At 41.3% G+C, this 68,527-nt stretch overlaps 1 protein-coding gene across 1 annotated transcript; it reads left to right on the top strand.

Annotated features, from left to right (window-relative positions):
* Positions 1 to 9,816: 9,816 nt before the first annotated feature.
* Positions 9,817 to 56,452, top strand: CYTH3 (cytohesin 3; the record flags this gene model as incomplete). The annotated part of the gene is made up of 13 exons (XM_079542686.1): positions 9,817 to 9,844; positions 36,516 to 36,598; positions 37,131 to 37,195; positions 37,643 to 37,709; positions 41,341 to 41,459; positions 43,977 to 44,057; positions 45,954 to 46,066; positions 48,016 to 48,164; positions 48,965 to 49,076; positions 54,918 to 54,994; positions 55,086 to 55,157; positions 55,291 to 55,445; positions 56,380 to 56,452. 13 exons carry the CDS (start codon positions 9,817 to 9,819, stop codon positions 56,450 to 56,452), a joined length of 1,194 nt encoding a protein of 397 aa, XP_079398812.1.
* Positions 56,453 to 68,527: the final 12,075 nt, after the last annotated feature.

Below are 68,527 nucleotides of genomic sequence, written 5' to 3'. Positions count from 1 at the left end.
CTTGTAATAAAACATATTTTCTACAGCAGAGTTTTCCTAAATAGCTTTTCAGATCTTAAGCCTTGCATTCCAAGCAGTGCACGCTGACTGCAAGCATGCAGGACTGATTCCAGAGTTAGAAATAATTATAACATTTCTAGTTTCTGGCCTTTGCTCCCCTTCTACAACACAAAAGTATTCAAGTACCAACCTGAGATAAAGGAGAACACCTTTCTAAGTGCTTGTTTGTACACCTTCTGCTATCACTCATTTTAGGTCAGGTTGCATCTCCTGTTCACTGTCTCTCTGTGAGAGCACCTGTACAGATTACAGCGTGTTTTCTGGTCCTTCACTTTGATTGAAGGTAAGTGTTCCCTATGGTCTGTTGCTTGAAATACCACCTGTCTGGTCTGCATTGACATTATGGAACATGATTCTCAGAGCTCTTCCTCACTTTCTCGTTTAAAATAATTATTTTGCAGTTGATTTCTTTTTAGCTGAACTATTTAGTTTCTAATGCCAGCGATCCAGAAGTCAGTAGAGATTTTCATCATTTTCATCATCATCATTTCATACTGTTCATGAGGTTTTTTTAAACTGTCAGTTAAGTAAGTCCTTGTGCCACTGGCTCAATTTACAGACAGTTCTGGAGTATTTTCATGAAATATCCACAAGGCCTTGTGGCTGTTCCTGCACTGTTCAGCAGCCTCTTTCCCCACACAGGAAGTGTGTTTTCCTGAAGGCTGCTATTGAAACAGCATTGTCCAAAGCTTCAACTGTACTTTGTATGTAGTTATCACCACTACAGTTACCACAAAAGAATTTATCAGTTAAAACACATCTGGTAAACTTCTGTTACTCATCTGTGCTTGCCAAATCCAGCAGCTGATCTGCTTGGGAAGGAGCTGCATTTCTACCTCCCAGCAGATACTCCGGCTGTGGCAGTCAATGACATATGCAAGAGGACTCCTGTAACACAAAAACCTGAGAGGCAAAGCATAAAGTCAGGCAGAGACAGGCCTCATAAGAAAACATAAAGTGCTATGAACATGTTACTGGTTTAATTTTAAGTCATTTTGCCAGAAACATAGGTGAGCTACAGCCAGAGACGATGCAGTTACACGCTGATTTGCCTTTACAGAAGGATGTCAAACAGTGCAGGGCCCGTGGTGGGGTGGGCTTAAGTGGGATCAGAAGGAATTAAAAAGACATATTTTATACCAGATTTGTCGGAAAAGGAAATAATGCCTTTACTACTTTTGCATTTGGAGTTTTCTATGTTATCTTTGCAGTCCTATGCGCGCTTTGTGAGAGTGCAAACTGAAAGGTGAAGTAGTCCATCGAACACGTGAGGAACGCAAGGTGGTGGGCTTTTGTTGTTTGTTTTTCATTTTGGAAAGTGTTATTGCTGAGAAACAAAATCCGATAACTGGATTTATCTGTTTAAATAACTTAAGTTGGTTTAGTAGGACAAATCATAGCTTCAATCCCATAATCCAATCACGCAGGATCAGGACCGATGTCTAGCCTTGCTGACTGAATCAGAGCTCCGTAAGCATGAGGAACTCCCTGTGTGAACCAAGCTATAAGGTCAGGACTTGTGTTTTATGGGCATGTCTTGAAACACAAGCTAGATGAATAGCCCAGGCCTACTAACAGTAGCATCAGTATGCATCTTCCCTGCTGTTCAAATGGAGACCATATTGTGTTCCTGAATTACTTTCAAATTCACTGTGTATTTTCCAAATATCACGTTGCTAGCAAATAAACACAACTAAAATAAGTATATTATTTTGAAAGTGTCAGCATTTAGTAGCTGAGAATTGTACTGAATTTAGAATGCCATCCATGGCCATGTCTCTGCCCAAAACCAGGCTGAAAACAAGGCAGGACATCCATACTGGCTTTGTAGACTCAGTTGGAGTCTTTTGCTCATTATACAACCAAGATGCCTCTAATTCTGTGATCTAGAGATAAAAGACTGTTTCATTAGCATAAAATATGACACTAGTTTTTTGACTGCATGTATATTACAGTACGTATTTTCATATAAATATATTCATGCATGAATAGTTTTGCTTTTCTAGCTCAAGTATGTATTCCTGCTTGAGCCCTAAGTGCTTTCCGTAAGAGATAAAATGTCCAGTAGCAACAAATGGAAACACATTTCTAAATGCTACATGAAGGACAATGAAAACATACCTTTTTTTCATGTTGCATTACTGTGGAATTACTATGGATCTTAGAAATCCCACTGTGATAAAGTTACTGCTTTACTTGTTCCTATTGCCTACGGTCAACTTTCTTTAATTATAAGTTTAGATTTCTGAGAAAAATGTTTTACCTGCATTTATTCACCATAATCTGCAATTTCATAATCTAATAAACTCAATTTTTTTACCTAAGAATTTCAAGATGGCACTTTATTAATTTTAGCGGAAGAATACAAAGAATTTATCTTCTTTTAACTCATATTTATATATCTCAGCTTTACTAAAGCAGAATGAAATATGAGATTTATAAGAAAGATTTGTACAACTCATGCAGAAACTTGAGGCCATTTAGAGATAAAAACAGCACTTAGGGAAAGAACTGCAAAGCTTTTGTTCCTCATAAAGAGTAAATCTGAAATTCCACAGGAGCAGTTAATATAGTGAAGATTTACATACAAGAAATGCCCCAAAATATTTCATGGAATGAATGATTTAATGTATGAAGGAGACAATACCTCAACAAATTACAGATGGCTTTTGCTGAGAGACTTGATTTGAGGATACACATTGTACTCAGGTAACAGTCTATCTGTCTTGTAAATCTGATGAAGATGTTGAGAAAACTATCTGTTTAAATGTAGTTATCTGCTGGCTAGTTTTTCAGGTTTGGTGTCCTCCCTACCTGCTGAGCTCTGGAAAAACCTTACAGATGGGAACAGAGAGCATGGGCATGGTTTTGTTAGTCATGAGAACTTAGCTGGGCTCATTATCCATCATCTACTGAAATGGCTTCTCTTCTAGCAGGAAGATCAGAAAGCAGGCCTTGCCAAGCCACAGAGGAAAACGTACCCATGTAGAAGAAAGAGCATTTATTCTCAGCTGGTACAATAGCTAATTCTTGGATTTTTGCAGTGTTTTCAGCAGGTTTTAAAAACATTTATGTGAGAAGTCTTTCAAGTATGTGTCCTTTATTTCCTATAGCTCTGGATCTTTACTCCACAAACCTATCAGGAAATGGGGAAGATATCCTGCATGAAAAACATAGTCCTTATCCAGTTTGAAAACGTTCAGCAGCACGCAGTCTACCTGAGTAGCTCTGTGAACTGTGCAGTAGGTATTTAAACGAGAGAATATGCCTAATTTGGTGTCTGCAATTTGCTGTATCCTGTCGATTGCTACACCTGATGCAGATATTCTTAGAGATCCAGCTCTGTACAGCTGACATTTCTGGTATTTGAATACATAATCAGGCTTTTAAAGACACACAAAGAAAAAAAACAACAAAGCAAACAAGCAAATTAAAGAAACTTTAAAAAAAAAGTTTAATTGCTTTCTACGACGTTAGTTTTGCAAATGCATTTAGTGGATCTGAACACTAAGTTGACACTTTTTTACATTACACAGCTTATTTAATCTAAAGTATGGCAACTTGCCAGCCTCAGCTCCTAGCGGTAAATTCTGCTGCACAAAGCAGTTTTTATATCTGAGGTCACTTCCTCTTACTATTTTATAATCTTCCTGATTTTGTCTGCTTTCAATAAATGCCTTTCTATTTTCACATCTTTTATGTACATGTACGTACAGATCCTTTCCAACATATTAAAACTGACAGTTGCATGTTAGTAAGGATAAAAACGACAGATTGCTGGCTTCAGTTTCATTGCACTAATGCACTAGAGGGTTATTTTTACTTTACACTATTAAAAGAACGAAACATATTGGTATTAGAAGTATTTCCTGGCTTTGGGAGTGGGATGGGGAGGCAGAGGTTGATGTTTCATAATAAGGCTTTAAAACTAAAATAATCTCTGAGCATAGCACTACAGATTGACACGAGGAGGCTGAGTTCTCACAGCGAAAGTGCTCAGCTTTAAAGCATCTCAAATTTAAGCATATTAAAATTTAAAATCTGAAAATAAATTAGGGCAAAGGCCAGATGTCTCTGCTTTCACGATCCAAAGTGGTTGAATGTTTCTGCTTGGAAACAGCAGGAAGGAGAGCCACGCTGAGACCAGAGATCCCTGCAGACACAGCGGGACCGAAAGGAACTTGAGGGAAAGGATGACTGAATTGGAGCTGGTCAGGGCAGAAGGATGAGAATGGAGGAAAAAAATTAAAAATGCAATGCAGCAAACAGAGAAAAGCTTTTGGCATTACAAGAAAGGGAAGCTATCCTGATGTCACTGACCATTTCTAACAGGCCGTCGTGAAATCCTTTTTCCCTCAAAAAAACTGTTCTGGAGGATGTCAGCTGCAAATCATCATGTGTTCATCTTTTTAGGAAGCCCTTTTTGTTGTTCTTTAGACCTGCTGTTCTTTTATGGATATGGCAATACACTAAAAATAATGGGTGCAGTTCTGTCAGGCTTAGATTACAATTCTGTTTCTTACGAACAATTATTTTAAACTGTGCAGGCTGAGATCACAGAAATCCTTTTCTGGCCCCAGAGGTGTAAAGTAGCAAATTCATCCTTCATGTAATTGCATGAGATAAATTGAGTTACGTCAGGAATTATTTTGACCTGTCTCTTCCATTTTATTGGACAAATTCTTTGCTTCAGTGCTTGACTTTCCCTTGCTTAACATTTTCTTCTATTTAGAGACAGTAAAAATTTAAAATATTACACATAGCCTTTTAGCAAGGAATCACTACCCCTCTGCATCTAGACTCAACAGCAGCTCTGTACTTAAAAATAACATACCAGAGGAGCTGAAGGCATACCCTCACCAACATGCAACTGCAATTTCATGATACAGTAAATGCTATCCAAATGCTATTTGGATAGCCACGAGGCACAAAATCCTTAGAAATTCAACCCAACCAGCTTTTTAGAAACAAAACAAAGCAAAGAGTAAAGAGTGGTTTTACCCTGATGATTTTACATCCGAGTTGGTATCATTTATCTTTCTGCTGCCACTGTAAAGCCAGGATAAAGCCTGGTGTAAACGCTGTCACTCAGCACTGGCTGATCTTGACCAGAATGCAATTATATGCTTGTGTTTGTTCCGGATCAATGTACCACCGTTGTACAGATCACATATTGACAAGCAAAGTCGGCCTCCAGACACAGTTTCAGAAGGGCTGAGTTTGAGGGATCAAAAAGAAGATGGAGAAAATCCAGTTCAGAATAAAGTGAGGAATACACAGGGATGTCCCCACTGACAAAGTAGTTATCCACCACTCTGCCTCTCTTCTTCCTGCACCATCTGTGCATCACAGTCTACCAAAGTGTAACTGTGCCACTGAACAATTGTTTTAGAGAGCGCTCTCATTCACAGCACGGCTTTACAGCAGAGAGGACACTGAAAGTCACAACCATTAGCTGACAGTTCCTACTCCTAGCTGAATTTATGGTCACATGTTTATTAAATCCAGATCTGCGCACGGCTGACTTGCCAGCAGACAGATCTGAGCCAGCTCATGTGGAGATACACAACTGCATTTCAGACATCAGCTCAGTGGTGAATCAAGAGCACCCGTCCGACCCCTCTGGCACCGCGTGCCGTCAGCGAACACAGCGAGCCCAGCCTGTCGCTCTGGCTGCCATACAGACCCAGGGATGGCAGCCCTGATACACCATGGAGGAAGGAGCTGTGTGGGCCTCCTTTGTTACCAACATCACCACAATAAATCCCTCAGCTGCTGCCGTATGTATACAGCTACAGCGGGTCTCACGTACGGCTTACAGTTGGGCTGCAGCTCCCAAAGCAAGATTAATTGGGGCTTTCAAAATCCCAGGCCTGTGTGGGATACTGACATCCAGCCTGATGCCACAGTGGCAGTCACTTTATTTCTTTCTGTTCTGAAAAAAAAAAAAAAAAAAATCAGAGTGGTTAAGTTTAAGCATCATAATACAATTTTACTTGTATTTAGCTTCCTACTGCTGCCCATGTAAAGGACACCACCATAGCCATTGCTTTTGGTTAGAAATGAAAAGTTTACACCATCTATCATCACAAAATGGAATTTTACACCACTGAAATATTTACAGCGGGAAACTTATCACGGTAAGATTAACCTTATTTCTCTCTACAGGTAAATTCCAGATTAATAATAAGGATCTTTTTCAGTATTTCCATTGACTGATAAAAAGCAATCCAGAATAAAAGGCAGTTCTTTCTTGCTGAGGAAAGGATGTGAGAACCAACAGGGCTTTTTGACTCCTACATTCTTCGATTATTAGAAGTATATATATAAAGGGGGTTGGGTGGGAAGTGATTTTCATTCACTATGGCTTGCAAGCTGGTTTAAATTGCAATCCATAGAAATGACTCAAGATTTAATGAGCTCCTCAGACCACTAAAACATGATGTAAGGCACTCAGTTGTCTTCACCCATCTTCTGTGTTACGACAAATGTCGTAACAGATGTGCTCCTGACCCTTTAAAACGAAACACGACATGATAAATTACCTCTTATGCAAACTTAATCAAAACAGACACTAAGCTGTCTCAAAGAGAAAAATAAAGACCAAGCACATCACCTAAAAATCTGGCATATAACCACACTTATCATAAGGGAATCAACCCTGCCAGCAGTCGGTTCTGAAGAACGCCCAATTTCCCCCTAAAGATAATTTAAACAGACCAACTATGAGACTCTTATTTGCAGAAATGACAGACTATGAACTTCTTCCAGCACAAGAGGCGAGACTTGTGACACAGACCTGGCAAAACTCCTCCTGTAAAACCAGCTATGACTACAAAAAGGACAGCAAGAAAGAAAAAAAAGATCAAATCATCTTCCAAAAACCTTCTGATTGAAAGTCTAACAGAGAGATAAATAAAATTCATATGTGTTTCAAAACGGAAAAGCGATCAAAGTTCCAGAAAACAAAGTAGATGTGAGGGAATTATTCATGTAAGAAATAGTTTATTGGAGCATACCCTAAATTTTGTTGAGATTATAATCTTTTTTGCTATCTGGCACCTGTCCCTCTGTTGGCAGGAAACTGCCCAGTATTAATTACAGCGGTATTGTTATTATGCAATTCCATGAACTAAAGAATAGTTCTCCCATGGTAGAACTGCCATGGTTACAGTGCAGAACCGTGGCTGTTTAGTTGACTTTTTCACAAAATCTCTTTCTGCCCTGGTTACCTCTGCAGCCACACATGTCAGATTTAAGCAGTACATGGGAAAATGAGATGGTTAATGAAAATTTAGATCTCTAAAATTTATATCACATATCTCACCTAAGGATTAAACAGCTTTGCTTGGTAAGAACCCTGCACGCAGAACTAAGTTTTACACCTAGAACACATGTAGGATCAGGCTCATGCAAAAATAAGTGTCTTTGCAGAATACACAATATGCAGGAAAAAATGAAGTTTTGAGGACTGTGTGCCACCATTGCAGAGACACACAGCCATGAAGAAGGCACTATAATTTTAGTGCTCTTCTGTATTTTGTAAGGTTAAGTCATCCTACTATCATGGGACTGAAAGTAACAGACTTTCCTCAAGATATATTTCAAACCCACAACAGAGAAAGCTACATCAGTAATGCAAAATATTGAAAATTCAACTGTTTGCTCAAATTAATAATTAAGTTATAATGCAAAATTTTATTCATCACAAGTTTGTCTGATTTCAGCATGACATTTATATAACATATCCCAACCGACCACTTATAATTAGGACAGTCTCTTTTCCTTGCTTGGATCACACATTGTTTTTATCTTTGTCATTCATCCATTTATTTTATTTTAAAACCCAGTCTTGTTTCCACTGAAGCCAGCAGGAATTCTGCCACTGAATTGGTGGAAGAGAGACTGTTCTCCACAGCTCACTCTTTTCTGCTAGTAATGATTGGGCTTTTACTTTGCAGTAGATTTTTTCTTGTATCAAAAGTTATATTTAAATATTGGAAGATTAAAAATGACACTGCTAAATGAAAGCAGGAAAAGAATGGAGTATATCTTACACAAATGCATAAAAAAACACAGATTTAATGAAAACATCTGCGATGAAACATAACACCAGGATTTTTCTCACCAACCAGATTCCCCTCTAACGTAAATTAAGAGTTTGCTCAGTGGGCAAAAATATTCAGAGCCCACCGTCAACTCATCTGCATTCAAACTGATTTTGAAGTCATCCTTAATTGCACTTTACGTAGTTGGAAAATACATCTCTTACCAAGGCTGTGCTGTTTTATGTAATCACCTCCTTTTCATACGGTGATTAAACCTAGAAGAGAGTGTGGGAGCATTTCAGAGGTTGTGATGCTTATGATTTCTTGCTGAGGGACATCTGATCACCACAGCAGCTGTCAGAACCAAAGCTCTGCATTCAGAGCACAACAGTGAGCAGCGGTGTCAGGAGGTGAGCGCTGCTGACAGCCCCCACTACACACACTGTGCCATGCCAGCCCGTAACAGGAAAATGAAAACCCTGATACCTTCCTGTTGGCTGACCCCTTCCTCCCCCCGTTTCCTTTCTGAATAAAATTTTACCACTAAAGGTTTTAAAAAATAATGTGGGGTGGTTCCTGGGAAGGAAGGAAGAGTGGTTGGTGCCAGCACACTCCTGCTTACCTGCTTTGGCTGCAGTGGTGTCACACTGCCCATCTTAGCAAGGACTTAAGAAATCCCACCAGTATTTCAAGTCCCATGACTGTAAGCAGGCAAATTCTTTTCCTTACCAAAACCGGCATTACACTCTGTGCAAAATCCCGCACTGTGTACGAGGAGCTCCATTGACACACAAAACTTCACAGCCACTGCGGGAAAGCACCCAGCAGCGCTCCAGCACCTGACCCAAGAGCCAGGGGCAAGCAAGGCTGCAGAGAAAACACGAACACCGTGAGCTCGAGGCTCCTTTTTGGACGCTCAAATCAGACTAACTTGTGATGAATTAAATTTCTTCATTATAACTATTAATTTGAGCAAACTGTTGAATTTTCAGTATTTTGCATTACTGACGTGGCTTTCTCTGTTGTAGAATCATAGAATATTCTGAGTTCGAAGGAACCCGTAAGAATCATCGAGTCCAGCTCTTGGCTCCACACGGGACCACCCAACTCAGACACCCAACTCGACCCTCTCACAATATGGCACCAGCCCAGCTCCCGTCCCTCACCCTCCTGTCACCCCCACCTCTTTTTTCTCTTTGGGACACCTTCGAAGTCCCGGCGGCTCTACGGACGTTCCCCGGCTCGCCCAGCCGGCTCCCCCACCCCCTCCCAGCCCCTCTCTTAGCTAGCTGCCGGCGGCTCGAGCTCCTCCCGCTCCCTGCCCAACTCGTGCGGGGCGCCGAGCGCCGCCAGGCCGCGCCGGGAAGCCCAGAAAGCAGACGGCGGCCGGAAGGCTCCCCGCAGCCCGGGCACGGCCGCCCCCCGAGGGGAGGAGAGAGCACGGCGAGGACAGCCGACCTCGCGACGGCGGCGGCACGGATCCGGCCGGGCCCTGCCTCCCCCCCGCCCCTCCGCGGGTCACATGAGAGGGGCGGGCGGCTGGGCCGAGCCGGCGGCCGCCGCCGGGGTGAGGCGGCGCCGGGTGGGGAGGGCCGGGGCCGGGGCCGGGGAGCGCGGCGGCGAAGGAGGAAGAGAGCGGCGGGAGGAGCTGAGCCCGGGGCCTCCCTGAGCTGCGGCCGTCGCGGAGCGCGCCGCGCGCGGCCCCAACATGGACGAAGAAGGCGGCGGAGGTGGCGGTGAGTGGCGGAGGGGCCGCGGCCCCGCACCTGGCCGCCGTGCCGAGGCGGCGCTCGCTCGCGGCCGGCGCGCCCGGACCGGGGCTGGGGAGCGCGGCCGAGTCCGGGACGTGCGGCGCGGCACCGCGCCTTTCTTTTTTTCCTTTCCGCGCTCCGTGCCCCGTCCTGCCCGGCTCCTCCCGGGCGCGGGGGCAGCGCCGGTGCCGGCGGCCACGATGGGGCTCCGTGCCCGCGGCCGGAAGGCTCGGCCAGGCGGACGGCCGCTCTCGGGGCGGCGGGGCCCCGTCCGTCCGTCCGTCGGTCGGTCGGCGCGGTGACAACCCCGCGTTGGCTCCGATCCCGCCCGGAGATATCGCGGCGCTCCCCGGGCGCAGCTGCGCGTCCACTGGGGAGGAGGGAGAGAAAAGTGTGTATCTGGCGTTTGTGCGAGCGGTGAAAGGAATAATTATGCTCTGCGAGGGCTTCTGTTTGTGTGTCATCCTAATGGAGGCTCGGTGATAATCCCGGAGTGGTTCATCCAGTTTAAACAAGGCGAACCGTTCCTAAAGGCAGCGATGCTAATGTTCCCAAACAGCACTTTTAGCAAATCGGGGCTTGCATCCTAGGGGAGCTTTTAATCTTTAATCTTTCGGAGGCTGCAGATTGTCCCGGCTGAAGGACGGCGGGTTTGCAGCCTGCTTTCTTCGTCTTGTTTCTAGTGTGCTTCATGCGTAAAGCTCCCTTCCCTCTGGAGGAGCCCTCCGCTGTGTGCCCGGCCGGCTCCATGTGCTCGGTGGCTGCAGGGCTGCCCTACATTCGCTGTAACCCAACGGCTGCTCGGTGCGGATGGCTGCCAAGTGTTAAACGCGCCGTGTTTGAGGGTATCGCTTGTTTCTAAATGGATAAAATAATGGCTAAGGCTCGTATGATTAATAGTTACACGGTGATTGCTAATTTTAAACGTAATTGCCCAGAACTCGGAAATCAGGTGGGTGTGGTGTTTGTTTTGACAACTTGGGAAAGAAAAAAGCTCCGATGAATCAGAGGAATAACTCTTGAAGGAGCGTGGCCATTTCTCAGCTCTCTCACCTGCCTCATCAGTGTTAGGCTTAAGTCTTTTGCCAGGAAAACAAAGAACGAAAAAAGCCAGTTCTCCTTTAAAAATTATCATTGGAAGCAATTGAACACTGGAATCAGAAGATTCACGGAACTCAACGTACATTATTTTCACAGTGTTATGAGCTGTTTATTTGTAGGAGAGGGAGATGGAGATGCTTGCTGTTGGCACCAGCCCTGTGTCATGTTGTAGTTCTGATGTGCCAGGCTCAGACTGGAACATGGACCTCTTGCTGAATCAGTCCTGTCAGGTGTGTGTGTTTCAAAGCTAGACTTTCTCAGGAAGAAAAGCACCCAGAGCCTGGAAGGAGGCAGTCCGTCCTGCAGTGCTTCTGGGGAGGAAGAAGTCAGATTTAATATAGAATGAAACTTTTAATTTTGTATCACACCAATGAATGTTTAACTTCTAATATCCCTCCCTATTTGGCTTTATTGTAAAACATTTGTGGGCTAATAAGATGGTTCATTTTTCTCCTATCTGTATTTGATGGTTGACGCTAGTCTCTTGTGAGTATTGAACTCTTTTCCTGACTGGAGATCCTATCTGACTTTTTCTTATGGAGCACAGTCAGTTTGGAACACCAGAATTAGATCATTTCCAGCTAATGCATTGTTGTTTTGAATTAAGTCTTCCCTCCCCCTCTCTCCCTTCTTTTTGCACAATGGAAAGCATGTGGGAAGTGTTGATTTGACAGCCAATTTCAGTGCGCCTTGGTGCTACCAAGCAGTGAGGCTCTGGGTCTGCCAGGGGTTCTCAGCAGGGCTGTCTGGTGCTGGAACCCTTGTAGGATGTGTGCAGTGCCCCAGAAATTCTCATGGTGAAGGGACAAACTGGTGCAGCTGAGCTTATCGGTGTGCACAGGTACTGCAGGCAGCAGGACAATTATTTGAGGACTGTGCCAAATCATCCTAATTAGAGGCTTGATCTAGATAAGCATCTAAATATCTAGGGCACTAAACTGTGATTCAGAAGGTAAATGCAGTTCCCAGTTCAGCTTTGCCTGCTGCCCTGCTCCTCAGTTTCATTTGCATCTGATGCTTCAGTTCCTTCATCTGACAAATGGGGTCAGCTATTTTGCCATCACTTGTGAAAGCTGTGAATAAAAGCAGGGCTGTGTAAAGTCAGGATTATTTTAGAAACACTTGGCAGAAGAGAAATGTTAATCACGGGAATTGTTCTCGATGTTTTCTCTCTTCTGTGTGGAGTCTAAATGGGGGCATGCGTTTATTCTGTACAAGCCATTTACACACAAACCTCCCGTTGCTCTCAGCGGAGGCTGTGTGCATGGATTATTGATGCGATATGATCCGCGTCAGTTGGTGTTCGTCTCAGCCTCCTTTTGTGTTCTGATTAAAATATCTCTGTGGTTCACTTCATCCAGGAAGTCTCTCCCCCTCCCTCTCCTCGCTTGGGTTAAAATCACACATTCTGTGATCTGAGCGAGGCTTTTCTTACATGCTCACTGTTGTCCTGTAGTGGTGGTACTGCTCAGTCGGGATCTTTGCATGGAGCGTTGCAGCAGGTGTGCCGAAGGCAGGCTGGCATAGTACTGCTCTTTGTTCCTCTGAACTTGAGTTGTGCAGTTGCTTCGTAGTCTCCAAATCCAGCTCAGTGCCATTCCATGTGGAAAAGCCTATGGGATCGAGTACTGAGTGACTTCTGTATGCATGTTTGTTTTGAGCTCTCATTACTCTCATCAGGTGTGCTAAAAGGTTAAAATCTTGCTTGTACTCAGCAAATATACGAAGCTCTAGCACTGACTGTGACAGTGAGGATTCTCTGTTGTTCTCTATTGCTCCTGGAGCTATTTGTTTCCAAATGCTGAGGCTTTCCTTGGGGTTGGAGAGCAGTTTAGCTGGCAGCCAGTTGTTGGCTGTGCTCGCCAGCGATGGTGCCAGGTAGCACGTGGATTTCTGGTATGGAGGCAGACCATCAGGAGCTGGACCAGAGGACCAGATCATCTTGCAGAAGACTCAGAAGAGCAGATTTGCTGCCAAACCAGATTTAGCAAGATGACTTCTATTTTTCTGTGTGGCAAAGCAGTTATCTGCTTATAGGTAAAAGCTGTTAAATGTAATTAAAAAGAAAGACCACCCCCCCAAATTTCTCCATGGAAAGTTGTTTTATCTGTATATTTCAGCAACCTGTGGATTGTAGTGTCTTTCAAAGGCAGATATTAAAGATAGGGGAGTTCATGTGACTTGCTCATGGTTATAGACGTTTGCATTGCATTCAAGACTGAATTTGCATGTTTTGTTTAAAATGAAAGAAACTCACAAAATAAGAAATGTATTTAATAAAGAAGAATATAAACTGTGTTTTTCTCCAGACTCATCAAAGTGGATAACTGGTGCTGGTGGTTTTAAAAAGTTGTCCCAAAAGTTCTTTGGAGTTCTAATAATGCTGAGAAAGTGCCAAGAACAAAAAAATGCACCTGAGTATCAGATTAACCTCCTGGTGCTAGGGAGAGAAATAATGGCAAATTCAGACATACAACTCAAAAGGAAACAGCATAAATGTCTTCTGTCAGCCAGCAGGGCTTCAAACTAAGTCTCTTTTTGCAAAATAAATACTTCTCTGTGTTCAGCTTACTTCAATTTGTACAGATTACGTGTTGGTTCATTAGCGGTCTTAACTTTTATCCCCAAATGCATTAGTATTAGTAATTAATTGTAAATATGAGTTACTTGTAGTGGTATCAGAAAGTAGACTTCTTAATTGCAGTAACATGTCAAGGTTTTTCTTAGCCTAATGTTTGATATTTGTAGCTGTGGCTTGGAAGAAGACATTACATTTTTGCTGATAAAATTTCCAGAGACTGCCAGACTTGAATCATTGAGTAATGAGATTTGGGGGCTGGTGCACAGCAGCATAATCAGGACCTGGGTTTTAGTGGAACAGTGTGCCTCTAACATAGCATCTGTGGATTATTACATTTAGGAAAAAGCCCTGTAGAGTTTGCTTGGAGGAACAGAGAGTACTTTGCAGAGCAACGTCTGGGAATCCCAGCAATAGCCACGTGAAAGTGGCTTTCCTGTGTGCTGCTGTTACAAAATGGATATTGCAGTCTTGTAATATCAGTGGAGCGTAAGAGCCTTTACCAGGTGAGGGGCTGCATGTCTCGAGGCAGCACAGTGCTTTCCAGGAGACATCCTGCAGTTCACATCAAGTTTCTCAGTCTGATCCCCTTCTTTATAGAATTTTCAACGCTTTCTTAAGGGAAAGTTGATGAAATGCAGTGTAGCTTTCCTCCAGTTCCTTCTGCTTGCCATCTTTTCTAGCGATAAGTTTCTCACTTGCTGGCACAGCTTTTAGCTCTTGATTAAAAGCTGTAAGCCATTCTGCTTGTACTATAGCTCCATCTTATCCACTGCTATCTTTTGCTTGCTTCCTTTCCTCCCTAAGCAAGCATGCTTTTGTCTGTTTCTTTTTACATCGTCTTTGGCCACAGTTGCTTGTTGAATTACTGCCCCATCTCCTTTTCATTTTGGAAGTCATTGAATGAGCTGTTTGCAGTCACTGTCTGAAGAGCATCTCCTCCAGGTTCATCCTAGGTCCTTTCCACACTTGTCCTGACCCCTCATGCTTAGAACATTCCCTTCCTTGTTGTCCATCCAGCTGTCTCTAGTCCTGTTTACTATGCTTTTCTTCTTGAAATCTTGCTCTTTCTTGGCTTCTTTCTCTCTTGGCTCCTCACTCCCCTCCTGTCTTGTTAATCCCTTTTTCATATGGAAGATCATCTTTCTGCTTCCAACTTCTTGCTAGGATTTGCAGGGCTCTGTGCTTGCCTTAATGCTCTCTTCTCCAGTACATCTTCATCTGGACAATCAAATTTGCAAATAAAAATTGAACAATCATGTTTGAAGTGATGACTCACAGCATATACTGCCTGCTCTGGTTCCACTGCCATCTGTCCCAGCTAAAATGTTGGCCTGTTTGACATCTTAAGATTGCATAATTGTCATATTAAGCTTAACGAGTCTAAAACAGAGCTCCTGATGTTTCTTCTAGCTGTGTCCTGTCTTGGTGCCTGTGGATTCACAATGACATTGGTTATTGACAAGGAAATAAATCAGATGTTTTAATCTACTCTTTCCTAAAGAACAGTCTGTAGAAGACTTGTACAAAGGGCAATGCAAAACCCTTTGAAGACTTTTGCAATCTGAAACTTAAGAAATAAGTTGTATTTTCCTATGCAGTATTCATTTTAATGTTTGAATGCCTGAGTAGATTTAATCTGATCATGGGTTCACACGCTGTCTGCAAGCTTCTGTCTGGGACTGGGCTGCACGAAGGGTGCTGGTTTGTGACGATAAAGAATCTCTGTAGATTCTTCCTTCCTTTTATAAAGCTGAATCACTTTGTCATCCTGTAGTTCAGAAGTCCTTAAGCATATGCTGAAGGATTGCACTCATCTTAATGAAGAGTTTGCACACAGTGACCAGGGGCTTCTTTCACCAAGGATGAAAAGAAGCACGTAGCAGCTATTTTATTGGAAAAACCTGTCAGCTTGTAGATCTGCAGGACAGGAATCCCACGGTGGTGATGAACACGTGGCATTTTACCTTAAGATTTATGGAAGCAAAGAAAAAAATTTGTGTGAACTGCCATCACTGGTATTTCTGAGCTCTTTGCTATGTGTTCTTTTAGAGCAGTATGTTCTATAGGGGAGGTATGTGACTTAAATAGTAAAAGTATATTTAATTATGCCATTTGTATAACTTCAGCATCTAGCAAATTGTTTTTAATTGCATATGACTTCCTTCTTTCAACTCCCAACAATTTCATGGGAAAACTTAGTATTGCAAATATTTTGGACGGCAGTATTTCCTTTTAGTGGGATAGACACAGAAAATCCACTAGAAAACCATGTGTTCTGTGGTCCTCTGGGATTTGCCTGAAGAAGGAAATGGCTTGACCTATTTGGTTGCTATGAAGTAAAAACATTCTTGTTCTTTTTTTTTTTTTTTTTGGTGAACATCTGTGTCACATTTATTTCATTACTTTCTGAGGTTTTTAAAACCCATTATTTGGTAAGATAAAGTTTCATTTAAGGAAAGTAGTGATGCTTAGCTGCTTCTACAATTGTACTGTAGTTCCAGTATCTTTTTACACATAGGTGCAATGTAAGTGGGGAGCTTTTCCAGTTAAAGCTGACATGCAAGAAGGAACATACAGATACTATCCAACTTTCCCAGGATATCCAACAACATTTCCCAGGAAAAAGTGTCTCTGACAAAGTCAGATCTCACAGAGTTAACAGGAGGTGTAGCACGCTGGAAGCTTCTGAACCATGAATCAGATTCTTGTATAGGACATCAAGTACTGGCAGTCCTTGGTGTGATTTTTCAGCAGGTTGGGCTTCTTGGTGTGCTTTTACTAATTACCCTCATTTCAGATGTTCTGATTACTATAAAATGAAATAGTTGCCTTATGCCAGATGTGTGGAAGACTTGTGAAATTGATACTGTTATTTTGCAACCAAGTGGAAATTGTACCAAGGATAGATTTTCCTGCAAGACTGTTAACTAATAACTCTCCTGACTGAATTTCATAAGGAAGTTCTTCGGTTCAGAATGAGAAGTGTAGATAAGTTCATTTTGAGATCACTGAGTCTGATTTCAGATCTGTTATTCTGTATCAGATCGAGCTGCTCAGGTGGATTTTGGGAAGCTGCTGCTGTTCTTGCAGATATGAGTCCTTCGTATCAAAGGAGGAAAGTCTCTCTTTAAATTTTTTAGATGAAATACCTCTAATTCCTTAGCAGAACAGGAAAGCTGTGTGAAAACAATGGAACACAGTCTATGGAGGTGGTGTAGTGTCTCACAGGCTGTGCCTTCTCCTGTGGTGGTCCTGAGGTATTTTGTCTCCAGTGACAAACCCTCCATCCCTTCCTTACGCAGTTCTGTGTCTGGCACCCATCCCTGTGTGTTTATCCGGCTCATAACGCGATGTCCTGCAGCTGCTGGGAGCAGAGCTGATGCAGGGTGCTGGAGCGGCTCAGCTGCAGCTGTGGGAATTGCTGTTGGTGAGCACCAGTTCTCATGAAGCTTGTATCGCCTTTCCTTTGGTTAAACTATGTTGGAGTGGAGCAATATGCAGGATGTGCTCTGGTAAAAGGAGTAGATGGATAGAAAGGGCACAGATCCGTCTCTCTGCTGCTTGCTCTCCCTTTCTCTCATGCACAAAAAGGCTGAAAAAGAACTGGTGCGTGCAAGCAGGAAAACGGCCTCTTGTTTTGTCTCAGAACTGTGAGATGTAGTTGTTTAATGAGTCACCTCCATGTTTTTATACAGCCGCACCATTAATTGTAAGTGTAAACTCCAGCATGGAGCTGTGTTGTGCGCTATCACATTCAGACTGCAGAATACCATTCAGGTTGTTTGCTTGCACAGTTCCAGGTTTTCAGAAGCTTTTATTTGCTGTTGGATTTTCATTTTGATGCACTGTAAATATCGTGGTCCTTAATGAGATCTTTGTTTGGCTCACAGGCAGTGTTGTCTGTAGGGTCAGATGCTGACAGCAGCGGGTCCTGCTGCCTCACAAGGCATGCTGCAAGAGGGGGAGTTGGCAAAAGGGCATTTATAAGCGGATTGCTGATGACAAAATAAGGACTTATTGTTGCTGGAAGGAGTATTTTTTTTTTTATATTCAGTAATCAGATTCTGAGTCTTTTTTTTTTTTTTTTTTTCCCTTACTCATTTAAGTGTGGACTAATGAACTTCCTGCCCAGGCATTCAAATCGACCCAAGAGGAATTTTCCCACCAGGCTGTATGTTCCCTCTGAGCACAGTTTTGACCACTTGCAAATCCCATTTTTGAATTTGTAAATCTGCTGCTTGTTTTTGTGGCTGCATCTCCTGCCTGGGCAGCCAGGGGCTGTGGAGGAAGGCTTTCCCAAGAAGCAGAGCTAAGCCAAGCGGCAGCAAGAAGAGGTGGTGGCTTTGGAATGGAGAAACTGTTTTTTGGGAGGAACCTTGCAGACTAAGAGTGCTCTCTGACCCTGAAATCGTACTGAGTACAGGGAAGGGGCTTGGTGCTGTGTGGGTGCTGTTCTGAGTCCTTGAGAAGACCAGGTAGACCTGACTCTTCTCTGTGTGAAGTGCTCGGCTGCTCAGGGTTGCCTGTGCAGGAGCTGCAGTGTATGAACCACGCCAGCTGATAGTCCCTTGAGGTAGATCTGTGTAGTTTATTGGTTCAGGTAGGTAAATCTGCATGTACTGTTTTATGATTTTTTTCCCTTTTTGCCCTCAATTTTTGGTTATTTCTTTCTCAATTCTTTTTTATAAACTGCCAGAATTCTGCACATAGTCCCCCAAACCAGGCCCTTAATGTTCAGCCATACATCTTCAGGAACCTCTCTCTCAGCCCAAAGTAAACCTCAGTGTAGCCTTGTATTTTGTAACCTCACTGCTAACAAACACTGGGGAAAGCTCTCTTTGCATGTGGTATCTGTCATGTCACACATTAGCAGGCAGTTTGTATTATTGAGGTGTATGTTTATAGTCTCAAAAGTAATTTTTTTATTTTATAGAACTTACTTTACCCGCTCTTCTGCAGGTTGGTTTTGACTGTTGTCCCACCTTTGGTTTCTCTGATGTTATGCACCTGCAGCATTGTAATGCAAAATCCAGCATTATTGTAGGAACAGGAGAAATGACGCTGTGCTTCTTTCTTACATCTCTTGTCCTGGAGCTGCTACTCCTGAATTGCAGTTTCTATACAAGCTGCTGTTTACCTGCAATTTGAAGTTGGTAGTCGGGGTCAGTCAGACCTAAAGTTTAGAGAAACAACTGCTGTGTCTGTGAGAACTGTTGATCACAGAAGGGAGAGTACAGAGGCTTTCCTTAGCTGCCTGGTTTGCTGATGGGTGCTGTAGCTGATGCTGGTTTGTTCTGCAAGTTGGAAATCCCAAACTAGGTGTTAAGCCCATCTCCTTTCTGCTATGTGAGGTCTGTTTGTGACATTGCAGTTTGCTGGAGGACTTTTAGTAACGACAGATAAATACAGCATGTGGAGTTGATTTTATGGTGTGTTTTTTTGGTGGCTTTTTTTTTTTTTCTCTGTAGGAAGTGCATTTTTGGGCTTTAAATAGCAACTTTGCTTCTTAAATATTTCGGATGAGGCTTCCCCCCCCAAGGGCTTTTTTTTTCTTGTTGTTAAATCAAAATACGTCTGATGCTCTTTTCTCTCATTTTGTTCAACGTGAGTTTGGAAGGACTGCAGTGTTTAGTCTTGGTTTTGTACCAATAAATGACATAATTTCACGTGAATGTTTTAAAAGATTAGGTGATATTTTATAAGAGCAAACATAAAAGAAGGCAAGCTTAAGCCCTTCCGCTGTGAATTCACTGATAGCCTAAGCAGAGAGAGTGCACCTTGTGTCCCTATTCTTAGTGTCCTTTTGTATCTCCTGCCTACCTTGCGAGCCTGCAAAAGTAACTTGTATCATAAAAGGAAAAGGTTGGGTGAAATTAGTAATCCAAATTAAATACAAATAATACTCTGAAGTTTATGGAGCCTGTGGGTGGGTGGACTTGGCAGATACATCCATTGTGGTATGTTAGACTTGAAAGACCATCTGGAGATGATTATTTTCTGGTATTTTGTAGTAAAGGTTTTTAAAGAGAGATTTATTTTAATTTTTTTTTTTTTTTTTTTTTTTTTTTTTTTTTTTTAAAGAAAAGGGGTGAAAACAGGGAGAAAAATTTCAGTTTGCATTAAGTAGTAAAATAGTTTGTTGTAGTAGCATATGGAAAAGTGATTTATTCAAAGTTAGGCTGCTAAAAGAAGTTTCCCTACTGTTTTCCTATTGGCTTCTCTTGTTCTGTGAAGGCAGCCAGAGATCCTATGCAGCTGGGACTAATACAGGATCCAGCTGTAGCTTTTTTATTGTTGTTCAGATGTCCGGTGATGGTCAACTTGAAGTTATTGTGTGGAAATTCAGTAAAGGAAAAGGGTAGGGTGGGAAAAAAATGACTCTCCATAAAAATATTCCAGTAAAAGCAACAGGAACTAGGAGTATCCATTTCAGAACTCTGCCATAAATTGCATCCTGAAATACTTAAACGCCTTCGGATTTTGCTGTAGACTTTAAGTCATCTCAGAGTTCTTCCTTTTATTATATATATATATATATATATATGTATTATTTTTTTTTAGAAATGGAGTTAGCTGAATGGTGTGGGGAGGTCGCCATTCTTTTAGATTACTTAGGGAAGAAGTTCATCAGTTTTAGTTGAAACAAAGTTCCTTACTCTCTTTGAAGCAACAACATAAATTTCGTTGAACTGTTTTGATTTTAATAACTCCACTCCAACTTTCACCAGTCGTTTTGTAGAGCTGAGGTGTTTAGGGAGGGGAGAAGCCTCATACTTTTCTTCAGAGTTCATATATTCTAAGATATATTTTGTGCTTCCAGCTCTGCAGATGGTGGTTTCGATTCACATTAAACAACATGAGTGGGAAATATAGCAGGTATGTCAAATGTGAGAGTACTTAAGGAATGACCAAAGTAAGACACACTTCATACTTTCAAAACAATTTTTCTTTTTTTTTTTTTTTTAATTTGTTGAAACGGTCACATCTCTGACATTTCTTTGTAATTGTAGCCAGCCTCCTATTTGTTGAGACCAGTGATGCCAGCGTAGAGCTGCACTGTCTGTTGGCTCTCTGTCTGCTTTCCAGATCTCCATTCCATTCTACACTTGCAGACGGAGTTCATCAGATGGCAACTTACACTGCAGAGTTCTGTTACTGCTACTCTGAGTCTTTAATTTTGAATGTAGTTGCTCAATCACTTTGTAATTATGCTAGTCAGACTATTATGTTTATTACAAATAATACGCAAGTAGGTCCTACTCGATAGGACGAACCAGTTTGAAGTAGTGTAAGTTACTTACATTAGTGATAGTGAGAAGATTTGCAAAGCATAACTACTGTCTAGAGCATAATCCTCTGAAGTATTGGTGCATTGAATGCACTTCATTAATGCTTTTATTTTTGTTGCTTTTTTCTTTAAAAGAAAAAAGTTTTGGGTCAGCCTGTTGGCTTGTCAGACAGCCTGATGTTTTTGTCCACTGTTCTAGAACATAACAACAACAACAACGTGTTTTCCTGAACTAGTAAGAGCTGGCCTATTACTTGAAAGTGGAAAGTGGAAGTGAAATGCGGACAAAACCGTGTGTTTTGAAGGCAAATGACTTCTGAAAGCAGAACAAATCAGTTGTAATGTAGAAATCCCTGGGATGTCTCTGCAGCTATGTGAAATATAACAGTCTGTGGAGTTCTTGAGCTTGCTAATCAATGTCAGCGGTAAGAGCGAGGAGGTTTTGTTCCTGTGATAGGATTGCTGTGCTCCATGGGAAGTGGCAGTAATAGTTGATATCATTTGCATGGTGACTGAATTAATTTGCTATTGATGCATTTTGTAAACCTGCAACTAATTAAAAATAATATATTTTTATATATTATTTTAAATAAATTATATTTATTTCTTTTTAATTAAGGAAATAATTACTTTCATTTTGCTGAATTATTGTACTGAGTGATATATGCTATATAGCCACGTTTGGACTTTGTTTCCCGTCCCCTCTATTTTATCTGATTTTTAATTCAAATTAAGACAAACAACTGGCTTCTTTTACAAGGGTGGTATTCAAAGTTGTTTTCTTCCAAGCAATATGTTATGAACTTGTGAAAAGCCTAAAGGAATCATTTTCAACGTTGTTGTCTTTTGCAGCATTGGCTGTATGCAGATTCTGCCTGTGCCAAAGGCTGTTAAAATACAACAACTGGAATAAAAAATTTTGCTTCATGATGCATTTGGTGGAAAACTCTTAAGTATTTGTGCCTAGAGAATGAAGTGAGCTCTCTGAGTTGAAGAAAGCGATATAGCAAGATCTTGAGAGAGAGAACACTACGTTTTTTGAGCTGTTGCACACTGGATTTTTCTCTGGACTCACACAGACTTAGGAGATAAGATTTTTCAGTCTGGTGGGTTAATATCAGAAGGTCCTTCTCACTTTTGAGGTATAGTAAGAGTGCTTTTCTATCAAGGTCTTGGCTTTTCACAACCTTGTTTTGTGCTCTGAAGAGAAGCTTTCATGCTGAGCAACTGTTAGCTCGGTAGCATTTGAATCATAAACCATCGAATGAATACCGAAGAAATTGTTGCAGTAGAGGCTGAGTTTTAACGTTGAATGTATGTGTACAATAAATCTCTTCAGCTAATCACTCTGCTTCATTTCCCTCCCACCCCTTTGCAGCTGGAAGTTCATCAGCTTCTGCTGCTCTATCTTGCTTCCTCTGGAGACTTTCTGGAACAGAGGGAACAGTGGTGGCAGGGATGTATGAACAATGTGATGATTATGTTCTGTGGGTCTGTATAAGTTGCCTTTTTCCATTGCTGTTAATTCTTATGCTATGTCATCTACTCAGCATGAACACATTATGTGTGCCGTGCGAAGTTGCGTGCTGCAGTATTTAGTGAAAATGTGTGCAGCTCCATTCAATCAGTGGGAAATATTTTTAGATCGGAAGTGAGATCATAAGTTCCTAGTTAGGACAATGCAGGATGGCTAGACTTCCATTGATGGTTTGTAATTAATTGAGGTCTGTGATTCTTTGGCATACGAGGAGACATTTTTTTTAAAGTACAGCTGCAGAACAAGTCAGGAAAAAAGGTTCCATTAGAGCTGGCTGTGGGCATTTTATCATGAAGGTTTACAACCAGAGACAAATGGAAGCATCTTGTGTTTTCTGCCAGCCCGATTGTGTGAGAGCAATTGTCGTCGACCTTTTCTCTTTCAGAATCTAAATGTAATCTTTCAAAACTGATTTCAGAATGTTCAGATATACTGGCTGAACTTTGGTGGCTTCAGTTGCATGTGGCACGTGGGTGTTCTGGCCATGCATCAAATACTTCAGCAAAGTCTGAGGTCCAGTCTGTTCTGACATTGTGGAGATGGTAGGACAGATGCTGTAGCTGAAGAATCTTCATGAGCTTGTTTTTGTATAGTTTTGGAGTGAAATGTAGGCTGTTTTGTGCTAGATGTATGCTGCTGGGACTGGACTGGGTGACTGTTGATGAAAATCTGTGCTTAATAATGCCACTATTGTTATTAGTACCTCAGTGTGCAAGAAATAGTTAAAACAATGAAGAAAGTGTTCTGTTGTGACTGGCACTCACCAGGGGTTTTGTACCCATGTCACAATGTCCATTTGTGAAAGATGGAAGAATCTCTAACCTGAATTAACAGGTTTTCTTACCGCTTGTTGCATTAGCAGCATCCAGAGTTGCAGACAAGCACCTTGTTGCTACAGACTGCTTAGCAGAAGTTGGTATTTTTGGTTGCTCTAAGGCAAATTCAGGATGATTGCAACTATGCTAATATAAGTCAGAGTATTTTCAGCCTTACACAAAGTTTGTGTAATGAAAGCTAATGCCTGGTAGAGCATTGCCCTGAGGAGAGAGAGAGAGAGAGAGAGAGAGGCTCTTTGGAAATGAGCTTAGCAGAAGCTATATGTAACCACATTGTCTTTTGGGACTGGGATCCACAGTTAAAAACATTGTAATTTGCTGTAGGTTTTACTAGTTTAGCAAAAAGTGGCATCTTTTATTGTTACCCTCTGCATCACATTGAGGGGTAACAGAACTAACATGTTTGGTCCCATTTGGTTGTTTCCCAATCAAGAAAAATGTTTGCTATTTGAGCATGGCAGGATGAAGTGGAAATCTGAGTAAGAACATTTATAAATAGGAGCAGAGCCGGTGGATTTGGAAAGAGGGTGAGGGGTGAACGGCAGTTAGTGGCTTACAGCTTGTTAAACCTTTCTCTCTTCGGTTTCAGGGCAAATGCTGAATGTTACGTGCTGTAAGTCTGAGACGGGAGTGTAATGAAAGTAAACTGCTTAGATCTTTGAAGTCGTCGGGATACAGATTGTTTCTTGAACACTTAGCTGAGGAAAAATGTTTAACTTATAAAGTACAAAAAATACACATTCTGATTGGTTTTCATTGATCTCCAAAAGGAATGCGGTGTTTTTTGTCAATATTAGCAAAAACAGCTTAGAAAGGGCAATGTACTGTTTTGGCAGATCTGACTGAAACTGTTAGGAAATGTTTAAAAAGGAGGAATGTATTTATTTGAGGGTCTGCTTGAAGTACAAAGAAAAAAAAAACCAACAACCCACTACCGCTGTTTTTTTTTTTTTTTTGCAGCACAGAACTTATGCTTACACACACAAATACAAACCCAAACAAACAACTGAACAAAAACAACCAAGAAACCTCAAAAACATGCTGAATGTGTTCAGTTTTGTAAGTATGGTGAGACAGATTTGATGTAAACTACTGATGGCTTTTTGCTAAGCAAAGAATGGGGGAGCAGAGGTTTAACCTTACGGTGAGTGGACCCATCCAGCTAACTTCTTATCAGTGAACCAGAGGGCAAGCTCTTCTGTATCTGGATTGGTGACCTGTCAAGCTAATTGTTGCGTGGAGTGATGGCAACCAACAATCCACAAATGCTTAATATACTCTTGTCTGAGGAATCTGAAAATGCTTTATGGTCTTAAACTAAGCCTTGCTCTTCCTTCACTAGGAAATCCATGAATAAATTCCTGACATATTGTGGCCAATGGGCATGTTGATGTCACAGCAAGATTCAAGCCAAGGATGACCAGGAAGTAAAGTATTTTATGAGCAACAGTGCTGTTCAGAGCTATTTCACATAGCTCAGCAGTTTCCACTGAAGGTATCTGGGCTGCTAATGTGGATGAGGCTGCAAGATCTTTGGTAGTTTAGAGGGTCAGGCATCACGTTATGCATGCTGAAATTTGTCTTGTCTTGGAGGAAAGTAAATGCTACTTAAGGAGAAGTGAATAGGCCTATCATGGCACTCTGTAGTTGTCTTCTGGAGGCATTCTTTGGAGAATGGAGACTGCTTTCAAATCCAGCATTTGTTCCACTTCCTGTAGTCTGCAACTGGTCTTGGGAAAAGGAATAAATAGAAAGTTTCTGCAATAAGTACTGCTTCTGGTATCTGCCTTTAGAGCCATGTCAGGCAGACCTGGGGAAGGATGAATTTTCCTTTCCTTTTTTTTTTTTTTTTTTTTAAACTGAATTTGTATGCTTTGGAAAGAGCCAGCAATCATAAGAAACTGACTAATGCTCTCCTCTAATGAGTGAAGTACAGAGGGTGGCTCCTCTGTTGCCAAGAGTAGATGTTACTGGAAAATTGTGACAGAAAGGCTGGTTTGCTGGGAACGCAGTAGGTCTAATGAACTGTGCATGAATATAGAGCAGAATTCGATGATATTGCTGGCTGGTGGCTGTGGGGCCTGGTTACTGCGACCCCACTGCAGCTGCTCAGTGACATTACTGTTGTTTTTCCATGCTGCGACTCCTAATGGATCTGACAGGAATGTCTGATACTGCTTGGGTGTGTTTGCTTCTCAAGCCTTTTTCCAGGCTCTCTCCTAGGAAAAAATGTAGGTGCAAGCCTGTCGATGCTTCCCCTCAGTAACCAGGAGTACTGTGGGAAACACAGCTGGCTGCTAAGGGTGAAGCTGAAATGCATAGCTGCAAATTTTGTTTCTTCTCGTAATATCCATTCAAAAGTTGAAAGGATCAGTGTGTTCTTGTTTACTCTTCCTCGCTCATCAGATGTTGGGATAGTCTCTGCTTTCGGAAGGAATTGTCCCATCCTTGGTCCAGGATGCTGGGATGTTGGAGCTGGAAGCTGTCTAGGTTGGAAGTGAGATGTGTGGTTAACCCAGTAGTTCACAGCAGCTACTAGGAGGTGCATGCCAATGGAAGATGCTGAACTGCTGGGAACGTGGAGCTAAATCCTGTTCAGTGGTGGTAGGAGTTCAAACAGTCTGGCTTCCCACAATATCCCACGTGTTTGACCTGATGGCCATCAGTAGCTGGTGCTGTTCACTCTCCCATGCTTGTCAGCTGCGGAACATGTGCTTGACCGCTCCTGTTCCCTTCAGGGAGAGTGACTTTGGTGGTGGTTGGTGACCTGGAGGTAGTCTAGTGCTAATCGTTTCCCTTGGCACCAAGAGAATGTGGTATAACTCACCAAGATGGTTATTTGCTAATTTTCTGACGTAGATTTGAATTATATGATTTTTTGTGTGTGTGCTGTACAGGGTAATATTGATCTACTGATGACTTAATGGAAATCTGTTAAAGCCTCGTTCACCTGAAGTTTTGTCATTTTGCAGTTGCCTAGCATTCTTTAAATGATGGTTAGCATTGCTTGTATGCTTGGCTCAATCAGTAGTAAAATGTCAGAAATCATTCTTGGGATGATGCAGCCCCTTTCCCTCTCATTCTCTATATAAGGTTAACAGTGATGTGATAAAATACGCTTTTACTGGCTTAACTAGTAGATACCCCAAGTGAAAAGGTACCAAAAGATACGTGTAACTTCTGCAGCTTTAAGGATCTTATTCTTGGAAAGCTGTTCTCTCTTCATCTTCTAATTTCAGAACTATTCTACCATAAGCAAGCAAAGTCCACTGATCTTTTGCCGCCCTTCCTTTGCACTGGAATGAGTAAAGGATTTCAATGTGGTATCTTTTGTAGTCACTTAGCAATGCATACTTGGCATGGCAGTCTGTTCCTTTCACCACCTAGATAACACTGATGGAGAACTTTTGCCCTGGAGTGCTGAAACATAAGCTAAAATTGTGAGATTTGTTGTGACCTGGATTTTGCTGTGAAAGTCAACAAAAGAAATTCGGAATCTGCAGACTTGATAAAGACTAAATATTCTATTAACACCTACTATAATGAAATATATTGTGAATAAAGATTTTCAAATGCAGACATCAGAGAAAATGCATTTGATTTCAGCTGCAGTTTTAAGTAACCATTTTTTCCCTAGTTCTGTGCATATGAGTTCTCAGGAGGGAAGAAAAATATTACTTAGTTATTCCAAAATAATCTGCAAATCTCTGCCTTGCAGCATATATATGGATGGGGAGGAGGAAGTATTTTGATTCTGTTTCACAATGTTCTGCTGATCTGATGTAGTATGAAGGCTTGAGGCCTCATAATTTTGGAGTGGTAATATCATCTGTATGTATACTGGTGGTGTTGCTACACAAAGCTGATTCTGCTCACCCTTCCCCATTATTCATGATGGAGAAAATAAATCACATGCAATTATTTTGCTTAAAACTTGAAGGCCAAATAAAACTTTTAAGACAGTATATATGTATCAGTGTTCTTAAAACAGCAAGACAATACAGGACTGATTTATTTTTTTTATTTTTTACTTTTAGTTCTTGGCACTGTGAAGTATTAAATTTGGCCCGTGTTGAAGCCCTGTTACTGTTTTCCCTTTTGAAAGACATCTGACACACCAGAAGGCTGTGCTGCCATTCAGTGGGATCTGGATAGAGTAGAGAGTTGGACACAGAGGAACCTGATGAGGTTCAACAAGGGCAAGTTCAGGGTCTTGCACCTGGGGAGGAATAACCACATGCATCATTACAGGTTAGGGACTGACCTGGGGAGGAGCTTTGCAGAGAGGACCTGCGTGTGCTGGTGGACAGTAAGTTGGCAGTGAGCAGCAATGTGCCCTAATGGCCAAGAAACCCAGGGATATCCTGGGGCACATTGAGCGTAGACAGCAGCTTGAGGGAGGCGATGTTTCCCCTCTACTTTGCCCTGGTGAGGTCACATCTGGAATACTATACCCAGTTCTTGGCTCCTCTGACAGTAATGTTTTAGAAAGAGTCCAACTACGTAGGGTCACAAAGATATTACGGGCCTGGAGCATCTCCTGTATGAAGAAGGGCTGAGACCTGGATCTCTTCAGTCTGGAGAAGAGAAGGTTGACAGGGGATCTCATCACTGTTCATAACATATGAAGTGCAGGAGTCAAGCTGATGGGGGCAGGCACCTTTCAGTGGCAAGCAGCAGTAGGACAAGGGGCAGCGGGCACAAACTGGAACAGGGATGTTCCATACTAATGCAGGGCAAAACTCCTTCAGTGTCAGAGTGACTGAGCACTGGAACTGCCTGCCCTGAGAAGTGGTGGAGTCTCCTTTTCTGGAGATGTTCAGGACCTGCCTGGATGCCTGCCTGCGTGACGTGCTGTGGGATACCTGCTTCAGCAGGGGGGTTGGACTCAGTGGCGTCCCTTCCAAGCCCTGCTATTCTGTTACTGTGTGGCTATCATGTTAAGACGATGGCATAATTAACAGCGTGCAGCTATAGCACTGCAGTCAGAGTGGTGATTCACCAGATTGTCTGAACAGTAATTGGCAGTCGATACCAAAGAAGGCATGTGCTGACACGGTCACTTCAAAAGCAATGCCTCCTATTTATTTCCATGAAAACTGCAATGGGTAGCATAAACCACGCATATTTTATCACTTTATATTATTAATGCTAGTATTAATTTATTTGGGTAAGTACAGTGTTAAGTTAAACTCAGCTTTCTTTCCATATTCAGTAATTTGTATTTACATATTTTTAAAAAGGAAAGTTAGCCTAGAAGCATCTTCTGATATTGAAGCAAGAGCAGAGCGACTTCAAAAGAAAAATGTACTTAAAAGGAGATCCATGCTTATCCATTTTTAATATCAGGTTGAACTACTTTTAGGATTCAGAGGATACAGCCTGTGAGCATAGGAATTGAGGGCTGAGCTGAGCAGATTTTAGGCTTGTTGGCATTGCAAGGCTTGCTGTCCCATACCCTCCTCTGCCAGGGGTTTGTTCTGTGCCTGCTGCTTTGCCTTGGGCAGCTCTGCAGTCCCTCCATGAAACTGTTGGGCAGCACGGCAGAAAACAGACCTTTAGGGGTGAAAAAGGGGATTCTAGGAAGGATTGTACATTCAGGAGCAGCAAGTACCAAAGTGATGTAGGGACGCATGGGGAGCCGGTACCTCCTTTCTTCCCATGACATCTTGCTCAGAGCTGGTCGTTGTGAGGTTTTCCTTTTCTCGCGTTCCTTCATCGTTCCTTCATCGGCTTGAAGGCGGTTCTTTTATTTCATGGTTATGAAGCATTGGTTTCCAATCGAAATGCATTGAAATGATGGATTAAGGTATAGTATTGGTTATAAGATGAAGAGGAGTAAATGTAACGTACTCATGGTCTTCAGTGCTACCTGTTCATACAGATAGTATGAATGGTACAATAAAGAAGTGCTCATTAACTACACAGCTTTCATATGGCAGGTATCTGAGTTGGGGGCATCATTAGGAACTAAAAAGTAATACAGTTGTCTTTTCAGTTGTGTCTGTTGCTATATCTATGTAGCAAGGTAAAGATTTGAAAGTTGTTGTCAACTTGTACCTATTTGTATTTCAGTGCTTTTAGGAGGGCAAGAAACAGCACTGCTTGTTAGCTGTTTGTGTGAGCTGCAAAAAGCCTTCAGACACACTTCCCTTTCTTCACAGCTGTTGTTACTCATATTATCTGTGTATGCTGCGTTTGGTTGTTGTAAACTCCTGTTCCATCAGGTTCAAGAAGTGCATTTTCTGTGGATATGCTTTGTAGGCATAAGCATATTTGCAGCTGCTGTGGCAGTGCAGCATTCTCCTGTGTGTAGTAAGTGAAACCAAAACTCTGGTGGTTTTTGTTTCGTTTTGTTTTCTTCTCAATTTAATGGATTCTAGACCCTGTTTTTGTACAACTTTGGAATTGCCTACTTTCTGCTTGATGAGGGGTGTTAACACCAATTATACGTGAACATTTCTGACTGGAACAAAACCATAATCTTGTGTTATTTGAAGTCATATCTTATAATAAGTAATGATTGATTTTTACAAGAAATAATGGTATACTTGGCAGCAATTAGAATCAGAGAACGGTGAGGGTTGGAGGGATCTCAAAGACCATCTCGTTCCAGCCCCAGCTGGTAGCCTGCTGTTTGCTTTCTGTTTGGGATAAAAATGTATTTCAGATTTCCACTTTCTTATGCTTTTGTTCTTTGAATAAAAATACACTGGATGTGAATCACTGGCGTAATTCAACCTGCTTTGCAGAGGAAACAAAACAGTTTGTAAATCTTAGGAATTCAGCGGATCGTGCTACAGGAGAACTTTCAATTCCTGACAACATACTTTCATGTGGTATTAGGATTAATATTAACTTCGGCATTTTCACATATTATTTGAAGCCCAGAAGGACAGGCATCTTAACTATGACTGGTGTCTGAAGTATATTCCTGTCCAGGACTGAACAACGTTCCCAGCAACATCTTGCTCAGTGTGCTGTCCAGTAGTTACCAATGACAGAGGTGGATGTATGAGTCTCTCTTCTGGGTTTGCCACCGATGTGCCTTCTGGTTGCAGTGTACCTCATGACCAGAAACTCTCACAATACTCCTCAGTCCTCTGTCCTAAATTCCTCATACTGCTAACTGGTGATTTTGTACGTGAAAGGATATTGTGTACAGGATTATTTTCTCTGTTAATGGATGCATGAGCACTGCTGTGCTAGAACGTGGTCAGCAGTGACTAAATAGCAAAGGTTAAACCAGTATGATTGTTTAAAAAAAACCAAACAAAACAGTGGCAACTAAATCCAGCTGGTTTTACTGATTGAATTTAATGCAGATATATTTTGTTTTCATGCTGAGAAATAAATCCAGTCAGGAGGATATCCTACAAAACCATTGTAGGAATCTTTAATCGCCACAAGTGGTCACAGCTTTGTTTATACATCTTGTCTGAAAGCTGGAGAATGTTCCTATAATTAAGTTTAAAAAAGGGAGTGTGTAGGGGAAAGGAAGAGAGGGCAGCCTGAGAATATCCGTTCAGACAAATGTCCTGGGATGATCAGGTTTGTTCTCAAGAGATGACTGTGTATAATTCTTAAAGGCCAGAAGAAACAACTATACGGATTCTGTGCATGGGTAAGGATAGATTTGTTTAGTTCTAAGCCTTGCCTTGTGTAAATATCTTCATGCTTGTAAGATGCCTCAATTGCAGAAAAATGAAATTCCATCAAATCCTTATTTGCTAGGAAAGGAAATGCTTAATGCCACCAGTGTGTGGCTGATGTGAAAGGAGGAGAATATTTTTGAAACCAAAAATTTAATTGAGTCATAAGAGTCAGGTAGTCAGGTTGATTTGTGAGGTCAGAGAGTAGTGTTTTGTTTTCTGTCATTAGATATTGTAAGAGCTTTTATGTTTGCTGACTCTGGATTATTTTGCTGTTCTCTTGAGAAAGTGAACTGGGAATTGTGGTGAAGCAGAACTGCATTATGTCTTGGTCAGTGAATGTCAGATGAAAGGTTAATAAGTGAAAATGTTTAAACACAGGAATTTCGATGGTTCATATAACATGAGGAACTGGAAAGGATTTAGTTTCTGCTACCAGGAAAGATGTAGGTATCGGAGAAAGTACTAAATTTTTCTCTCTTCTTTGGGAATTCACTCCTAATTTTCACTGAGCTGTGGGATGTTGATCTGTCGTTTCATTCTCAATGTGCCAAAGATTCGCTTTTCTTAGATCTTTAGTGTCTGCTTTCTCAAAAATACTGTATTTGGATTGATGGCGTTTAAATAACGCTGTTAAGCTTGCTTCGTGCTTAATGAATGAAGGAAAACGAAGCACAAAACAAAGCTAAAGGATGATGTGAAGGAATTATAAGGAATGTTAAGAATTGCATTTTAAAGTTTATTTTTATTTTTAAAATGTTTCTATACTTTCAGTGTTGGCATCTGAGAAGTGAACTGATTCTACTGCTTTTTAGTAGGGCTTGTTGAGAGATGTGAGACATAAGATGGCTTCGTAAACATCAGAGTTCTGGGCTTGAGTATGGGTACTGTGCTTGTACTGCTGGTAGCAGAAAAATTACTGAAGTGGCATCAGACAATCAGTAGCATGACAAACCACTGATTGCTAAACAGTCTGTTTTGTGTTTTTTTGGTAACACATTTAGTGTAGACAAACCTGCATTAAAAGTGCATATTCCGATGTCTGTAGGAAGTTCATTTAAATGTATTTAATTCAGTTACTGTAATTGATAAGAGATGGGCCAAGTTGGAATACCTGTTCAATAGTTCTAGAATTACAGTTGTTTCTACTACTAGCAAGATATACTCTGTGGTCTTTCCTTCTGTTTTACTACTTGGCCAAGAATATAATTTGTACTTCCGACAGTGTTTATCCTATTTAATAAAATGATCTTTAGGCTGATGGCCTTTCTATTTAGTAATATCTGAAACTCTGAAGTTTCAGGAAAAGGAAGGGCTCTCCTTGTAAGCCAGGTTTTCTCATGGACGACTCATGTCCGAAATAGAACATTAGTCTTTATTTGAAGATTAGAAGATAATGTAAAAGCATGATGAAACGATAGTTTGTTCACTCTACTGAAATGCATTTCCATCCAGGTCTTTGTTCGTAAAAATGTAAAATGTTCGTGCTAACTCCTCCCATCCTGTCTGCTTTGTGTTTGGAATCAGTGAAAATCAAAAACAAGAAACCCCAAACAAACGAACTTGGAAATGCCTCAGAGAAGAGAGCTAGGAAATTCTTACGGAGCAAATATGTATTATGCACTAAAGGAGCATGTGTGTGTGGAGGGTTACATGAACACAAACTTAACAAAAATAAAAAAAAGGTTTTGGCAGGGTGGGCATCACTTGTGGCACATACGTGCAGAATTTGCTTCGGACTTTGAAGGTGTTTCAAGGCACTGTGGTACTTTTCAGCCAAATCTGGTCTCCTGTTCACTTGCTGTATGTCTAACGTCAGCCTTGATGTTACACTTTTTGCCTGTGGTTTTCAAATTTTTGAATAAATAAAATGAATATTTTTCTTTTCGCAGTGGAGCCATTGAAAGTGCTTGTTCTGTTTTCTGTGAATGCCTGGGGACATCAACTCCATGGGTTTCCTTTCCAAAGAAAAACTATTTCTAGGCTTTCTCCTCAGTATCTGCACTGCAGGTTGTTGAGGCACCTCACAAAGTCAGACGGACTGTTTGCTGTTATACACTAATACTACCAGATACGCATTTTTAAAGGTTTTTTAGTTGTTTTCAAATCACTAGAGATGAAAGAAAAGCGAAGAATAACTGAAGAGAAGAACACAGTAGTACACGCTCGGCTGGGCCAGACTCTTCTGTGCCCCAGTATGTGCAGCGGATGGCTGTGAGGTCACAATCCATCGCCCGGTGGTGTCACACACTGTGATTTTGTGATACAGAGCGCTGTGGTTTGGGGCTGTCTCCAGGGAAACCTGTTCAGCCCGAGAAGGCTAGAGGGGACTCTTTATCAGGAAGGCAGTAAGGGGACATGTGAGTCCTATCACTGAGTGATAGGGCTGCGAGTTTAGAATAAAAGAGACTAGATACTGATTGGGTGTTGGGATGAACTTGTTTCCTCTGGGGGTGGCGAGGCAGTGGAGCAGGCTGCCAGGGGAGCTGTGGATGCCCCATCCCTGGCAGTGCTTCAAGCTGTGCTGGATGGGGAAAGGAGCAGCCAGCCCAGTGGGAAGTGTCCCTGCCTGTGGCAGGATGGTTGGCACGAGATGATCTCTCCGGTCCCTTCCAACCCAAAGCACTCTCTGCATCTGAAGAGAATTCCAACCAGCCCCAGCCTGTGTTGCCCACTGCAGTACTGTGGTGTTGATGTTGGTGTTTCCCAGCAGTCACCCTGGCCTGGGCCTGCTCTTCCCAAAGCCCTGCCAGGTGCCCTGGTACCTCCCTTTTACGTATCCAGCCTCCTACTGAGATAAACAGCTTGTCCCTATTTACGGTTAGCCAAATCCATCCCAACTTGGCTACGGTGATTCCTTGATTTGGTTTTTCAGTCTCCATTCTGACCCCAGGCCCGCAGCTCCTTTTTGGGAGTGGAGGGCAGTGCTGAGCTGTGCTCTGTGGGTGCAGTGACAGGGCGTGAGGGAACAGCATGAGTGCAGGATTGGGTGGGAGCCAGGGAAAGGTTTTGCACCAGGGGCGGCTGGCCATAGTCCCAGCTGCCCAGGGCAGTGGGCACAGCCCCATGCTGCCAGACGCATTTGCACAGTGCTCTCAGTCATAGTGTTTGGCTTTTGGATGGTCCTGGGTGGACCTGGGAATTGCATACATTGATCCTTGTGGGTTCCTTCAAACTCAGGGTATGGTATGAGTCCCCATCTGCCAATTTATGAAGATCATTGGACTGTGCACTTTGAGAAGCATCCCAACAATTGAGTCATCCCTTCTCTGCTGCTAACAGGAGTGCTGTCTTCTAAGAGCACTCTGAATTTTCCAGCAGATTTTTACTTTGTCTTGCATCTGGCAGATAGATACTTATTATATCCTAATGCAAAAGACAGTCTGACTCCATTCAGTTTATTTCCTTTTTATCTAACAGTATTGTTAGAGAGACAGAAGACTGTCTCTCTGTTGCTGCTGTGATCAAAGGAAATGAAAAAACACAGGAGACAGTCTCGCAGTGCTATAGGAACAGGACTGAGGTGTTCTATTTTTCTTCACTGGTTAGCAGGAGCACAGATTTCTTCCACAAATTGCACTTGTTCCAGATATTCCACACTTACAGGCTTTCATTGCGTGCTGCCTTAAGCGGAAAGAAGCTGCAGCAGCACTCACTGGGAGGAGTTTGTGAAAGCAGCTAATGCAATGGCTTTGTGACTTGAAGAGAAACCAAGCAGTGTCTCTGGATTCAAACTGTTTGACAGTTGAAGATTATTTTTCATTTGCATTCTAATTAGTATTACCAGTGAAGGTGAGATTTATCAAAATGTTTGCTATGGAAAAAGGTTTAAGTGGAAGTCTCTTACTAATACTGATACTCCAAAAACTAATCTAATTTCAGCTACTGATCTAATACTGAAAAAAGCTTTAGTAGTACTTGAATGTACTTACAGCAAAGAAAGTGATTGATTATATTATTGATTTTGTTGTTTTCAGATCCTAGTTAACTAATTGGAATATCTGTGATATGTGTACGTAGTGTGCATATAAATCACAGGATCTCCTGAATTGGGTAGTTTGAAATATTCCAACGTGCGTGTGAGACAAAGATGTGATTCCTTTTATAGGCATCGTGTGGATTTGTAAAGTTGGATGTGAAAAGAACCTTCCAGTATTGGCATGGAAAGAACTTTTAGGAATGGGCAGACTTCAGATCTGATGAAGGGAAAAAGCAGGTAGACATATTGAAGTCTGGTATTCTTTCAGCAGAAGATTGCCATTTCCTAAACTGGAAGTAATTTAATCATGTCTGTAGCTGGAGTACCTAAATGAAATCACTTCGTGTAATTACTTCATGTCTAGCAAGGCCTGTGGCCATTTGGATTGTGTATTATGATTCAGATCCTAAAATGAAAGGAGTTTAACCACTGGATGTCCAAAAAGTAATCAATGCATTTCGTTTTTAAGATATGAATAGAGACTGTGTTTCAAATGTCTGAAAAAAACTCCACGCTGAATCTTTGCTTGTGATCTTGTTGTGTCTGCTAAGAGCACATGTGACAAAGATCAGCTTTAACCTTCTCATATGACTGCACTGTTGCATGTTCCTGTTGATGCAGAACCATTTAAGTATTTTAACAGTTATTTTTGATGTTCCATTTGAGCTGGAGGGAAAAACTGTTCTGTAATTAAGGGGCTACTTTCAAGAAAGTAAGTAGCATCAAAACTGTTATGACAGGATCATTGTGAAGGAGCTGAATGTTGTGGTCACTGTGCTCATGCTGCATGAAGGAGTGTGTCCATGACCAGATTCTTGCTGGGGAGAATCTGCTGAAGCAAAGCAGAGGTTTTGTGCAAATAACTTCAGATTTGTTAGTTGTCAGAAACTACAAGGGAAGGGGCTGCTGCTGGAGTGAGTGACAGCCAGAGCTGCATGCAGAACATTGGCATCTTCAGGAGCAAGTATTGCTTATCAGCAGAGTAACACGTTTGTTGTGCAGCCATGGAGATGGATAAAGTTGATATAAATGCTTCAGACTCACTTAAGTGGTGTTACACAAAAGAAGAACTTTGTGATAAGCTGTATTTAGTGGTGGATTGTAACTGTATGTTTATTTGAAAAGAATAAAAATGTATATCCAGGTGATGGAAGGTGATTGCTGTTAGGGGTGTTAGTGCTATTCTGCTTACCTTTCTCTGGTAAGGATGGGTAACAAATATGATATCCAACGGCAGCACCAAGATGCACATCTTGATAATGACTTTTCTGTGGCTTTTCCCTCTGGAAAATGTCATAGGAATGATTTATTCAAATGAAGAATTTTGATCTATTACTGAAATAACTGGAACGATACCAGACTTGATTTTGGCAATCAAGCTGTAGAGCCAAATCTTCCCACCTGTTACATGACAACAAAATTCCCTTAAATTGTCTGGTTTCCTTTTAAAGATCGATTCTGTCCTTAGCCATTCGTTTGATTGCCTTACTTGCAATTTTATAAAGTAGAATTTCAGTGAATTTGGATGCGTTTCCACCTCCACTCCCCTACGTAATCCCAGCTAGGAAAAAAAAAACCAAACTTGAAATAAATAACTTGTTTTTCTTAATCAAGTTTGTTCGGTTCTTTGCCATGAGGTATATTTGCAAAGGCTGAAAGATTGTGCGTTTGGTCTCTTTCAGTGCCTGATGACCTCTCCATAGAAGAAAGAGAAGAACTTATAAATATTCGTCGCAGGAAAAAAGAACTGATTGATGATATTGAGGTAACTGCTTCGTGTATAGAATTCCCTAGGAGACTGCTGCAGTAGATTTAATTACAGTAAAGCACAACTTTTCACTCTCTGTAGGTGTGAGCCATATGTAATGTTTTTATAAGTATGCAAATGGCTGAAACTGAATCTCGTTAATTATCAAGCAGGTTTACAATTCATTTATGTGCTTTTAAAATGCTAACTTCTGGATCTATGCGATGCTTTGTGTGCATGTGTACACAATTGCTTTGTGCAGTCAGGGACTCAAGAAGCAGTAGGTTTGTATCCAGGATAGGAGTGAGAGAACAGTGTGGGTAAATAAATGTGTTGGAGTTGGTACTGATGGTCTTGATGTTCTGATGGGAGCACACACATGGAGTTGAGATTCATGTCTGCAACTGCCAGCTGTGAGATTTATCCCTTCTCTTCAGATGATTAGTAAATATTTATGAAAATAAAACCTAACTGATTATACTAGTACATGACAGATAGTTTCAAAATGAGTTTTAATGTGGATTAACAATTTACTTTCTTCTTTTGACAGAGATTAAAATTTGAAATAGCGGAGGTTATGACAGAAATTGATAATCTGACTAGTGTGGAAGAAAGGTAAGTAATGCCAGCATACAGACATGATTCATTAATTCCTTGAAACAGCTATTCCAGGAACAGAAAATAAAAGTGGATATTATGCTAAATAAACCTTTGGTCACCTTTGTTCTGTCTGTTACAAAGAGCCGTAAGTTTGACTTTATCCCATCCAGGTTTGTCTTATGTTCAGGTGGAGAACAGGTTGAACAGAATGCAGTATTTGAAACTGTCCAACTAATAATGAGCAGTTCACTGAAGCTGCAATCATTTGAAGTAGCAGTAAATAGTAACCTACTTTTCCCCCTTACACAAAGTGAATGTCCCAGTTTTGTCGTGATAGAAAATTTGAAGTAGTCAAAATGCAAATTAAAATAAACTTATCCAGAAATTGTTCTGCTGTAGAAGAATAATTGAGAATTGCTTTTTTCTTTTTTTTTTGTTTTTTTCTCCTTTCTCCACGTGTAGCAAAACTACACAGAGAAATAAGCAAATAGCCATGGGAAGGAAGAAATTCAACATGGACCCTAAGAAGGTAGAGTTGTTACTATTGTATTGTTTGCCTGGAATCAGGCTTCTGCTTCTCAAATGATCTATGGCAAATACAGTCTGTTTTCTTACAGCATTTCAAACATTCAGATTATATGAATTGTCAGCCCTTATTCGTATATCCTTTTCATACATGAAGCAGGAGGTGAATTTAGTCATTTAGTCCTTTGCCAACCATGTGTGCTTTTTTCACTTAAAACATGGTTTTATATATATATATATATATATATATATATACATATACATATATATATATATATGAAGTAAAATGTGTTTATAAACAATAAAATATGCCAGCTGTTGATTGCAGTGACTTTCAGGGAGATTATTTGTACCTGATAGAGTGTGTTCTATGTTCACATATCAAACAGTTCTAAAAGTACTTAGAAATTTGGCTACCAGTGAAGTAATAGATTTAAATATATCTCTATAAATGCCCTCTGATTCTTCCAAAATGCTTTTAACTTGCTTCTTAGTTATTCTCATATGGGCTCTTATATTTGCATATCCAAATTCTGTTTGTGAAAAATTCACATGTGAACATTTATATGTCTGTACACTTACATAACACAGATACCTACCTATGTTGCTTGGGCAAACACTGGCAGGCAGAATGCCTTCATTTGTGAAGAATTCTTCTTTAACATCTTTCTTGAGAGCGTTTAAGCTTTGTTCTTCTTTCAAATTGTATTGAAGTCAGTTATGATTTGATGGCTTTTCTGTAATGTCCAAGAGAAGCAACGGCTGCTGTTCTTCTGGCTGCTTTCAGTTTAGTAAAAACACTGAAGCATTTTGTGATACTAAACCCTTCTCAAGCTGGTGACCATGGCTGCTATTTTTCTTTCCCGTTCTGATGTCTGTGTGACTTCAGCTCTGTTGAGGGCAGAATATCCCTGATATTCTGACTGTTATTTTCCTCCATCTCTTTTGCCTCCTAGAATTTTGTGGCAAAATCACACAGTGATGCAAGCTGCCTTCGTTCCAGTGTCAACTACTTTTGCTACTCTTTTTATGGGATAAAGTTATTTCTGTAAATAGATGCTGTGGCCACATTACTACTGTAACGTAATATAAATGTGGTAAAATGGACTTCGAGTACTAATTCCTTAAAAATGTCTGTAAATCAGTGGTGGCCTGCAGTAGCTGGATGCTCCAAAGCTGGATTGTCTCTCTGTTAGGAGCTGCAACTTTAAATTACAGGCAGCTGAAATGTATGTTATTTTAATGCTGAATGAGAGAATGAACTTCTGGTCGTTGTGACAACAATGCTTCTCCTTCATAGCAGGAGGGGAGGTGGTCTCCATGGTTGGGAATGTGAAAGAAGCAGAGTAACAGTACATTCACTGAATCCTCAAAGCTTTTTTTCCCTTAAAAATCCAATAAGATAGATGTAGTGTTTTCATAGTAGCAGCAACACATCGAGCTGATTTATTTAATCATTTTTATTTGAAGAGTTTTGTGTTTTCTAATGGGGTAACCCAAAGGTGTGTGATTGTCCCCTGACCCGAAAGTCGTTGCTGAAAATAGCTGTGTTGGATGCAGTTAGGTTACATCAGGCAAAGGGCTGTAATGGTCAAGTTTGGGAAAAACAAAACCAACCAACAAACAGCAAAACAAAACAAGAAGCGCTTCAGAAATCCCTGTGCAGGGGACACGAAGCTGTGCTTTGCATTCCTAGCAGTGGGTGTCACTGCTGTCTGTGGTGGGCTCGGGAAATGGATTCCCTGTGACAAAAACAGGATCTAAAGAAGTGCAGAATTTATCAGCAAGTTGCTCTGAAAAAGAAAAATCAGAGATTTAATTGCACAGGCTTTTAAAGAAGCAAACAAACCTAAAAATCATATGGCATTTGTTAGTGAAGAACAAATTGTTGTGTGATGCTGACTTTGTGCATGGAGGTCAAATGACTGCCTTTTGTCTTATATCAGCCTTCATAAAGAGGAGTCACACCAAGACAAAAGATAGTGGAGGAGTTGATGAGTGTTTGGCTGACCTATTTTACAGTGTATTCCAGACATGAGAGTTGTCCCAGACATTCCTTTCCTGTCTATCTGATTTTTTTCTGCTGCTTTAAAGATCTGAAGAATTAAAAAAAAACAAACAAACAAACAAAAAAAAACAACCAACAAACAAAAAAAGCCCTCAAACCCACTGATTTTTGCAGCATGCTCAGATTCCTGTTTCTGTGCAGGTATCCTTTATTTTCCACATTTCCAGTCATTTCCCTTTTTCAGTAATCTTACAACTTGTACAAACTCTATGGGCAGTCTGCATTAAACATGAACAGTGCAGTCTGGGTGTTGAGCAAAGCAACCTGCAGCTGCAACTTCTGCTGTTTGTTCGAAGGAGGGTTCGTTCTTGGTTGGCACATCTGAGAAACTTTTTGTGTTGGTATGGAGAAAAAAAGCGGTATGTTTCATCATCGGGTGAAGATTTTGCACAAATGTTATCAAATATGCTTGAGCTGATTTGTTTTGAGGAAATCTCAGCTATTACTGCTTCAGAGTAAAAATGATGTTTCCTTTGCAATGAAATCACATCTGTTCTGAAATGACTTCTAAAAGTACCAAGTTGTCATACTACCAGCATGTGATGAAACTGAGTTTCAGATGATGAAATTGTTAGGAGAGAGCTGCATTTAAGACTTTGGTTTTGTATAATAAATTATTATCTGCCTGACCAAAAAAAAAAAAAAAAAAAAAAAAAAAAGTCAATTTACTGACCTGATTTACCACAGAAAATGAAGTATCGAAGCTTAAAATAAATCATATATATATGTAAAGAGCTGTCCATGATCTACAGAGTGGTGGACGTCATTTCCAGCCTTTATGTAAACTTCAAATAACCCATAGACTCCTCTATTTCCTGCTTTGCAAAAAGCTTTCTGGGGATCTCAGAGCGGGCAAGTTCTGCGGCCAGTGATTTAGAGAAGTGTAGGAATCAGGGCCTTGATCAGGTGTGCACTGAGGTTGGGGTAAGGCTCCTCCTGGCTTTGTAAAAGCTCTGTAGTAGAGGCCCGAGAGGTTTCACGGTCAGCCCTTTGTGAGTGCTTTAATTCAGGCACGTTTGCAGTCAGCCAATCCCCAGAGTCAGCATAAAGCCTTTAAACTGGTTTCAGTATCTTCAGCCATAACTTCTCCTGCAAGTAGTGGCTTGATGTTCCGGGGTGCAGTTTGCAAATGCTTTATTTTTTGTCATGGCGGTGATGAAGTCATTCCTGCATACCTCTTTGTTATATGATTTTACAGATTATCTTCAGACATTTATGCAGTGTGCTGAGCAGGCCAACTTACATTAACCTGTTAAGACAATACTTGGTGTTTCTGTAGTTAAGGAATTCAAACTGCCACCTGGTACTTCTTGCCTTAAAAATGTGTTCCCTTTTATATCTGCCAACCAGTACAAAATACTGCTTATCTGACTGGGAAAAAAGCAATCATTTGTTTACTATTTCATGTAAAGTAGAGAAATAAAAACAACTGTAGACTACTTTAACTCTTACATGCTGCGTGCATGTCTGTGACACTGTACTGATGCCAAATGTTAGGAGCAGTATTTACATAAATGCTGTGGAAAAAAACCTAATATTCCTTCTCCTCTAAAATTGCTTTTCCTAGGGAATACAGTTTCTGATAGAAAACGACCTCTTGCAGAACACTGCAGAAGACATTGCACAGTTCCTTTACAAAGGAGAAGGATTAAATAAAACGGTAATCGGCGATTACCTCGGTGAAAGGTAAATAGTAATACTGAAACTTCATCTTGCTCACAAAGCACACTTAGCAATTGGAGGAGTTACCTGCCCCTTCAGAGGCTGCACAAAAAGCTTCTCCTCACGGATGCAGCAAAGCTACAGAGGAAAGTAATGCTAACCTATGAGATGTTGATTAGTTGTTGTTTTTAAATGGATCCATTGTTGAATAATATTTAATTCATTGTAACTTACCATTTTGAGAAAATGTCCTTAAATTTGGCATTAAAGCAGAATTTAATACCATAAGCTTTTGGAATGGTGAACAGTTTTAGTAATTCCTGACACCATCCCTAGACAAGGTGTGGCTTACAACTGATAATAATTGATAGGAAGAAAATTACTTACTAGAATTGATCATTCCTGGGACAGTAGTTGTAAGCAGGTTTTAGTGTCATCCCTGTACCAGCCTTCCTCTTAGTAAGGAGGCATCTCTCAGAGCAGCTGCGTCAGTTCTAGCACAATAAATGTGCGAAATGCAATAAAATGCAAATTGCTTCCATTGAGGTGCAGCCCAGGAATGGATTTTGGGAAAGGGAGCAGCAAGAGATAGAAGTAGCAGGTAGGTTGGAGTACGTGCCATCTGCGTGCTTGAACATGTACTGGTTCTGATGCCAATTAGGGAGGTTTAAAAGCTGACTCATTTAGGATCTGCTGCTGTAGTGATGTGTTCTGGCAGATCCCCGTGAGACATCTGTAATCTCTTTACAGCATCAGCAGCTTAGTTTGTGCACTATTTCCTCCTGACAGCAACAAGCTTAATGAAAGTTTTCACTGTTGTACATATATTTTTGAAAAGGTTTTCTGTGCAGTTTCTGGACCGTGTGTAGACATTGCAGCAATTTCAATATGAAAGCATTAGGATGTTGAATATTTGGGTAGCGTTGTGCAATTACTTGTATGTTAATATCTACTAAATTGTAACAAAGCTTGCATAAGACAATCAGTGTGCATTTTTCAGAGTTATGCACTACCTCCTGAAATACTTCCAGTATTCTACTCCCAAGCCTGTGCTCCCAAGCAATCTGTGCTCGTGCAGAAGGATCTCACCAGCGCGACCAGTCCCACTGGCGTACTGCAGAATGGTCACATTGCTGCTCACATATCAAATTCAGATGTATTATTATTTCAGGACCATCTTCTGGATGTTTCATTATTTAAATATGAGAAATTGTAGTGATTTGTACTGAATAGCAAAAAAAAAAAAAAAATTTTTTTAAGGAATCTCTTTAGTTGCTGCTAAAATTTGAGAATTGTGAAAAGGATCTTTTTCTGTATTAGTTGGCAGTGTTGGAGCTGCACGAAAAGCTTCTCCTCACGTGACAAAGCATGACTCTTAATCCAATGTACATTAGAACCAAAAAAAGCAAAAATTAGAGTATTTGTGCTGAATTACTGCAGCTTGGTGTACATGTAGGCAAGGTGCATCTTTGGCTTAAGATAACACAGCAGCCCTATTGAGTGCTCTGTGCAGTTGCACTTCATACGAATTCACTGCTCTGCAACGTAGCATGGAGCTCATCTGATAATACTGAATTTGATGAGAATTGCTTCTTTTTGCTTGATGGAGCTGCTCTGTGGTTCTCTGAACAGTCTGGAAACATCTTAATAAATGGTTTGCTTTCAAGTATTTGCTTGTGAGTTACAGATTAGCTACAAGCATTTAGTCAGTAACACAACAGATAATTCTTGGTGAATGCACACCTTTCTATTTTTGGGTGGAGGTTGATACGCAACATTCTGCCTTGATTATGTATTTAAAGCACACCCTGAGGATTACAAACCTTTCTGCTTCAGGCATATGAATGTAGTGGTGGTGTAGACTAAATTCTATCTGCATTCAAATCATTTTGTGTTTATCAGCCTTTAAAAATAACTTTTGCATTCAAATAACCTTGTATTAAAGCATAGTTGGGCTCATGCTTTGCATAATGATGTCAAAGATAGCTGAGAGCAAGCCAAGTCAAAAGCTTTTAGTAAGCTTCCGCTGTAACAATTTTGGAGAAATTCTAGAATAAGAATTTGGTACACAGTAAGTACTTCTTTGAAAAAGCTGTTCTTATAAGCAGTTGGAGTATGGCTTATTTGTCCTACTTCGTATGGCTAAAGAAATTAATCCTACCTTAACTGTTGTTTCAAGTGTTCATGACACAATTGCTGCAAAAGATTATTGTACTGAATAGATTTATCAAATATTTTCCCCTGTGAGGGTAGGTGCAAGAATAACAAATATGAAGCAAAGAAAGACAGGCCACTTTCAGGGCATTTAAAAAAGCAGTGGTAAAACCTGTTCAGGTGTAGTGGCTCTTAATAGCTTAGCTTTTAAATGCTAGCAGAAATGGGCAAAACGCTAGCAATTAAAATTGAACGTGACAGCAATTCCTTTGGTTTGATCAGTATAATCTGTTTGTTTGCTTATTCTATAAGAAAAAGATAGAGGTAACTAAGAAGGCTTTGAAGTTCAGCATTGTAATTGTTTATTTCCATTTTTCTCTTTCACAGAGATGAATTTAATATTAAAGTTCTTCAGGCTTTTGTTGAACTCCATGAGTTTGCTGATCTCAATCTTGTACAAGCCTTACGGTGAGTAAAGTCTTTCTGTTTTTCTTCCTGCATTAAATTGCACATTCATAGGAGTCACTGTGTTGTACTTGTCAGAAAGCTGATGTAACACAGCATGACTCTGTACCTCACTAGGCAGCTTAGCAGAGGCGGTTCTGTTTTAGCACCTCCAATTGTTTGTAGCTGTGCCTTTTTGGTGTGCCTGCCAAATGTGAACATTTGAAGACAGTTTTATATCTCAGCACAGAGATGGGTTGAAACAAAGCCCCAGCCAAACACATCATTTTCTTTGCTGCCCTCTTCTTCATCCGTTTCTTCCACTTGTTCCTATGGGTGCAAGAGCGCTGCAGGCCAGAATTATTGTTTATGTGCAGTTGCACAGAGGTAGACTTTGGTACAAGCAGTTTCTTCCTACTTTATTCATATTTACCTGTCATGTGAAGAAAAAAAAAAAAAAGTGTAATATTTTTTTTTCCTTTGGTGTGTAAACTTGTTTTCTCTGAGATGGTAGCATGGAGTTACCTTGTGAAGCATGCAGTGTTGCTTATGAAAATCCACAATTAATCCAGGAAATTAAGGTGAAATACACTTCTGCCAGTCTCATTGCTTCAAGTGACTCCCCTGACAATAGATAAATAGAAATGTTCATGTGATCTTTGTTTCTGGTGCAGCACCTTGTGATGTGGAGTCAGAACAGCTTTGCTACGGTTGAGTGATGTGGTGATGTTAGCCTGAGCTGCCTGAGGTGTAAGCTAAGGCTCTGGCTGATGCAGATTTTCTGGAAGGCTTCATATCCCTATCTCTTTTACTCAGTTTAACTTTAGGCTCGATTTTATTCTACCTTAGCAGCTGCTACTATTAAATGTTTGTATTTTGGTAGCTTACAAAATTCGTGATCTGGGTTGGAACCTTGTACAAGGTGAGTAAAAGACAGTATAACCAAGTTAAGGATGGTCTGTGGCTCTTTGATATGAAGTCCTAAAATGGAAACTTACGAGAACAGGAGCCAGTGGGTATTATATTGGCACCCACTGTACAGGGAATATGGAATTTTTTTTTGCATGGCAGAGCATGTAACTTTGCTGCTCTAGGTCCTGTTTTAGTTTAGATGGTTGTTTTGCTAAAAAAGAAAAGAACGAGTGACTCAGTTAATTGGAACTTTTCAGTTTCACCATTTGCTGAAAGTGAATTTGTGAAGACTTCTGTCCTGTATGCATTCCAGTGTACCTATATATAGAAACAGTAAGCTAGGAAAGTAAAAATTCTATTTCAGTTCATGCTGATCTCCTGCATGTGTTACAAAATTACTGAGATGATATTGTCAGTCTTTCTTCTTAAGCTCTGGGTCTGATCTTTGTAGGGCAACTTACACTTGACAGGCAGCACTTCTCTCCATGCACTGGTGTTTCTCTTGTAGTTGTTTTCATTTTTTAATGTTTAATTAATTCATTTAAAGATAATAAGTGTTGCTGTACTCCTTCCTTCTCTCCCTGAGCAGAAATATTTTATCTCCTGTTTCTTTCTACATTGTAAGTAAAGTCTAGCTGAGTGCTTATTGCTCTTAGTAGACAGGAATCCCAGGGAGGATTGAACTGTTCTTTTTCCTCTGTAGTATTCTCATGGAAAAATGGGATGCATACAGAAAATTGTTCACTAGTCCTGAAAAAAGAGAGTCTCAGAATATGAACTGCCATATTACCTTGCCTGATAGCATGCAGTGTTGCTGGCTGAATTTCTGGGTTAGCCATCTGTGCATGTTGCTTTATGATAGCTCCTGACTTGTTTGTTGAGAAATGGAGACCGTATTTCTAGGACATTTTATATCCACATTGCTGGGTTTTGTTTCTGATTATTAGCAATAGATGCTTAATATGTAAATATTGGAATGAGCCTAACAATGATTCTTCTTTTCTGTAGGCAGTTTCTGTGGAGCTTCAGACTCCCAGGAGAGGCTCAGAAAATTGATCGTATGATGGAAGCTTTTGCTTCACGCTATTGCCTTTGTAACCCAGGAGTTTTTCAGTCTACAGGTTAGTCATAAATGATGTTAGAATGTTAATGTGCTTCTACATCTGGTGCAAGGAAACAGTGGCTAATTTGAAAGTTCAAAATAAAATAATACGTAGAATAATCATTTCCTGAGAACTGTGAAAATGCTGCTATCTGATTTTATATTTCACATCTGGAAAATACAAGCTGATGGTCAGTATTCATTTCCACTTACTAAACTCTGCCATTAATGTGTAAACCAATTTGAGCATAAGACACACTTTAGAAATGTCACCAGGCTGTTTTGGCTGTGTGTAGCTGAAATGCTGAATCACAGCCTGAACCAGTGATTGACACCTGGTGGAAGGCAGGGCCACCCAGGGGAGCTCAGGTACCTACAACATACCTGAGGGAGCGGAAGGGTTGGAGCCAGGATCTGCCCCTTCCCAGGCCTTGTGTAAGGGTTAGCAGTGGAGATGAGGGTATCTTGCTGGAGATCCCTGCCTACCAGAAGCCTTCCAAAGGTAAGCAGTTTTTCTTCCTTTGTTTCTGTGTCCACAGCTGCTGCATTTGGGCTTGTTCTCATTTGCTGCTTCCTAAGATTGTGCCACTTTGCTATACTTTCCATCACATTGTAGTATTACAGCATTGCACTGGGTGTTTGAGAACTAGGATTCTAGTGTTAGATATCTCACTATCTCCCTACTGGGTCCAGGAGAATCTCATGAGGATCAGCAAAGCCAAGTGCAGCGTCTTACACCTGGGTTGTAGCCATCCCCACTATCAGTGCAAGCAGTGGGATGAAAGGATGAGCTCCTGAGGAAAAGGGCTTGTGAGTTCTGGGGGATGGTAAGCTGGGCATGAGCCAGCAAAGTGCCTTGCAGCCCAGAGAGCCAATCATATCCTGGGCTGCATCCAAAGAATCTTGGCCAGCAGGTCAGAGAAGGTGATCTGCTCTTCTGCTCTGCACTGGTGAGACTCCACCTGGAGTACTGTGTCCAGATCTGGAGTCCTCACTGCAGGAAAGACATGGGTCTATTGGAGCACATCCAGGGAGTGCCACAGAAATGCTCCAAGGTATGGAACACCTCCCTACAAGGACAGGCTGAGAGAGCTGGGGCTGTTCAGCACGCAGAAAAGAAGGCTCTGGGGAGATCTGAGAGTGGCCTTTCAGTATCTAAAGGGGAGCTGCGGGAAAGAAGGGGGCAAACTCTTCAGCAGGGTCTGTTGTGACAGCATGAGGGAAAATGGTCTCAAACTGAAAGAGGGGAGATTTAGATTGTGTAGCTATATATTACATATAAAGTCACCAGCTTTTCCCTTAGGAGAACTGTATCTTTTCTTTATAGCAATCTGCTTATCAAAGACTTACGTCCATTAGAAATGCAGCTCAGTTTTCTGTTGAATTACATCCTCTAGAAGTACTTAGGCCATAAAAAGCTAACAGAGCTCTCCCATCCTGCACAGAATGGCATAGTGTCTTAGCACTGCTGGTCTGTTCAGTTATGTGCGTGCGTAGCTTCCTTCTGATCACCTGATTCGAGGGTAAGAAAGTAGGCAAGGAAAAGGTTAATGTGAAGAAGGTCAGCAACAGCTACAGAGGGAAATCCTTACTGAAAACAAAATACAGAAGATGCAAACACGTCTTTTCTTAATGTAGCAGAGAGATTTCCATCCTCTGTTTTCTTATGCATGATCTTGTTTGAATCCTGGGAGAGCTTTCTACAGTCACAACCACATCAAGAGGCATGATAAGATCTCTTTTGTTATCCTTTGATATTGGCACCTTTGTATGCCAAGAAATTGAGTCAAATGTTATTTTCAGTTTTATTTACATGCAGTTCGAGTATTATTTTGAAGAGACTGTTCTTCCTCTGGGTGACTGTGGTAAAACTTTGGAGGCACTTTGAATTGATGTCTGATGGACCAAGCCTGCATTGCATCTACTGTAGACATAGAAAAGTAACTCATTTTTCCAATCTGGTTTCAGATACGTGCTATGTGTTGTCGTTTGCAATCATCATGTTAAATACCAGCCTGCACAACCACAATGTCAGAGATAAGCCAACAGTAGAGAGGTTTATTTCTATGAACCGTGGAATTAATGAAGGTGGAGACCTTCCAGAAGAATTATTACGGGTAAGTGAAAATGGTGAAGGTAAGGGGCTGCTTTTTGTTTTTTAATAGGAAACTTAATACATATGCAACAGTTTTCAGACTGATTTCTCAAGGGAAGTAAAAAAAAAAACCATTTTCTGCCATGCAGAACCACTGGAGAGACTGAAAGAACCATCCATTGATACTCATGGTCTCTTTCAGTTAGTTGTCTCTAATCTTGATCTTATGTTGAGAAGAGATTCCACTGGAAGTCCTCTGTATGTCTCTCAGTAGTATCCTTGTGACAGAGTTCTTATGGAATTGGCTTCTTATGGAAAGAATTCTATTTCTAGATAAGTCAGAGAAAGTAGGAAAAATAGTTAAATAATAATGAAAAAATGACTGTTTTGTTACTGCTTTTCTGTTCTTCCCACATGTGGTGTGGAGTTTCCTCCTCTCCCCTGAGCTAACAGTAAAGCTATTTACTTCTCTAACACAGTGTGATGATCTGAAGTATTTTCTAAAAACCCAGATTTGTTTGGCAACAGTTAGGCTAAATTATAATGATTTGAGAAGCTGAAACTTCTGAAATACTGAGTTCTGAAATAAAAATATATTTGTTGGGAAGTACTTATAAAATCTAGAGAGAGAGTTTATAGAGAAAGTAATTTAAAAGCAGACTTACTCAGAGAAGTAAACAACAATTGGGAATGGATAGTCCAGAAATTTTTGGCAGTATTTCCTTTGTTTTTTGTACAAAGAAACTGAGAAGCAGTAGGACATTGTTGTACTTTCTGATGGACATTACTAACGAGGTCTTTCTCCTCTTTTTATTCTTCTAGAATTTATATGAAAGTATTAAGAATGAGCCATTTAAAATTCCAGAGGATGACGGAAATGACCTAACGCATACATTTTTTAATCCAGATAGAGAAGGTTGGCTGCTGAAATTAGGTTAGTTCCGAGAGCAGCCTGGCTGCTGTGTCTGTTCGTTGTTTGTGTGTCTGCTGCTTCTGTGTCCAGCTGCTTCCTTATCAATGTAATATGGTTCACGCTGTAATTTACATTTAAAAATGTGTAAGCCAAAATAAGTAACTCCTTTACAACTGAAGGTTGTTACTCCTTATTTCACGTATACAAACCAGCAATCTTGTTTCAGACTTTGGAGTTTTGTTTCTGGTATCTGAGAACTGAAAACTCAGCAACAGAAAGGAAACTCGATGTGGTGCCGTGATGGATAGATAACAGCCAAACCTCTGTGTAGTCACTGCACAGAACTCATGTGAAATTTCAGCTCAGTTTTCTGTGTGCAAAAACAGGATTTCTTGTCAGAGAGTTATTTTTGTGTGTCTTTATTTTTCCATATTATTTGTGAGTTTCTCTTGGTTTGGTTTTGGCTATGATTTTTTAATGAGTGGTTTAAATGTGCCTTCTTGTTTTCCTTATGGCCTATGACCTATCACCTTTCTGTTCTGTGACTGGCTGTCTCTGCTTATTCTGCATTAGGAGGTACGTATCTGATTGCTTTCCAGTGCCCTCTTGTTCAGTTGCTCATTCTTTTATTTTCTTCCTCCTCCCTCCTCTGTTTTTTTTTTTTTTGTTGTCGTTTTCTTTTAGTTTTCTTAGTTATTTTTTCTTAAATTTATTTTAGCATTTTGCTTTTTCACTCGGTGTCACTAACAGTATCATCAGAGGTATTCTGTCCACAAAGGCTGGCATGAGTGTCTAGCTCATGTGCACGTGTCTTCTGCAAAAGAAGGTGTTAAAGCAGAAAGCAGAAAAATAGAGACGACTTTTTCTGCATTCACTGAAGAATGTAACTAGAAGAACAATTTTGACTGAGAGAAAAACATTTTGTACTCTTATAATGAAGATCCAGAGTGATTTTGTTACTTGTACATCTGTACATTAGAATTTTGGAAAAACCTGATTGCACTGGAACTTCACATACATCAGAGCTGCTCTTCTTCCTGCGTATTTTCTTTTGTAAACATCCTACTGAGCGAGCCAAATACATCTTAACATAGTGTGAAGTTTAGGGGGGCTGGAACCTTTGGTGATTTGCAGTCCCCTGGCACTGCACTGTGTTACGGCCTCAGTTAAACAAACGAATCCCATCAGCTTTACTTGTGCTCAGGGACTCTCCTCCTCTGTAAGGCAGTAAAATTTGTCTTTTTCATTTGCTTTTTTTCCCGATGCAATAAATCTCTTTTCTACAAAGCCAGTAGTGACACACTCCATTGGAGCCAGTGTTAGGCCACTTGAACTTACTAAAGAAGAGGGCACTTCACGCTTGGAGAATGGTGACTGAAGTGTGAAGAGGGATCCGCGCTTGGGGCGAGAGGTGGGCTGTGCACTGTGGTGAAAGTTGAGCAAGGGAGAGCTGTGGGCTCTCTCTGCTGGTGTTTGGAAACCAGCGGTTGTGCTGCTGCTGGAAGGACACATGAGCAGCTATTTGTAAATTGTTCAGGTGCTCTGCAACGTCTGGTTTTGACCTCTCCACTATAGAGAGACTCTTTGTCTAACTGCAAAAAAGAGCAGAGCTGATTCCTTGCTCATTTTGGCATGCAGTGGCTGAGCTGCTACAGTTTCAAAGATGACTTTGCAGGTTTTCTCCATGTTATAGTATGAGGCAATAGCTATCTCAGCTGAAAAGCTTTTAAGACAAAGTAGAAAAAATGCATGTTCTGGAGGTTGGGAATAAACTATCTCTGTGTAATGAAAACTGCACATTTATATGCGTTCACTCATAAGTTTATGCACACACAGTATAAGCAGGAGTGCTGTGTGTGTAGAGGAGTACCAGCCATACACCATGGAAGAAGTCAACAGAACACGTATGAGAGCTCTACATAAACAAATATGTAGAAGGAACAAAGAAATGGAACAAAAAAGAGTGGCTGAGAGCTGCCAGGTGCTTCTGTAGAAGTGATCTCTGGCTCTGGCTTTGAGCATGGTGTGATGAGAGGCAGCACATGGAAACCCAGCAGCAAACGTGGATGGGACTACAAGCTGCAGCCTGGCCTCGCAGCAGCAAGTTATCTGAATAGGGTGCACACAAATGCACTTTGCTGGGTTGTGTGCATTGACCAGAAATAAACAGTGCTTTTTTCCTTCTTTCTTTGTTTTTCTCTCCCTTGAGTTTTCTGCCTGCTAGGAGGTTTAAGCAGTGAGGGGATGCTGCCTTCATCCACACTGTCTGCATTGCTACAGACCATCTGCAGTCCTTTCTGTTGGGAAACATTCTGAAATTGATGGAGATTGTATTCCAGGCTGTGAGTTTAAGTGCTCCATTGTATTAATATTTGCTGAAGAGTTTTTTTAATATATAAAACAATGAAGATGAGCCCTTAAATCCATAGTCTCTCAAGTCCTTATTTTGTACTTCTTGCAGCGTCTCTTCCCATTTGGCTCCTTGTGCCAGCTCACCATGTTGATTATTCTTTGGGCAGGAGATAGATGTTGTCAATCTTTGATATGTCCTACAGTTTGCTTCTCCTAACGACTTTCCTAGCTCTGGAGCCTGGCATTGTGCTTTAGAAAGCCATGTTTCAAAAATGCTTGCTTTTGTGAAGCTTCCTGCTCTGAATTCAGTTCAGCTGTGGCTCAGTGCAAATTCAAGCACCAAACTGGGTGTTGGGCAGCACCTCTGGTTTTAGCTAGCTAGACTCAGCCAGTTGCTTTTCTGTCGGTGGTTTTAATAAGCCTATGTTGTGAACTACTGGAGAGAGTCCTGTGGAGAGCCACAAAGATGATGAGAGTCCTGGAGCATCTCTTTTAGGAGGAAAGGCTGAGACACCTGGGGCTGTTGAGCTTGGAGAAGACCAACAGGGGGTCTTACCAACTAGAGGTTGGGTGTCACATGGATGGGGACAGATTCTTTTTGGTACTGCCCAGCAACAGGGAGGGCATTTCTGTGTCTGAAATGGCTTCAGCTGGCAAGCAGCTTGGTGTGTGTGATTTCCTCTGGGGAAAGGAAAGCTGTGATGTTGCTCTTCTGAAACAGGACAGGAAGTGAGTCCAGCCTGACACGAGATGTGAACTTTGGCTGCCCATCAGGTGGTTGCTCATCCAGGTGCCTCACTGCCTGCTGTGCCTGTGGTGTTTGTTGCAGTGCTTCTGTCCTTGGGAGGATGGCTCTGCTTTTCTCAAATCCGGCGGGGGAGCAGCAGTCAGGAAGCTGAGGGCCTTCCTGAGTGTGGGTTTTATTTCTGGTACCTTGCTGTGCTGTTCATGTCACCCAGAGCTGGAAAAAAATTATTCCTGTGTTGGGAAAGGCAAAAAAGATCTGTATCCCTCTTTGTCTGCATTTGGCCTTGTTATGGCCTTTACCTGTAGTTCCCTTAGAATTCTGCCAACAAGATGATACACTGCTTTATTTTGTTATTTAAGATGTCTTTGCATTTTAATTTATCAACTGGATCTTTGAGAAGTACAACCTGTGCATCTGTCCATTTCTGTAAAGCTTTATGGATTCATACGCTGATTGCCTTGGTCCTCTTCTGATAAATGAGGCCTTCTTAGCTTTAATCTTTAAAAGGCTGGAATAAGGCAGGGAGCACAGCACTAAGCACTGTGATGTTGTTTTGTGAGCCTGCAGCAATCTTGGCCAAGAAAAATAACATTTTGTTATCAGTAGTTCCTACACATTAATCTTGTGTGCTGTGTTTGTGGTCAGTACAGCCTTATCAACCAGCTTCCTGCTTTTAGCCCATGGTTAAGGGCAGATTAAATGCACGTTGTACAGGGATGCCTGCAACCATGATGAGTGCAGATCAGATTGCCTTTCAAGTTTATTAAAGAGTTTCTGTTGTGCTGGACAGCTGCAGCTGAGTATTGGGATGGAGATACAGGCTTATGTTTGAGAACGGTTGATCATTTTGGAAGAAAAAAGTCCTGCTTCGATGCCTTTTTTATGGAAGAGTAACGCATTGCTTGGTGGAAAAGGCACCTGTGCTCTTGTTATGGCACTCAGCTGAGCTGCAGAACCTGGCTGGCTGAGAGGGATGGGAGCAGCAGTTAACAGTGCAGTGACCCTTGGACTGCATGAAAAACGTGGTGGTAGAGTGAAAGGACGGACTGCCCTGGCAGTCAGCTTGACTTGGCTGCTGCTTTTTCATTGATCCAGAAGTGAATCAGGGTGTGGTTTGTTGGCTTTCTGTTCCCAGACCGAATACCTGGTGCTACTTGAGCCAGCTCTCAGTCAAGCAATGGGAATTTCTGTAGTGACTTACGTGCCAGTTTGAATGTTTCTGCAGTGCCTTATTGAAGTGCCTGTCACAGCGGTTGTACTAAAATGCCACCAGTTCTTCCCTCACTGTCTCCCGTTCACTCAACCATCCATTCTGTCACAGCTTTTGCATCTTGCACTATTTTGCCTTCTCTTATTTCACCACACCTGCTTGCGGATTAATTTTTTCTTGAGATGTGTGTGTGTGTAGTGGAAGCATAAAATGTGAGTCCTCTGGATGCTGCAGTGTTTGCACTGCGTTATCCTGAGGTCATAAAACTGACTGAACGGAAGGTGCGGCATGCAACGGGACTTGGTCTGCGCTGCAGACTTGTCTATGGATCTAAAACAAAACGAGATCCCCAGAACTGCTTTTTAACTTCAGTACAGAAATCCAGAGTATCAACAAAATTCCCACTATCTGAAGAAGAGCAGTTGGCTAAAAAATTGTTTCTTAAATTTGTTTATGACTTTAAATAAATGGGGAACCTTGTGTGTATTCACAGAACTATTTTATGCAAGGGTGTTCATTAGGAAAACCAATTATTTGGAGACAGTAGGAATAATGAGTGACTGATTGCTGAATGGATGATGCACAGGTGGAGCCACAATCCTGAAGTCGTTTAGCTATGGTGGAACTCGGCCTGTATGTTTGTCACATGGGAGTTCTTTATGTACTTCCTCTTCCCTGGAAATGATTCTTGAAAGTTTCACTTATGGGATAACGGAGTGGTTCTTAGGCAGCAAACTGCAGAACAGGGGATGAAAGGACTGACAGTAATGTGTGTTCCTGCAAGGAGCCGATCCACGCAGCGGGGCATCAGCAGGCGTGAGAGTGAGCAGTGCAGCAGCTGCTGCTGCTGTGGGGAAATGACGGCATTTCTGGAGCAGGAGCCGTGCCTTCTGTCAGATGTACTCAGGGGCACGTCTCCCATTAGGAGAACAATAAATTATTGAAAGTGAGTACAAGCACTTTGGTGTAGGATTTCTGCATTTGCTCCTTGTTGTTGACTCATCAGATTTGTTCTGCTTGCAAGCAGCAGTGTTTATAAGCACTTAACACACTGGATGCTAAATGCAGAACTAGAGAGAGGTTCATAATCACGTGTGAAGTCACAGGTGGAAGGAAGGTGATAAAATGTCCTGAATTTTACTGAGGAGACCCCATCCTTGTGAAAAGACAGGCAGTGGGCAGGGCTGGCCCTGTGGTTGGAGCCCAGTTCCTGCTTTGCTGCTTTCCCATAGCAGCACTGGCATTTCTGAGGGCTGTACAGCAGTAGTATCAGGGCTCTGCTGAGCCCTTGGGTTTGGGTGAAACCTGAGAGAGTGTACAGACTCCTGCCATAATGCTTTTGTGCACCATAGTTAATGCTGACTCAGGAGTTGGAGCTTTGTACAGGTTACAGAAATGTTTCTAGCCTCAGCTCATCTGTGCCTGATCCATCTGCAATTGAGCAATTAATATATATATTGGAAAAACAAACAAAACTCAATTGCTTTCTTCTTATCCCTTGCTGAAGCCCTGACAGTGACGTGTTTAACTTATCACTGCCTTTTGGTTATAGGGGGAAGAGTAAAAACGTGGAAACGAAGGTGGTTCATTTTGACTGATAACTGCCTGTATTACTTTGAATACACCACTGTGAGTATATACTGCTGCGAGCTTCCTTTATTCTCTGGGTATGGCAAGGAATAATCATGCAGTATGTTCCTTTTTTTTAAATTTTTTTTAGGACAAAGAACCTAGAGGGATTATTCCATTAGAAAATCTTAGCATAAGAGAAGTTGAAGACCCTAGAAAACCAGTAAGATACCCTCATTATCATTTTTTCAATGAATAAGTAAACCATTTGGAACTGAGATTGTAGTAAATGAATTTGTTTCTGGGTTGTTTGTTTTGCTTTGTTTTTAACATATTTTTCCATTCCTACCCTCCAGAACTGCTTTGAGCTCTATAATCCCAGTCATAAAGGCCAAGTGATTAAAGCCTGTAAAACGGAAGCTGATGGCAGAGTGGTGGAAGGCAACCACGTAGTGTACAGAATATCTGCTCCCACTCCAGAAGAAAAAGAAGAGTGGATTAAGTCCATCAAGTGAGTTCAGAGTTTTAAATATCTTTCAGAAATGAAGCGTAAGCTCCTTTTCTGAATAAGATATGAAGAGACCTTGCATTTTAACTTGTTTAAAGAGTTCTGATTTGGCAATATCCTCCCGGATTAAGGTCAGGATCTTTGGGGTGGATGAGTCGGGCTGTCTGGTCCTAAGTACCACAGCAGGTTCTAACTGAAATGAAGAAAATGTTTGTTTTTTAAAAATTGAATCTTTTCAGCAAATGTAAAGCCTTTTGAGAACCATGCTTAACCCTGATTTTATGCTGTTCTTATTCTGTTTGGTGACAGCTATCTTGAGCTTGTTCACAGTGCGGCTCAGAACTTTTATAATTTGAATTCATCTTGAGGTTTATATAGCAGACCCAAACTTAAAGGAACAAGTTATGTTCAAGTTATGTTCAAGATGGAAGTATGAACTCTGTAACAAATTATAGCTAAACACCGTCTGTTTATAAACAAATACTTCTGATGGTCAGAGGAACTGCAGCTCCTCCCTGGGAGCGGAGGGCAGCGCTGAGCTCTGCTCCCTGGGCACAGTGACAGGGCGCAGTGAATGGCACGGAGCTGTCGGGAGGGGTGGATGGGGGGCAGGGGAAGGTGCCCACCAGAAGGCGGTGGGCATGGACCAGGCCAACAAAGGTGGTGTTCACAGCTCCGTGCTGCCAGAGCTCACAAAGTGTTTGGACACCGCTCCCAGACATGGGGTTTGGATTTTGGATCGTCCTGGGTGGAGCTGAGAGTTGGACTCAGTGGTCCTTGTGGGTCCCTTCCAACGTGAGCTGTGCTGTGATTCTAGGTCAGCAATCCGTTATCTTATTAGAAGTGGGGAGCCATCCAAAGGGAAGAGAGAACAAATTTCAGTTTCCGAAAGCAGAGAACTGTTAACCAAACTGACAATTGGTGTTGTTTCTTCTAGAGCAAGTATCAGCAGGGACCCCTTTTACGACATGCTGGCGACAAGGAAACGAAGAATTGCAAACAAGAAATAGGACTTGATGGGTAGCATGGATACCTGCATCCACTTCTACATGGGCTATAATGGAGTGTAATGTAAACCTTGGGCAAACTAAAGGAAGACAGTAACTGTACATTTATATATATATATATATATATAAAAATTATATATATATGTAATGTGTGTATGTATATATACATATATATACACACACACTTTACTATGACATAAAATCTCGGCAAGACCTTTCAGAGTAGTTATTGGCATATAATTTGAAGTAAGCTTCAAATCCCAGAGGATAATTTTCTTGGAACTTAATTTAACTGATGACATGGAAGCTTTGTTTCCACCTGTGTTAGTTGTAACTACAGTTGGCGTGGACTGGGAGGGAAAGAATGGTAAAATATCCATTACCTGCTTCTTGAGCTCAGTGCCCATAAATGGGAAAAGCGTTTGAAGTACTTCTCTCTCAGTAAAATGCAACACTAAAAACTGGAGTAGAGGGCAGCCTGGCACTTTTCTGTAGGCAGGAAACCCACAATCTCAGTAAGTTTTCAAGTCTTATGTCTTGCAGTAAATGAAGCTTTCATTTAGAGCACATGATCCACCTTCTAGAAGCAGTTTTTCTTCTTTGGAAGTGCAGCTCAGTCAGACAGGCAGCTACATCATTAACCAGTTGTGCCAAAGGGTTGGAGTGAATGCACTGAAACACAGGCAGGTCCCACCAGCGAAGGCCTGTCTGCAGCCATGACACTGCAGAGATGTGGTTTGGTATTTGCCAGAAGGCAAAAACTCTTTCCAGTCTGCTCACACGATAAGCGGTGAGAGTTAATGACTGGTTTAATCTGCTTTTTCTGTAGTAACATCCTTCCTATGTTTTAGATATATTGTAGTTTAACTAACAGTATTAAAGGAATAAGGTGACAGAGCTTGCATGAGTTGCAAGGGTTCAGGCTTTGCATGTGAAAACAGCCTGAAATAATAATTTCACATGCACTTAATGTTTTTAAAGGGAGAAAAACCAGGCTAGCGTATTCTTCCTGTAAGATACAGCCCTAGTAGATGAGCAAGCAGCACTGATTCATTCCTTTGCTTGATAACAAACTTTGAGCATACAAAGAATTTAAATATTTTCATTACATTCTTAACAGTTATTTTTTTTCAGACTTGTACTTCAGTAGCTGAAGTTGAAAACACGAGTAGATATCCCTGTTTTTACCTCAAGAACGCAACCTGACTGCAGTCGGCCCCTGCAGTTTCTCATAACTTATGGAAGCTGGTCAGGGTCTCATGCTGAGGCGCGTTCTGTCACAACACTTCCTGGTGGCAGTGCACATAACATTCTTGAGGTGCAGCCCCTCATTGCACAGCGAGGGCAGGAAGTATTTCTTTGGATCCTACTACTTCCAGCACTACTTTCATTTTTCCTGTCTTGTTGACCCTGAGCCATGTCTGCTGTGCCAGTGGTGAGCCAGTGTGATGCCAAAGCAGTTTTGCTTCTTGGATACACAACAGGGAATTGTGCTGCGACACTAAGTTACCTTTTTCAAATCTCATTTTACCCTTAAAGTGCTGTTTGATTTGTGGTTGCTGTCTTACAGATTTGCATTGCTTTGCGCAGGGTTTCAGCCTGTGACTGTTTCGCTTTCTTGCACGCTTCAGAACAAGGCTGAAACAGACTGGGGTCACCCTTCCCCAGAGCGTGTGGAACTGCAGGCTGCTTGGATGAATGCTCAGATCTGAGTGAGAAGCAAAACTCAGCCAAAGGAGGTAGAATCCCAGTACTTATTATTAGTAAGTATCACTGTGGGCTATCTTTGTTTAATGAAAGCCATTTGAACTCTATGGAAACAAATGAAGTTGTAGATGCTGTGTCTGCAAAGCAGCTGCTAGAAGACTTGAGTCTTCTGCTGCGCAACTTCGCCGTCTCCTTTGAAGCCATGCACTCCCCAGCTGCAGCTCTGGATGAGATTTGTCACAGGAGCCAGTGAGTGCAAAGGTAAAACACAGCAAAGTCTATGCCCGGAGAAATATGAGATTACCAAAACACTTATAAGCCATGAAGCACTTTTTTTAAAAAAATTGATTCTTATCTTCTGAGATATCATCTGCAAGAAAGTGTATTTATTTAACCAGATGAGGAAGTCTGTTGATAAGCATGAAGGAAATGCCTTGAGAGTTCATTTGCTGTACTTAGCTGGAAGTTCTTCTATCCTGCACAAGTAATTATTCACAGTAACAGCTATCTGAGGATATTATAGCAGGAAATATATTATTTTGTAGCATTAAAATGTGACATCTAAAACAGCTACTTGCGGTGCTCAATATAGCTATTTAATTTACCAAAGCTAATGGAATGTCTTTCTTGTTTGTAATGATATTTGAATTTAAATGGTGGTTGTTTTATTTGTAACAGTATTAACACGGAGTGAAACTGGCCCAGAATTTCCACTGGTCACGAGGCCAGTAAAACAAAGTGGCTTGTGAAAGTTCAGGCCAAGTTCAGGTACTATCCATGAGGGTGAAGAAAAATCTCTCAACCTTTCCCTTCCCGATTGGGCCTCAAGTCCAGGTGTAGCTAGCACAGCGAGCTGCTCTGTGGCCTAAAGCAATACCTGCTAGCGTTTGGCCGTGCTGAGGAAAAGTCCCCTGGGAATAACAGCCTTCTCCCTTCCTGTTGCACTGAAAGCTGTGTAATTGTTCAGCTCTTTGGTTTTACCATTGCCTTCTGAAACTGCAGGAGCCAGCAAGAGCCACTACTGCTTCTGCCACACGTATGGCTTCTCTGAATATCCAAACCTTGTGGCCATTAACTTCAGCCACGGTGCCAGTGCAGTCTGGGGAGAGAACTGTACATAACACTTAAGCTCAGCTGGACTGACTTAAATTTTACAATACTCTGACAAAGTAAGCTCTACACTGCTTAACATCTTGAACAGTTTTAAACCGGTACAAAACAACCTTTATAACCCAAGCAGCATTTATAATGCTTCATATATAAAAACAATACATATTTTTTAAAGTTTATTACATATCTATGTAGATATGCTTGCTGGAAAAGCTGGGTCTGTTGTAGACCAAATGCTACAAATGAAGACTTGTGGCTTACCAGTTTCTTTTCTATATTTTCTTGGAAAATGTTTCTAGTTAGAGTATAAATATAAGATGTAAATGCTGTACAGATATGTATTGATATAAGCATTACTTGGTGTACACAAGTAATTTGCATGACAAATACTCCGTATCAATCATTGTTAAAAATGTAATGTTCTGTGTAAATCCACTGCAATATTAACGTTGTCATTTATCATTAAGACCTTTTGCTTAAACCTGGACATTCTCAAAAATAAAGTGTGGAACTATATGCTGTTGTAGAGCTCCTCGTTTAGCAGAGCTGAGCGTTAATTGGTCAGATTTGTGTGTAGAGATTGAGTCAATTTACAGCATGGTTGATAACTGCTCCTGTAAGCACCGTTCTTAACAAACCAGACAACTTATTCAGATGAAACCATAATTAAGGCAGGTTCCCTGCTCACGTGCAGTAAGAGCAGTCATTCCCTCTGAACAGCTGCACTTCAGTGGGAGGTGACTCCAGAGTCAGACTGGGAACTCCCCAGAGGAGCTCTGCTACGCTCACCTCACGAGCACAGCCAGTGAAGTTCCTGTGTCGCACACAAGACCAGAGGCTGTCCAAAAGGAAAGTGCTAAGGATTGTTGACAGACGCCTGGCTGCTGCAGGAGGAGGGTGATCCGAGAGATCAAAGTGGCCATTAATTTTTATTTCTTTATTCAATTAAGATTACATTTGTTTAAAGACCTAAAAGCCCTGCATTGTCATGAAAGGGAATTACTGATTAAAGAAAAGAATAATTAAGATGCTGATTTTGATAACGCTGAGTGGTTGGTTTCAGAGGTTAAAGCCTGGATTTGATGGAGAGCTTTTTTAGTACAGCAAGTCTTGTCCTTGTTGGCTCTCTTTATAGTGAGGTGATGGTTTTGACTGGTAGTTTGCATCTGAAAGGAAAAGGGAAGCACTGTCATCCCTGTTCTGAGATTCAACGCGTAACTGGTCCAGCAGTTCTAGGTCAGTCACAAAGCTGCACACAGTTGACCTGTGATCCCGGACCGAGCTGACTGAGGCGGCTTCCAAGAGCCTCACAGTAAACACGCCTGTATTTCAGTGCTATGCTAACTAACAGTAGAGAACAGGAGGACAAAACTACCTGCTTTAACAGCAAACGGCAAACAAACCTGAAGGTTTGCTTGGACAACATCCTTGTTCTGTGAATGATCTTGTGGTCAAACTGACTGAGTAATAGCCACGACAGCAGAAGCTTTTAGAAACTTGCTAGAGAGAACACATAGGAGTGAAGGAAATGAAGTGCTCCTCCCACCAATCTGGATTTTCCTCAAATCACAGACAATCCTGCTTAAGAGACCCCTCTTTCCCCTCCCCCCACCCCTTTCCTCTTAAACACTGACCACCACAAGGAGTAATGAGGAAATACCACCCACCCTTCCTTGACAAAATGCAATTGCTTGGCACAGCCCCCTTGCCCTGCCTGCAGGGTACCACTGTCACATCTCTCAAGGGACAGCTCTTTCATTGGCACAGCCCAATAACCTGAATGCCCTGGCTGCTGCACTGGGATGCAAGACTTCCACTTTCCTGCTGCACTTCTACCTGGCTTTGAAAAACCAAAGGAGTTCGCCATCTGCTGGCCACAGAACTCACAGCGTGTCGGAGCAGATGCACGCCGCTCCTGAGTACAGTCAGATTAAGTACAATCAGGATGCCTCTGTCATGAATATCATCAAAAAACTGGATTTAGAGCAGTGATATTTTTAAGTCCTCGGTCCAGTCCTTAATTTTTTCCGAGGAAAGGGATGCATACACTATCCAAGTTTACACAAGGACTTGTGAACAATCAGCTTCCTCCCCCAATTGTATTTTTAGATTAAAACTTCTGGTCGTCCGTATCTGAAAACACGAACGTGTTCTTTGATGATCATATTTCATTCAGAAACTATTTCAGTAACAATGTCTGTTTCTGGAATGTGTGCAACTGAATAAAATTGCCATAACCTCATCAAGAGCAGCGAGCAGATGTGATTCTAACACTGTGGACCCAATCTCTGTCCTAACTCCAATCACCAGTATCTTTCCTATCCTCACTTCATCAACCTAACGACAGAGCCCCCAGGCAGATCACATTCTATAGCTAAGTTAGAAACAAGGAACAAGAGGAAGACATGAGAAACACTCAGAAAAGAATTGCTGATGATGCTGGAACCCTTGCTTACTTGTAGTACCTTTGATGTTTATCTTCAGGCTTTTTGGCTTTCTTAGGTTTTCTACTTTTTCCCCCTTTTCAGTCTTTCTCCATTTCTGTTCTGGTTCACACTCACTTTTTTTCCTTGATTGCTTTCTTTTCCTGGTTCTTTGTTCCTAGGAGGAGGTCCTCATCAATGACGTGCATCCTTCTTGCTGGAAAGTGATATAGAACACGTACATTAGGCTACAACCTGCACAGCAGTCTCCCTACACTGACTGTCCCTTTTAGTACAGTAACACACCACTGTAATCTCTCCTCTTTTCCAAATTAACCAGCTGCAGGTAACAAATACACAGCGATTTGTGCAGTGCAGCAGGTTAAGGATAACTATGGAAGCTAACACATGACATCATGAATTTCAGGGAAGACAGAACTGAATTATACAACTAACACCATTCTCCTAGGACAGAAAGAAAAAACTTGCAAGGAAGGAAAATATAAGTGACAGGAAAGTAACTATAGTCTCCACAGATATTACTGTTTACCATTTCCTGATATCTAGAAGTAGGCATTGCATCCTGACCAAGAACTGCTGACATATCTGTTCAGGGAAGCTCATTACCAAGGGAGTGGTGAGGTGCTGGAACAGCTGCCCACAGAGGCTGTGGATGCCTTGTGGTTTCAAGGCCAGGTTGGATGGGGCTCTGGGCAGCCTGGGCTGGTATTAAATGGGGAGGTTGGTGGCCCTGCATGAGGGGTTTGGAACCTGATGAGCCTTGAGGTCCCTTCCAACAAAGCCACTCTATGATACCCGAGTAATTTTTGCATCTGCAAAAGCTGCAGATCTTTTCAGTGATACTGATACCATCTTTTAAAGTCAGTTTATGTTTGCTTAAAGGCCTTCTAAACACTGAGATGCCATGTAAGGAAATTAACAATTAAAAAAAATAATAAAGTTGCTGATTTTATACTGAATCCTAAAAAATGTTGGATCAAAACCAACCAGAAGTAATCGCAGGAAATGCTGTTCCTCAGTGGTTTTGCTAACATTTGGCATCAGCAGTTTTTAATTGGAACCTTATCTGGACGAAGTGCAGCAAAAACCTTTCACATCTCATTGTTCAAAACCATCTGCAATTAAAGGGACCCTCAATTGTTTTTGTTTTGTTTGTTTGTAAAGCCTTCTTGCTGTTTAACTCATAAGAACAGAGATAAATACTCCCCTCACTTCCTCTTTCCAGCCCATTCCCACATCTAATAATGCACAATTCTGATCTGTCACATAGAACAAAGTTAAGCCAAGCATTTACTGTGCCAGCAGCCACCAACCCAGCAGAATCCTGTAACAAGCAATACAAATCCACAGAAAAAGGAAACTCTTTTTAATCTCTTAACATTGATGAGACAGAAACATGTCTTGTTTATGAAGAGCATAAGGTACTTCACAGTACTGAGAAACTGATGTTATTCAGAGCAGTCCACATTTTCCTCCAACAACTTCACACAGCAGATCTGAAGAATTCACACTACACTGACTAAAACAATTACACACATCTCATTTTCCCAGGTGAGCAAATGCACTCTCATGCAGAAGAACCCGAAGCTACATCCAATGACAGCTAAGGAAAAAGTCCCTACAGAGTTATTTAAGAAGCACATTCTCATCTTAGGAACTGCTTTGTAGTTCTAGGTCTAACTGTGCCCACCAGAGGGCAGAGCATTCAAATGTCCCGACTCAACACAGAATTTCACTGCTGACAACTTTATCATTAATTAGAATAACAACTCAGATGGGGAAAAAACCCAAACACAACAGTTGTTGTATCACCAGAAATATAAATGAGGCTCCCTGAGATCTACCAAGTTACGACACGACTTTGCAGCACTCTTCAATAAGCTACTTTAGATTAAAAAAAATACAAATAAAAGCCTCAGAATCAGGAAGAGAGTAAGGTTTGTGAGTGTAACAAGGGAGACTTGGTGGGGAGAAAGCAGAAGGGGAGGGACACAGAACCCTAAATTTCCTTTTCAGTTCACCTGCAGGTGTGATGCCAGTCTCAGCAGAGACGTGTGCTTGCACCCTGCACACCAACACAGCTCCCTCTGTGCTCCCAGTGCTCAGATGCCTGATGCAGGTCAAGTAACCCGAGGGATGCCTCCAGTTTAGCACCAACTTTTGTTTATTTGTGCAACCTAAATTTTGTCCCTGTGGAAATTCTTCCTCAACAGTGAGTTTCACTTCTTTTCATTCTGAATATCCTGACTGCATTTCTTCCAGTACTTTCTTATCTCATTCAAGATCACATAAGAAAATAAATAATTCTGAATATGAAATGAATAAAATCCTACTCCTGCATTACTTCTTGCTCACTTTCCATCTGATTTATCCTTTCTGCTGCTTGCTCAGAAGCACAGTATAACCTGAACAATACTCTCTTAAGGGCTTATCTTATTTCCTTCCTTCTACAAAGTAGGAGTAGTAGTATATCAAGGAACTTCCTCAGGAGTTACACTTCTCAGACACCATTTTGTTCCAACTTCTCTTCCTCTGAGTATCTGGACTCACAGCCATAGATAACTTCAATAAAAGAAAATATTGCTGTCCCCTTTACACCTACCTTAGAATTTCAAGATCATTATTGCAGGCATTTCAACTCACCTGGATAGTTGCTTCTAGGAATCTCCCTAAAAACGCAAAGATGAAAAGGACAGTGATGCTTCTAAAAACAAACACCACAAAACAAAACAGCCCCCACTGGATATCCTGCAAACAGTACCTTCTTTGAACTATGCTATTTACAGACTACACATTGTTACATAATGGCAAAAGTGACCCAGAAAACAAGCACTGATACACACACATGTACTCCCATGTGTGCTAATGAACACCAGGTGGCATTACCTGCCTCACTTACTGCCTTTACCCAGGGTGCCAGCAGTAGATGGCTGGGACACTGCAATCTGGGTAGTATCTTCCAGGCAGAAAGTGCTCTCAAAGCTGATAGTTTACACGAACTCATCAACATAAGAATATGAAATGCAGAGCCAAATTTTGTTGAAACCTGAACGTTGAGCATTCAGTTGCTGCTGTGTTAAACAGATGCAGATGGCTGAAGCCAGGCAGTGCTGCTGCTTTACGTTTTCCCACTGCAATTGCTGGGGATTACAGGCTTAGTTACCAACAAAATGCTACTAGAACTGAAATGCACACACAAGCAAACACATTTAAGAGGAGAAATAATTCTCTATTCAGCTTATTTTATGCATCGTTTTTGGACACATTTTTTAGACCAAATGAGGTCTCTGCGGGGAAAGCACTAAAAAGCAGAGAAAAGACATGAGTTAAGTCTTTAAATATGTAAACACACTAAAGAGAAGGAAGTATAAGAGACCAAACTACAAAAAGGAAGAGTTAGGTTGGACACTGTGAATGAGGCTTAAGGGCTGGGTTAGTCACAGCTCTTAACAGCCACCTAAGAGCATGAGAACAAGGGAGAATCTCAGACACTGATATCCGTATTTTTCTCAAAATTCCTCCCTGTCAAAAGTGCTTCATCAATAGTCTTCACAGTTCTGATCCAGATCCCCTGAACTTGAGTAATAATGCTCTTCTTTTCCTCCTGAACATGAATTAGACATGAAGAAAGAACCTTACATCTTTAGTTCAGTTTATTTCAGACAAATTTGAACTAAAGATGCTGAACTATGTTTTACACAGCTTTTTAATAACAACGTAAATAAATCTAATCCTATTTTTTCATTAAGAGATTCCCCACTGCTCAGTGCAAGAACAGACTGCATTACGTGTTACTTGATTTCCATCCTTTTAAGTATTTACCAAAATTTAACTGGATTTTATCTCCCTTTCAGTGTGAGACTTTCCTGAATGGTAAATACCAACCCTGAGGAAGGAAGAACCTTTTTAACATTCAAAATAAAACAGCTATCTGCACAGCAATAGTAGGGAAAGCAGTCAGTGCTGATGAGTTAGGGTTCTGATGATGAATGTAAGGAAGCACACCTAGTATAAAATGACAGCTTTTCACACAGAAACACCTGGGGCCGCAGTCATCAGTACGACAGGAGATTAAAATCTATCAGAAGATACCAGACACCACAACATCAGCTACCTAAAAATATTAAAAAAATCCTTGTCAGTAACAAAATTGCTTCTTCAAAAGCATGAATACACTTAAAAGATGACAGACTTTTTCCAGGTGAGGTTAAGTACAAGTCAGCTTCTTTGTGAAAGCAGCACATCAGATTTGAACCCATGCAGGGATGTTGCTGACTTTTTCTCCAGAACTGCTACCAAGCTGTTCAATGCATTCTGGAGAAACTGACCTCTTACCAGGGAAGTGCCCCAGCCCACAAGAGGCCTAAGACAGAAATAAAACAGCCAAAAAAAAAAAAACCCAAACCAAAAAACTACACAGAAAAAAAAACGTTTGTCGTTGTCTCGTTTTAATACTGGTTGATTTTTCCCTTATCAACGTAGATATTGTTAGAAGAGGAAAAACTCTTTGTGTCTGCTTACCAGTTTCATATTCTCCCTGCGTGTCTTTAGAATCCATTCTCAGAAGTCAGTAACCAAACCATGAAATGTATTCCTGCATCAAAATGAGGTTAAATGAAGTTAAATGTTTATTAACATTTTTATTGATTAGTTATAAAGTTGTACTGCTGTACAGTTAGAATGGAGCTGAAATGGCTCCTACAGTTGTTCACAGAGACCAAACAAGCAGCTGGGCTCACATGGGTATGCTGCTTTTAGGCACTAACATTAATTGGTTTTTCAGAGTTAATTTGGTACAGCTTGCATGAGCTTTATGAATATCCTTGTGCTCTGCTTGTGTTAGAGCTGAAGCCAGAGCATGTGATGCTGACTTGGCTGTACCTATTTATCATACATAAACTGCTGAGTAAATAAAACCTCATTTCATCAAAGCCAGAACATAATTTACTGCATTGCAATGGTAAGAACTGAGTAAAATTTAGTATCATCACCACATCATCTCATAACTACAATCTGGAATGCACTTACATTTGCACTTAGCAATTGTGCAGCTGTCCGAAGGTGAGGGCCACAGGTGATAAAAGCACTGAGCCTTAAACACAAGATCCTTTACTATTTCTCAAATTAGGCCTCTCAAGATTGGTTTTCAGCTGCACAGTGAGGCAGTGGGTGATGTGTTTCAGTAGCGGTGACAGAGGTGTGAAAGACAAGCCATATTCTGGACACCTGTCACGCCACAAAATGAGGAGCAACTCTATCAGCTCATCCAAGTGAACTGACTGATGGTGGCGACCATATTGAAAACCAGTGTTTTGTAGCTAAGAATTTGCTCTTTCAGAAGGTGTTGTTATGCTCTGTCGTAGCTTCCATGGAAATAAATAGGAGGCATTACTTTCAGAGCAACCTACTTGGTACCTACAACGCACCTTTAGCATCTCCAGCTGTACAAGTTCACAGATATTTCTGCACAGAGCACAAATTCTTACGACCCAAAACTTGATAGCAAAGTTGATGTTTTGAGCATTTATCCCAGGCTGAGAAAATTCAAAAAGCACACGGCCTCACATTTTGGCCAGGTGAGTTCCTCAGCATTCAGGCAAGCTCAGATTTGTTTCAGTTACGGCCACTAATGCAGTGTGCACCAGGAATCTCCTCCTCAGGGTCCCAACAACCAAGCTCTAGAACAACATCCCAGCTCTGAGCCCCAGCTCTGCAAGGCAGGGCTAGAGGACTCCTCTATGTACACTGCCACACAACAGCAACACAGCCCTGCACACACCCCCAGTTTACTGCTCAACTTGAGACACGAGATGCGAAAAAGGGAAAATTCACAGTACTCAACAAGGCCCTGCAGCACCAAACAGCTCCCTCACAAAGACACCCTGCAGCAGCCAGCACAGCTTTCCCTCCACCTGCAAGCAAACTCAGCTGGAGTCACAGCGATCACTACAAGCCCCTTCTTCAGAAGTTCAACATTCAGCTTCTTTTGCTTTGAGTTCCCAGGAAAGCACTTCTAAAGTGAACCGTTAGAAGAACATCCTGTCTTGGCTTCAAAACCTGAAGTTACTAAGTGTCTACTAATGTCAATGCAAATCTTGTTGAAGCACTTTTTCAGTTAAGAGGTGGATCTCTGATCAACAGCCAAGCAACATTTATAACTTCATAATGATGAAATATGGAAGGCTTCCCAGGGAGCTAGAACTAGCATCTGTATGTTTTTAGTGAGATCAAGCACTATGATACACGGTTTTTGCTCCTGCTTCCAGGATTTTACTGCCTAGTTAGAAAGCATAAGACGAGCTCACTTACAACAAGTTTCAGGCTTCTGACCTGAGAAGCATTTAGATAGAAAAGCATCTATCACTGGATGAAAGAAAAAGGTTGCCAGCCAGTACGTGACCACACAGATATTTTTTTTAATGACTACAGTATTCCACAAGAGAATCCTCCCCAGCACTAACCCAAAGTACAAAATTGTGTCAAAATCCTGTATACACGCTTTGGCATTTCCATCAGCAAAGCCTCACAACAGAGGACTTCCATTGTACAACTGCACCCAACAGGGCCTGGTCTCGAATATTAAACTCAAGGATGGAATTGCATCCCTCTAAAATCCAGCCCTTAGTCTGTAAAGATCTCTCTTAAAGATCTATTTAAGAGGTAGTGCTTAACTTCAGAAGGAAAGATGCAAACTCTGAGCCTGACTTCTCCCTCCTGTACGCTCCACAGGTAACAGGTTTGAAATCGTGAGCACTGAGAACGGCTCAACGCTCGGCATAAAAACAAACAGAAACAAATTACACTTCAAATCTTCCAG

This window comes from Tetrao urogallus, assembly GCF_951394365.1.
Source record: "Tetrao urogallus genome assembly, chromosome: 15".
In the NCBI taxonomy this organism is placed as follows: domain Eukaryota; kingdom Metazoa; phylum Chordata; class Aves; order Galliformes; family Phasianidae; genus Tetrao; species Tetrao urogallus.
Note: the sequence above shows the minus strand (reverse complement) of the source record. Positions and strands in the feature narration are given on the sequence as shown.